At 36.7% G+C, this 52,166-nt stretch overlaps 1 protein-coding gene across 1 annotated transcript; it reads left to right on the forward strand.

Annotated features, from left to right (window-relative positions):
* The first annotated feature begins 4,911 nt into the window (after positions 1-4,911).
* On the forward strand, positions 4,912-35,486 carry LOC139715353 (uncharacterized). The gene is made up of 2 exons (XM_071626931.1): positions 4,912-5,521; positions 34,936-35,486. The coding sequence occupies exons 1-2, from the start codon at positions 4,912-4,914 to the stop codon at positions 35,484-35,486; spliced, it is 1,161 nt and encodes a 386-aa protein (XP_071483032.1).
* The last annotated feature ends 16,680 nt before the right edge of the window (positions 35,487-52,166 follow it).

Raw genomic sequence — 52,166 nt, forward strand, 5'->3', positions numbered from 1 at the left:
TTCCTTCAGGAAAGAGTCTCTCTACCATCTAACAAGCTTGACGTTATGGGAGCTTCCTTAGGGAATTCGAAGGAGAATTGATACATATTAGTTTATGGCTTCACGCAAAAGAGTCAAGATGGAACTGGCAGATGAACGGAAAGAAGGGAGAAGGAAGCCATGTTATGAGAAGAAGAGGAGGAGGAGGAGAAGAAGAAGAAGAAGACGAAGAAAGAAGAAGAAGAAAGAAGAAGAAGACGACGACGAAAGAAGAAGAGGAGGAGGAGGCGGGGAAAGAATGAGAAAAAAAGAAAATGGAGCTGAAGAGAGGAAGAATCAAGAACGGATGGAGGTCAAAAAAGGAAGAAGAAGCAAATGAAACGAGACAGAAGAAAGAAAGACGATGTAAACACGGATAAGGAGGAAAAAGAGAAGAAAAAGAAAAAGACGAAGTAAACGATTGCAACAAGGTATAAATGGCGACTTGCTTCAAGTCTTATAGTTTTTGGCAGTAGTGCGCCAGCTACATGTGGCGCTTGAGTAATAAGGTTACTCGTAATTTGCCCATGGACCTCATATACAAGGACGTTCATCGTATCGTTAATTAATTCATGCACCTATACATCTCAAAAGCGCCACAAAGACATTTTTAACATGCTTCACTGCTTTGATCCCATCATCGTCGCAGCCAGCAAGCCGGGAGAAGAACAAGACGGAGATTCGAGAAATCTAAAACTATATGCGCAGAAGAAAATAACTCCCAAAAATCAAGTAAAGTGAATGTGCAGTTGTGGTGCATGTTAGGAAATCATGCCTCAAACAATTTCGCTTGGGTAAAGCAGGTAGTTTTTAAAAGAAAGCTAACATTTTGGCAGAATGATTGTCATTTGTTATCTCAATATTTCACTTTTCCGCAGCTTATTCCAGAGCAAAAAAGGGACGGTAATAATAGAAAACAGGTATATCTTGCCATTAAGCAAGGTCTTATGCGTGTGCGAAAATGTGCGAATCAGCAATTACCCACCTTTTGACACAAAATTTGTCATGTTCTCAGGTTTTGCTTCTCTTCATCATCTTTATTTATTCAAAGACATTTCCGTCTGAAAAAGGCACATCAGCGAAACAAGACTGAAATGAGGGAAACGGTTCTTTTGTTAGTGACGATACATGATCACACAATCGTTATTGTCCAGACACAAGAATGTACTCATTATAGGATGCACATAATCACGTGTCGGCGACGATGATTACATCAAAGAAAGACTGCCGTGAACAGTCCAAACCAATATTAGGTCCATGATTCGCCTAATCCATCTCTATTCCTGGCTGGTGTTTACTGGTATAGATGTATAATTTTTCAATAATTTGCAATAGCATTCTGCGTAAATTGACATTTGATTTTGAGATCAGACCTACAGGGATGAGATATTACGTAAAACGTGGGTGTGTTTCTCGATTTGCTGTTTTATCAATGGCAGGAATATCTGCTTTGCCTAGGTAAAATGAGTGTATGCTTGTATGTGTTTGCTACATGTGAGTGTGACTCTGTATGGGCCACGTCCATGTGCGTGCTTTGCTTGTTTTGATCTGGCAGAAGTCGTATAATACGGAATTTTGCGTCAGCACTGATGGGGGAGGCGATGTCTTAGACCACGACGTCATACCAAATACAGGTTTCACCTTCTCATGCTTTCTCTTCTTTAGGTAGTTCTTTTTCATTTGCATTCCTTTATTCAGATCAATGGTGACTTTGGAACCAAAAATGCTCATAAATACCCAATCCCCATGAAATATTTATCTCATTATTTTACCCGACCACTGGCGGGAACTCTGTTTCTGAGAGAGACACATTCCGAGCTTCGAGACAGCCAACCAAGATCACCTCACTGTTGGTAAGTAACAGGGTTTGCTCTTTAAATACCTACTTGAATCTCTTTTTTTCTTTTTCACTAAAAACAGTTATCATCATTTTCATCATCAACAACAACAACATGAAAAGCAATAACAATAACCCTCGCCTCCACCACTGCAACCCCAACCCCAACAACAACCCCAACAACAACCCCAACCCCAACCCCAACAACAACAACAACAACAACAACTACTACTACTACTACTACTACTACTACTACTACTACTACTACTACTACTACTACTACTACTACTACTACCTGTACCTCTGTGTATCATTTGCTGATCTGAATGCCCTTAAATTGGTGAGCAAAACTGTGACACCGTTTCATATAAGTCTCAGGGTGCAACTTCTCGACTATGTCAGGTTTAATCATTTCCAGAACAATTTTATGACAATGGTTCACGAAATAGTGATCAAACGATTGAAATTTATTCATTGAATATCTGCGAATGATTTCTTTGTTATGTCACTGATCAGCAAAGCTGACTCCAAAAGAAGAAATAGTCATTGAATTCTAAAAACTTGGGTATGCCACCTTATTTTAATATTTATTTGTTTAAACCATGATCTTTTTTGCGTTCAATATCGGTAATGGTCCTGTCGTATAGAACTGGACGTTTTACATAAGAATAAAGTGTGTTGTTTATTACATGAAGCACCTGAAACTCATAATCCATTGGAATGTGTATCAAACTTGTAAAAAAAACCCCAAAGTTTTCGTGTTTTTATGGATCTGTTGTGTCAGCACGTTGTTGAACGTGCGTGATACACGCATTGTGTTGGAATAATATTGTTTTTTTATCAGTTTCCATCACAAACTGATTTGTCTTGAGCAAATTATAATGCATTGAAGTCAACCTATTTTTATGTTACCAAAGTGAGTAATATACTACATTTCATTACTCTGTTCAAATTTCTGGGTATCTCACGTGAATGCATAACATTGGACACATTCATGAATACCTGATCATTGAAAAAAAAAATGCTTTTCTTTGAACCCTCAGCCAAATGATTCTGGAAATCTCCGAAGTTAATGTAGTCTTTCTGACATGCATCTGAAGAGGCATCGTAATTATGACAGGCCTTCTGATGAGACATTTTCGATGCTCTTGTTTTGGTGGTCGGGGAATGCTATAACTCTTATAAAGAAGAAACACTGTGCATGAAACGTTCTATGCATTTATGATCTTGTTTAATCATTAAATGAACCTGCAAATGGTCTTAGCTAGTTTGTATAGTGTGTTGATAACATAATGATTGGTGATCTTTTAACCCTGTATGCCATACGTCGCTTTTACATCATCTGTTGCATGTATCAGCCATTCATGTTTCTTCTGGACGTTGAGGACATGCACTTCTTCTTTATACTTGAATGGTCTCGAGTGACAGAATGATCCCTAAATAATATTGTCTATCGCGCATGTGTCGTTACTAGCTAAGTTTAGTTTGCACGACGGCCAGCGTCGGTGGGTTACTCTAAAGTCATGCAGAAGCAAAGAATAAATATTTCAGTTTTAAATCAATCTCTGCTCTACATCGGTTGTCTTAAGAACGGCTGTCTGAGATTTTACTTGGCTGCCACCACGTGTTCGATTCGTGACATAGTCTTATCCCAGGCACCAGTACTCCGTTTATCTTTCAGATTTTATAGCTGAAGGAAAACAAAATTATTTTGAGGTGCGTTGGACAATGAACCTGTAGTGCATGTATCATAATGCTTGTAGAACCTCTCCTTCGTTTTCCTCTTCTGTTCCCTATTCTTCCTTATTCTTTTTCTGCTTCTTTTTCTTATTCATCCTCTTCTTCTTTTTTATCGTCTTCTTCGTTCGCTACTAGTAGGCACAATTCTTCTTCTTCTTCTTCCTCTTGTTCTTCTTCGGCATTTATTCATCTCTTCTTCTCCTTCATCATCTTCTTCTTCCCCTGTCCCCCACTACTCTTCTTCTTCTTATCATAATCATTATTATCAAGACTATGACTGTGTACAATTTATTATTATCATCATCATTCTTGAACTACTTCTACTTCTACTTCTACCTCTACTACTACTTCCTCGTTTCCTCTTCTTCTTCTAGAGATAATATTATAGACTTTTAGTTTACAAGCGTTATGCCGAAACAGCTCGCTTTCGAAGTCTATAAGGAAAAATAACGATAAGAAACTCCAATGACCATCAAAAGCGACCTCAGTTAGTAAACTACGTGCATGTATTTTCATACACTGTAATAAATAGTAAGGTGGACATAAAAACGTTAAAAAGTTTTGTACTTCTGGTACAATACAAGTATGATGCCATGTCACCAAATTGCAGCAATATTTTTGACCTGCTTAACCGTTGAGACAATAATAATGCATAAATCATGCTAATGGAGTAAGTGAAATAAATTTTGTCTCCTTATGTCATATCTTATTGTTTTACTTATTTTCTTATCTTAATTTGTGTCATCCGAGGACAGTGCTAGCAGCAGCAGCAACAACAATAACAACAAAAGAATGTTACTTAATTTTGTCTGGTGACGTTTCCATGAGCGCGCCGGACACCATTCTAGAGGTAGAATTACCCCATGAACAATCTCTAACAAAAGGTTCCCCACGGAGCACAGGTTATTAACTTTTAACTGATCCTGACTTATTAAAGCCATTCTCCTGTGTCACCCACAGCCTACCACCGGGGTGGTTGAGTTCTGTTATGTAGTAAACTCGGCATCGCGCGAGCTGCGTCGTCTGGTCTCGAATTGGTCGAAAATTAACCCGGCGAAGAAGGCGTCTTGCGCAGAGTGTGCCACTATCACGTGTCTTGGTTTGTTTTCACTGACAGGGTTCAAGGGTGAGCAGCTCCTCCGGAAAGCCTTACTCCATCATTACTAGATAGTTAATCGAGGAGTAAGCCGCGTAATTGATGACATTTGATGCGTTAATTGCAATCCAACGACCTGGTTTTACAATCTCCCGTGAGTGATTCGACGCGCTCTGTTTGGATTCGAGGACCCCAGCTAGCCACCGGCTATCGCTGAGACATGGACGGGAGCAACCCGGCCTACTACCCGTATATCACGAAAGGGCAGTTCTCGGCGCCCATCTCCGCGGCCGATGTCGGTGGCTTCCCCACCAGCTATAGCCCCCAGCCACCCTCCTGCCTTTTCGAGACCAAGCCCATCATACACTCCGAGGATGTCGTCGGGTACGGCGCGGCGGCCGGCATGCCGGTGATAGACGGTCGCGGCGAGGATGGGCTTGGACTCCAGCAGCACTACGGACAGATCACGAGCACCAACATGCCCATGCACTCGCCGACGACGCCTCAGGACCTCTCAAGACCCCTAGCTCTTGGTCAGCAGGCCTGTAGTCAGGCGCGCCAGTGCGAGGGACTACCCATCACCATGTCCCAGCAAACCTACAGGATGCCGGGACTGTCGGCGGCTCACCAGGCTGCCGCCAACGCTGTACCGGGACATCACGGTCACGGCCACGGGCAGTTGCCCCACCAGCCGCTATACACCATGGCATCTGATTACAACATGCCAACTGCTAAAATCCCCAAGAACCCGAATCACGGGCAAAGCCTTCCTTTTCCCTGGATGAAGACAACAAAATCTCACGCCCATATGTGGAAAGCGAATTGGCCAGGTAAGTACGATCCATATTGACAAATTATATTTTCTGCATAACAGTCGAAGAGAGCTCACACGCATAAACGATACTTATATCCAGGGCGACCACGTTTGTTAACATGATAGTCTAAGTGTCACAATAACTTTTCAGTGTCCTGATTTTAGCACACTTAAACAAGGCAGTAATAGTTCCTATGTGTATACTTGGGGTGTTTTTCTTTTTTGTAAGCCCTATGAATTGAATCCAACTTTGAAGTATACTTTTGCAATTACAATACAATTTGCTCTTTCATAACATCAACATAATTATATATCACCAAAATGTAATTGCATACACTTCCTCTTCCGAACAGAAAGCTAATTATTTTCATATTTGTAGGCCTACATTCCATGTGTACCGGAATCATCAACATTAATGTGTGAGAGAAATGTCTTTAAATATTGATTATAGAAATAGACATTACCAAGAGAAACCACAGAATTTAGCTTGATCAGTAGAATTATTGTGCTTGAATACCTAAGTAATACGATACACTGAGACGAAGTTCGCAAGTGGTTGGCATGTCTCAGATATAAAAAACGAAATAAAAACAAAGAACATAATATCCATTGGTATGTTCTAAAATACTTCGAGGCCACCACAAGAAGACTCTGAATCAGAGTCTTCACGACGTTATGGGGACAGTCAGAACTACTGAAAGATATTGCTAATCGTTGTCATTTAATCCCGCCACGCATGTGTTGAGAAGCATGTACCGGTACTCAAAATGTCAACACCGCAAAATAGTGCGACAAAGCCCCGTGACATAATGATACACGAGAAGTCGAGAGATCTACCTGTGTGTATTTACCAGTGCATGTTGAGATGGCTTGGAGGCTGTTATGTCACAATTGCGTTAATCTCAGATTAACCGCAGTTAAATCATTGTCTGATAATATTGTGCATGCTTGTTTATATGCAGATTGTAGTCAAGATTCAATAATCATATATCGGAAATCACAACGCTGCTATTTTTCTGCCATCAAGTAAATTCATAATCCTTGTCACTAAGTTTGATAATTTTGTTATATACATGCACTGTGCTGCTGAACATCGACCACACAAATTCGAAAATTAAGAGCGTAGAATGAAAAATAACTGCCAACATCAAATGATTTCTGCATGGTTGCTCAAAGTTACAGCTTCAGTTTTTGAAGAAGTTTCAGGACCTGTCCTCCCACCGCATTCTAGAGTGAAGACAAAAGTAACGTGAGGTGAAGTGAGCTTTCTCCACAAAAAAAAAACAAAAACACAACACCACTATGAATGCATTATGTAAAGTCATGCTATCCATGACACATGGTGTGCACTACCATAGACTGAAACGAAATCAAGAAAGCCATGTCGGTAGGATGTGCATGTTTATACATGAACAAAACCACTCTGAATCGTGTTGACAATAAAGTGTGCATGTAACGAGGTACTTCAATTTCTCATAACTCACATTACTCATTTTGATCGTTTGTATTTACGACAAATAATGAACGCATTGGATATGGTTTTAACAGAGAAGTTGTTTCCAGAAAGTGACGGTCAAGATATAATATTTGATAATGTATGTCATCTTCTATTATTGTTTTGTCATATATATATATATATGCGTGTGTATGTGTGTGACTAGAGAGACGACATAGGTTAATTACAGGTAAGGGAATAATTGCCTTGGATAGCGTCCTAATGTTAAGGTACTTAAAGTGTGTTGCACCTCATAACGGCACCTAATAGAACTCTTGAACGGGTTTAAAACTTAATTGAGCAATAAACAATACTCTCATGAAAACGTATGAATGTATACATTTGAATAGACCCTTCATCAGATTAAAAGCAAAGGCTCGATAAAATGAAACCATGTGTCAAATATATAGGATGCCGAGTTAATAATTACCACCCAAATTCAAATAAAAGAGATGGAAAGCATCGTAAGCTTTCTCTTTCTAGTCTGAATCACATTCAATCTTTGATTTCATGTAGCAGTTTTCACGTCAGCAACGTTTCCTCATTGTACAATAACATTTAATATGACCATGAGACCCGAATGATCTGCCGATGTACTTGATCTACTCAGACAGAAAATAAAGGATTAATCATCGATATTCACATTTAAAACAAAATTATATTATGTAAAAACATTACATCGCTTTTTGCTTTAATAAGAGAAACAGGAAATAATTGGTGCTGAAGTGAAGAATATTCCGATACGCGGTATAAAGTGTCAGTAAAACTGTACATATTTCAATACACTAGATAATTTCATATATGTATATTTTCAATTTAGTTTATTTCCACGAATCTGATAAAATATCATATATATATATATATATATATATATATATTCATATATGATTTGTATACATGATCAGCGAATTTACATTAGTATACAAGTAAAAATGAATGGTAAGATTTAAATTTTTCTTTGTTTCGTCACTGTTATTCTGAGAAATTAAGCTCGTGATAAGAAGCGCTTTCCAAATCAACGATGACGAAAATATATCATATGATGCAGTTTTCCTCTTTTTTTTTCTTGTGCGAACGAAACTGAACCATCGAATGAATGATTAACTCTACTATAATCACGAAATTTATTAGTTAGCTTAAACTGTAGCGGGTGGGAGTTCTCATTATGCGAATCCAGCGTGAAATAGCCGGTAATTAAAACTGGCAAATTGCGTGATTGTCGTGACCCATAGCGCGTGTGAGCATATTATTGTATGGATCCAGTTCTGTATTGAAACCCGTGCCACAGCATTTACCATTTGTGTGTGAATATAACTGTGTATGTGTAAGTGTGGGCTTGTATCTCTGTGTGCTTTTTATATTCTTTATAATATAGTACGTATAGCTCATGACAACTGTATGTTTGTGTGTCCATGTGTACCATAGAAAGAGAAAGAGAGATGAAAAGAGTTCACATAATTATTCTGACATAGAGGTTCTTGCAGAAAGTCATTTGTCTAGGATTAATCAACCATGCCTAATATCATGTATGGCTTATTACTAGTGTGATAATTTCTAACATTGTTCGAGGATGTTATGTTAGGTAATGTAATTTCCATAATGTCCCTATGCATTTTAAATCTTACTGTATAATTCAAAGTAAAAGGGTAAATGATTTAATTATTGATAAGAAAAGAAACGAACTCACTTATGGAACGATAAATTTAGTAATAACAGTGATTTCAATCAATTACTCGTAAATGTTATCTTAATCAAGTAATTTTAATGGCAATCGTGTGAAATACACTGGACTAACATGGAGATTTAAAACTCGTTGCATATTAGAACCCACTGAGATTCATGTAGACAAAAATATGGTGATAATGTTGTTTTCCAACTTGTAACTACCCTATATTTCATGTCAAGGTAGCCTTATTCGTCGGAATATTGGGTCCAGTCAGTGTGACGTGCTTTCATCGATGACTTCAAATATTTCGATTACATTTAACATCTTTGATTTGATTTAAATCTATTTTGACTATAAAGAATATTAATTTGTTAGCGGGACGTGCCCGCAATCTTCCCCCACCTTACGGGACTCCACCCGACGGCCACCTCTATGCCCGCCCTGCTGGCGGGCCGCCGGGTAATGCAAATGACGGCAGAGTTGACGTCCTATAGGCATAATATTCTCCTGTTGTCAGATCGTGTGTAGACGAGGGTGGACGCAATTCACCGAGTGCGAAATGGCCGGTGGCAAACTGAACCTCTTAAAGATTAGTTAAAGTATTATTTGGAGAGATAGAGAGAGATACCAAAGGTGGAAAAAGAAACAAAGACAGGAGAGAGAGGAACGAGAAAACAAAATGAGCCAGAATATGTTTTCATGCAGATGAGTGCGTCGCTCGTGCTTTATGAACACTCGAAGCAGCAGCTCGCTGCTCGCGCTCTATTCGTGCATGGATAGACCCCGACCTCACGTTTCTTAACGACCACAAGCAATTTGCAGTGTGTAGACAACCCAAGGGGGAGCACTCATTAAACGTTACAGGTTTCATTCAAATCAGTATTTACGACCAATAGGCAGTTTATGACGCCATGACCGAAGGAGTGTTGATTGTAAGTGCCACCCATAACGTATAATACAAGAGGCAAAGTGCCGGTTAAGGGCTACATATTAAATTAGTATAAGCGGATTTATTACAAAATGTATAGACAGAGATGTTGATAAAATATGTGGTCATACAAGTGTAGTAGTTCTTAATAACGTTCCTGGGCCAAAATTGAGTGCTTCATTATTGCTTTGAAAAGGTTTGATTTGAAGAAGTGCAATGGAAGTAAATTACATTGAACAATAATCAAGGCAAAACAAATTTCCAACGCTGTGGAGTACATCCTCCATTGCACCATTGACTTACTGCAACAGCAACAAAAATTTATTAGATATTTTCGAGATCAGGCATCTTTGGTAGAGCGATATGTCTTCTAGGTATTAAGAACATGGCTATTATGCACAACAGGTTAACGAGATGATATACCAAGGTATCTACAACGTGGGATGTTATGAGTGTAAAATATATTTTGTGAAATTTACACATACACACAAAACATAAAGCTTTGCAGAGTATACTCAGTATTACATATTCTAAATACAAAGGGAGAATAGTAATGAATAGAATAATACAATAATACAATACGCGTAGAAAGGTTTCTGGCACCATCAAAAAATATACTAAAGTAAGTCACTTCATCATCAAGAAAAACTGAGAAAAAAATATAAATTTACAAGGTTTTATGGTGTGATTTTTCAATATTTTCCATAAGGAAATATACACACATAAATCACATCAGTAACATACCATGCTATGCAATGACTGCCAGTGGTCATTTAAGCATTGTCACATCGAAATATCACTTTTGACATAACATATCTTGAGGTAAGATTTCTCATTCTCAAGTTATTTAAAAATATTTTGATATCGACGAATAAGGTGATAAGACAAACAAAATGCCAAATTATCATTGACTTCCTATAAACGTTTGATAGGTTATAAGAAGTTAACGGTATCGATAGGCAGTTTTCTCTTTCCACCTCCTAAGTATAAAAGCACTCCCATTTAGGCGCACATGTGTTTTACTGTATATTTACGGTGTTGTAGTTGTGCATTATAACTCGGGTACGTGTTTGTATTTGATTGTATTGTGTCTTTATGTACTAGACAGCTTAATTGTTTTCTATCTCAGCACTGAAAAAGATACAATATTCGGGTGTGCGTTCAATGATGTTGATCCACTTTGAAGAATGTTTCACTGTCTAGAAAATATAGACTCTGCTTCGTTTGGCATTTACAGATCATGTAGACAACCTCTTTACTTGGTTTGGTTTATTTCTGCATTTTCTTCTCCGAATACAATAACAAATGAAAACAAAGTGATGCAAAGTATGAGAGTTTAACATACAAATCAATATAAGAAATGTCAATTTCATAACATCAGTCTGTAATGACATATTAATAAAAACAACGTATTAAGGCATACTGTATCTATGAACAAAGGAGAAATCAATACAGGGGACCGTCATCATAAGCAGAGCTTGACGTGGATGAGGCCCTACCTATATTTTGGAATAAGAATATAATACAACACCAATTTTAGATCTACACATAAAACTCTTAATCTTAATATACGAAACACATTTTGCTAAAGAAAAAAACAACAACAACGGAAAAGAAGAACAGTGACTTGGCGCTTTAAAGAAAAAGTAAAACTTGTGCATGCACATTAATTATGATTTATGTGCATGAAAAATGTTTATAGTTATAATTTCTTAATTTTGTTATAAAACTGTTTTGCATTAATTCATTAAGTCACTATTCACGAAATGAATTGCGTGATAGGACATCAACAGTTGTATCTAAAAAAAGACTTAATTTTGTGTTGTTTGTTAGAACATTTCTTATTCACCAATTGTGTTAAGAAAGTTCTGAAGATACTTTTTTCTCATCAGTTGTTTGTTATCTGTATCATTTTAATTTCATAACGTCGCTGTGCAATTTTCAATGGGGATAAGGTAAATATGTTGAATGAAAACTTCATAAATAGCGGTATATGCGCTCTCGAAGAAGAGGAAATGGCTCAACGTATTTTGTGATGATTTAGGTACCACTGTTGGTGTGTGTAATTCACAGACACTGGTTTTGTTTATGTCCCAGTGTTCAATGTTTACCCTGATGTTAACCTGGAAGCACTAGGAAATCGTCATTTGACCGTTGACCTTCTTGTCTAGTACCCTGTAACATGAGAAGGCCTGCACTCAAACTGATTAATTGACGTGTCATCTGCACATTCTGCCCAACCGCTAAGTGCTTGATAACAATCAATAATTGTCGGCCAGGAATACTTGATATCAAATTTCTAGCATTAATACTACAACCAAATCACTGTGACGAGAGCTACAAACAAAAGGCGAATTCCTGCTACCGGTGACCAACTTTATCAATCGCAGTATTGTATTTCCTGATTTCACATCAGCATGTCCGAACACCGTTGACGTCATTCGCTCAGGGATAAAATGTTTTATCTTTTTTGTTGTTGTTGTTGTTGTTGAAAATGTCATAATCACATGATGTCATCGGATGTGACAGCTTGTAAGTCTTCGCGTGCATGTTTTTACATTTTATTCAAAAGCTTTGGTATATTAAAGTGAAGAAAAATGCGTTAAATAGTTTATTGAATACATAGGTAGAGGGCTATGAATGTGTACATGTGGATGCTACTGCATTAGATTAATGCTTGGATGTGTGTTGAAACACACATCGAAGCATTAATCTAACGCTTTTCGTATTTTAGACCATCCTCCACACTCAGATGATGTCAGTCAGAAACCATAAGTAATTGTAGCAGTACTTCCATATGCCACTAGGAAAAAAACACAGGATTACAAGTCATTCACTGTTAGAAATAATTTATGGAAGGAACGGACAATCACTAATTTTTGAATAGGGAAATTAGTGAAAATGAAGAGGTCCATGTGCGTTTAACTCTCCTAAGACTAAACTGGATTACTTAAAGATGTCTTTGACACCATAAAACCTGGAAATGACAGAACTGTTCCACTAGAGTTAATGACGCAGAGGGTATTGCAGGCATTCCCGCAGCACCCACTTATGATGCGAAGTTTTCCCGAAGCACCATCACTTCAGACATGGAGTTTTCCCGAAGCAGCAGTGTATGATTGATATAGCCCGAAGTTTTCCCGAGGCACCATTCTTGACATGATGTATAATTCCCGAGGCAATGTTCAAGACACAATGCCCAGATCGTGGTGTCTGCATTCTGTTAATGATTACTGCATTCAATGTCAAATCGGTGGTGTTGAGTTCATCACGACCTAGCCTCGGCGCCCCTTCGTGTAGGGCACGCACATTTCGCTTTTCTGGCGCGTGCTTGGGGATATATAGAGGGATACTTGGTTTGCGGGGAGTGCATGAATGCTTATCCACCAACAATTTCAAATCGAAAACACACTTTTGATACGATAAAGATGTGCTAAGTCTCTCCTATCACGCTCTTTTTTCCTCTCTCCTAATGTTGAAAACAACGAAGGTAACATAATATCACACTCGAAGTGCACATGCAAACTTTATGTGTGATTTTACAGAGGAGTAAAAGGCAATGGATGTAACAACAATTTCTTTAATAAAGATTTCTTCCTTCCCGCAAATTATGAATAGGGGAATGCCCTTTAGTTCCTGCAATTAAGATGGGGGAGGGGGAGGTGGCGGTGAATGTAGTTCATATTAATGAATACGAGAAAAATATCCCTAACATATCACACCATTCCATTGCAAAAGAGGTATTGGGAGTGGGTGACTGCAATAGAAGATCAACTCAAAGAAAATTTGGAACACACCACAGCACATTGTTCAAAAGATTATAGAGACAGTTAGATTACTGCTACTTCTTTAGCTGCGTCAATTATTGACCATCAACTCCCTAATTTTAATTGTTCAAACATGGCCTCTTTGTGCTGTAAAAAAAAAAATCATGCACAAACAGGACATGCACGTGCTTTTGAGGTGTGCTTTTACCTATTTTAATTCCACATAATGATAAAAGCATAAAATCGGCTTACGTGGAAAGGAAAAATGACATAAATGACACAAGAACCCACTTTTTTGTGTTTGAAGCACAGAAGTGAAGTGATTAATCCGTTCGCATTGTCTGTTCGACGCCTCTTGGGAAACCATCACGTGTAATGAATGCACCAGAGATAGATTAACCATCGATTAACAAAGATCTGCTAATGGACTTTTTCAGTGTAATATTCCACTATGCATCAGGTAGTTAATGAAGACCTCACGAAAATCTGAAGGAGAACATAACAACGTCGCTAGTAATGATATATACACGGCTTTCATTTCGATTTGCTGCCGAATTGCAGCGGGGAAAAAGTGTAATAAAATTTTAGGAGAATGGACCTTGGCAAAGTGTAGTTGAAATTTAGGGAAATTAAGACCTTCGGCGTAATGCTAAGAATTAGCGTGGCACCAATTCTATTACGGACGCCGGGATTAAAACAATCAAATGACGAATTATTCAAATGAAGACTTCCAAACGAGGGCCTTCTCAAGCGTTTGTAATTGGCTGGAATGAATCAATCGTGCCGAGTGCTTATATTGCATTCTCTGCTCTCAGGGGAATATTCTTATTAAGTCCTCAGAGGGGGAACAATAGGGAACACAAGTAATAAAGAAAGGGCAATATTTCCAACTCATTTGTTGTTTTCCTCGTTGTTGTGGTTGTTGTTGTTGTTACCCCTGGATCAAAGAAGTGTTCAGCTAAAATAGCTTATGCGGGATTGTAAAGTAGACCTTGACGGCATAATGTTGATATCACGACAATGAAGACGTACCTGTTTTAATGCAAGATTATAATTGTTTTAATTGTACACCGGACCAAATTAGTGTGGTTGATTTCTCTGTTTATTACGAAGCCCTTAAAATCTGATGAAGTAGGTAAAATTGACGCACAACTTTGGATAACTCACAAATTTTTCGTACACGTGCAATCTAATTCCACAGTGATATGTACCTTCTACCCTTTCTGGTTAAGTGGTAAAATGCGCGCTATGTGTAAAGAGGGAGTTATAGTGAGTTACAGAGTACATTATAATCACTTCACTTGGCAGATAGAGTACATTGGCTTTGTAGGGAATGTGTAGACAGATAAGCTCTGGCGACATGTAATGGAGATTATTTTTGTTTTTGTTCTAACCTTCGCGTCCCTTCATGATCGAGAATACGTAATTTATCTTTTAGCCTACCCTTGAAAATGTCTTTATTCTTCGCTTTTACGTGATGTTTTTCGAGCTTCGCCAAAGGGGAGCACACTTCCATCACGGCCAGAACGTGGAGAGGGTACTTGAAGTGGCACTACTTTTCCGCGGTTCTGTCACAACTGAAACATAGAGCATAGATAAATTAATAGATGAAGAAGAAGAGCAGAGAGATAGATCGAGACGGGGAGAGGGGGAATGAGGCACAGACGATGGGCAAGAAGAGAGCATGCTCTGTAGTTGATTTTCCTGGTTGCGTCTGATGCTCATATTAACTTAGAAATATATCATGTGATTTCAACCGGAAATCTGAATAGATATGTAGATATATGATATATATATATATATATATATATATATATATATATATATATATGATAAAAACCTAAAATGGCATTAGACTAAAAACGCTTTATCCTGGCGAGGAAGGCACATGATATAGTAACAAAACACCAAACAGGATAAAGCGTTTTTAGTCTAATGCCATTTTAGGTTTTTATCACATATAATAGTGAAAACTTTCAGCAAACTTTGCTCAAAGTTTTCACTATTTATCATGTGTTTCTGGTCAGTTTTCCATTATTTTTTTCAGTGTATATATATATATATATATATATATATATATATATATATATATATCGCGAAACGTGACATACACCACTCAGTTATTCTCTCTACAGACATAGTCTGAGGAACAAAAACAAAGCAAGAACGAAACCGAAAAAACAGCAACCAAAAAGTCACATGATATACTTCTGTCGTATTTGACCTTCAAATTCTTGGCTGAACGTTGACTCCGATACTATCACGATTGAAAATTTTCATATTCATTTTCATAATGTAATTTCGGACTTTCTACAGTTAGGTATATCGCCGAGTGTATATCTACATATTTGCGTAGGGCTAACGTCAACATTGATCCGTGCAGCGCTGTCATACGAATCGAATTTGTATCAAATTTAATGAAAACAATGTTAAACTTTGAAAATAAGGTTGAAATTCAATGCAACCAATGCTCTTGTAATAAAGTCATCATCTTTACGTAAGAAATTACTATAGCCGTTATTACCGACCACAGACCCATGTTCATGGCAGGCCAGTGCACAGATTATTGCATGCTCCCTTTGCCAGGGCACACACAAGTGCTGTGCAGGATTATAAAAATGAGGAATCAAACAATCCATACACGATTTTGCAAATGAGGGACAGCATTTTTTTAAAGCAAATTTGAAATATCTCAAACTTGCTTGTCTACGTCATAGGAAAATTGATAATTGTAGTTTTGGTTGTGAGTAGTTCTCTGGTATCCTCCTCCCCCCCCCCCGTTTTTTTTTTTTTATTTCACCATACGAGAACGATGATTTGTTTGGTCATTTAGTTGGTATTGTACCTTCCATGATAGTGACATGCGCATTGTTTTGATGGCAGGGTACATAGACACAAATGTATAGTGTACGAGCAGTATTCTTTACCCTCCAGTAAGTACACGTCATTTTTTACAGTGAACTGCATACTATGACGTCACAACTAACATGAGATGCACTACAACTGAAGCAGAGCATAGAGACTGAAAGAAACACAGCGACGTAGAATGGCACAGCAAGAGAAAATAAAAGAAAGAAAACATGTGAAGCTTCTAATTGAGAGAATCTCTGACCCCGAATCGATATCAACCCATACAAACCTATGGGCTGATGAGGATTACGATTGTTATGCAATAAGGAGGACGACTTGTGTGATTGTGTATGTCTGTTTCGGCAACTCTTAAGATGCCGCCGGAAACTCGGTAGATATCTGATTAAGCTCCTAATCTCTACTGATTTCTCTGAGAGAATAAAGGCGGATTCTGGTAATGACAAAACGTATAGTGATGTGTTTCATCTTACACGCAAAATGCACACAACGAAGACATGCTTCATGAGTAATGCGTATAATGTCTAATGCTTACAATTTAATGATTGCTTAGGTTATTATTTTGTTCCTGTAAACCAAACGTTCAAATGTATTGAACAGAATTGGAAGCCGAATTTGGATTTGTTAGTGAATTTTCTCATACGTTTTAAGATTGCACTTTGCTGGGTTATCTGTGTGGTAACATTCAGAAAGAATTCAGCATTAAATGAAAATAATACACTTTCCCTTCCGACCTTTTTTCAACATAATTTTGGCAACTGGACAGTCTATGTAGTCAACTGACTAAAATGTTTTTTTTTTCTTTTTTGAACATGTCAATTATTCATCTGTGGTAGGAGATTCTTTTCAAGACAGGACCATTTTTCTTGGTGATTGACGTTAGTGGGACGGCATTAACTGAAAAGGTGTTAAAGAAAAAAATAGCGATATAAAGCAAAAGCATCCAGGATTTTTGTTAGATGCATCTACATGATATGATAAAATCGTTTGCAGATTAACATTGTCCCCCCCCCCAAAAAAAAAAAAAGAGGTAATTTTTTTGTGTGTGTGCAAAGGCTACAGATGATTTTATTTGAAATTCATGACATTTTATTTTTTAATGATTTTATTCATCTATTTCGATGATATTCCTGGGGGAAAAGAGTAATGAATTGTAAAGTGATGTCACATACAGAGGATAGATAAATCACGTTAAATAGTAATCAAACCAAATGTTCACATACGATGAGGACTGTGAGATTAATTGCACAAGATACAATACCGCTTTTAGCTGGGTTTAGGGTCCGTTGTGAGTTTGTATTTAAAACAAAGCATTACATGATAACATATGTATCGACGTAAATCGAAATCACAGAATTTCTTCCCGGCACTTGTACGTGATATGTCACAACTCGAAAGTAGGAGAAAAGGAGATAATTAATCGGATACTCATCGTCATCCACTGAACCGGTACTCTTAACAAAGTGGAGCGTTTTGAAAACTTGTCACATGTGTCGGCCATCTTGTACCAGAGGTTACGAGGACACGAAGTGGTGTTTGTCAAATTCTGCAGTTTATATCCACCCTCTGTCAACGCTGCCGACATAAACCTCATTTCTAACAATGAAGGCTTTAAGCTAATCTTTTGCCCCCCAATCGCTAGGGGTTGAATTATTGTGTATTGCTATAGAAATTTCCTAATGATTTTATGACTTTTCTGTTGGTACAGCATGCTTTTATTAGGGACAAAATACTGATACACGATAAAGAGATATGCAGAAATGCATGTGAACACAGGCTTGCGACTTATCCTCAAAGGCCGAGAAATCACGTGACAGGTGCAAAAAGAGGGCAAATTCGAAATTCGTAACTTAAACAGAATAGGCTTGTACTTAGTGTCTAGGATGCATATCCTCTTTTTTTCATTACGGTGGGTATGGATGAAGAAAATGCGGTTTAACATGTTGTATTATAATTATGGTAATGTACAAGGCTTACCTATACCATTAGGGGGGGGGGGGGTAGCTCGTTATGACCAACAATTATAATTTTTGGTGCCTGAAAAAAATACATGAAAATAACATCATTTACATAATCATTGAAATAATAAAGCAAACAGTGACATTTCATGTCAAAACTGACAATTATAACAAAGTACTTGAAATACCATTTACACTGAGACTAAGAAGTAAGAAAGAAAAACACTAGGAATACAATGATAAAAAATAACATAATTATAAGCCATGATAATAATGTTAAAAATTGGAAGTAAGTTAACGGGTTTCAAATACCACATACTGAGACTTTCTTCACTGAATTATTCAATATTGAACCTGGCCGTGAGAAGAAATGGTTTAGCCGGAAAAAAAAAGACAGGGTTTGTCCATGAAGACGAGTGGCAGCAAGCTAACATGCATGCAGCTATCAAGCACTAAGCCGGGCGTTATTTTCCGCTGTTCCAGATGAGAGAAAAAACACAGAAATCAATGTACACATTCACTCGTAATTTTGGTGACCCGATCAGGCCCCAAACATGTAATTTCTTAAGAAGTGGCGGCCCGACATCTATTTGTGGTCCTTGGCCACGGGGATACCGCTAATGTCGCACCTTCTGTTCCATCTCAGCTGTTGTGAACTAGTTAGCAAACTTCTATGCCATCACAAAAATTTTGATTTGATTTGATTTGATTTGATTTGATTTATTGATTTCTGTATCATTATTGTACATGAACATACATGCACATGTATATATACATACATCCTTGGATAATAAAATAAAATTCGTATTTTCCTTAGTTTGGGTTATCACAATCTCGAAAAACAACAAGTCACGGTAGGATTCCATTTCATATTATTTCATTTTATTCGATAATTTTCATTTTCAACAAAGAATATCAGTGCACCAAACATATGCAGAAAAAGCAATATACATATTATTCTCTACAAAATATCGAAATGTACTGTAAGCGCACAATTAATTGTGAGGCCAGGATGTATTGTATTTACTCGGAAATGATGTTGAAAATGGAGGGGAAACTAAAAAGCAGGGCTTGCAGTTTACATTCCCCTCAAAACCATTATTAATGAGGTACAGAAAATGTTACAACATAAGGACAGAGAAAAATATATACAAAGTGACAACAACACATCGGACATCGACAATAAAACAGAAACCCATACAATTTGCACAATTACCGTATGTACCAAGACATGTTTGTTTTTGTGGGGTTTTTGTTTCGGGGAGGGGATGGGAGGGGGTTATGCATTGTCAGCTCAATAAATTTTCTTGAAGTTATTATGTAATGCGTGTCAAGTGTCAAGTTAATATTTGGAGAGCAACAGATCCTCCAGACCATCAATTAATCAGAAAGTGATGAATTGATTTTAACATAACTCTTGTTGGTATTGGGGGGTTTGTATACTAGACGCAAATACGACAGACAAGCAGTCACGCTGACTTGATGAGGTGATGTTTGTTGGGAAGAAATCGAAACATTAGTCCGTCGATTTGCGTTAAAAGAACCATAAGGAGTTATGTTGTATCGATTCAATAACACTAATAGAAATGAAGCAGATATCATCGTAATGAAAGAAGTTCAAGAATATTACACAGCGAGTACAATGCTTCAGGCTGCAATTTATTATTTATAAGTATACCTTTGTAACTTGTAACGTAAAACTTTTTTTTGTAATACTGTATATGGTCGGACCCCTGTGAAAAACAGCTCTTAGCTGACCAGGGCTATCCGTCCCATGAGTGGAGAATAAATAAATAAAATAAAATAAAATAAATAAAACTTTCAATATATTCAAACCAGCGGACACACGCAACTTTACAATTCGGCTATCTCAATCGATTTCGTTTTCTATAACTAAAACATCGAGTTTATGATCCATCGCTTGTCTCTGCAAAGGAATGTGGAGATCGGGTTGGTTTTTGAAAGAATTCATTGTGCAAGCATGGTTTGCTCCTCTGAAACTATGTATTCCACCAATAATTGTTATTTTTATTCCAATAGTATCGCAATACAAGTGACATAACCTCTGGTTGGTCAGTATGCATGGCCAGAGTGTGTTGAGGGAAAAGTGAGTTCATGTATCATTTCTCAAAGAATCATAACCTAATGTGTCAATAGGTCTCATCTAAGGTACTAGCTCTTTTTTGAAATGTCAAATATAGCTCAAGTTGTTTCACATAACTCATAACATAAGTTGTGTTACAGCCAGTGCTGGATTGTGACGTGTACACCCTGTTCGATTGTCTTTTCAGCGAACGCTGTGTAGCTCATTCTGCGCGAATGTCTTTAGTTCAGTTCAGTTCTATTTCATTTTATTTCCATGCGACATCCAACAAAGAGTACAACAAAATACAAAGTATGCATTACACCATCACATTATTTGGTTAGTTTGAAAAAGAAATACATAAAGCAGTATGAATCGTAAAGTACATGATGACATGTAAATGTACAACAAAGTAGAATCGAACATACTTTGAAAGGTTGACGGAAAAGGATGACAAATGAGTGATCCACTAAAATCAAGGCTTGTAATACGTGGATCACTTCAAAACGTAATAGTATCACCAAACTCCTCAAAATAATATGGTAATTCAACGTTATTTTTTAAAATGTAAGCCAAAACATGACATTTGTAAGTGTAACTCACCACAAAGGGGACTGATACGTGAAAATGTTGTAGAACCAGTCACTTATTCTATGTGGAATTACGAGAGAATTCTTACGCATTTCTTTGTCGCTACGATGTGAACAGAACCGGCATCAAACATATCATTATCAAATGGCATTAAAATAGCACCTTTTTTTTCAGTTTTGATTTTCATATTTTCAGTCAATTTTAGTAAGAAGGTCAACGATTTCTTTGAATTTTTTTATTCAAAACGTATGGACAAAGTTTTTTTTTAATTGTATTTGTTACACAGTAAGTTGTGTTTAATGTCGTTGAGTTCATCGAAGAATAGGGCTGAATGAAACATTAATGCGGCTAATGACACAGACGGCGCTTCTTTTCAAAAAGATACCTAAACAGTTCGCCCCTCACCCCCCCCCCCCTCCCTTTACCGTTTTCCTTTCGGCCCCTCTCCTGTCAATCTTGATTTAGTCACAATTTTTAAGATTAAGAAAAGGCAACAGCGCTGGGTTGTCTAATGCCAAAGACGCCTGGTTTGAACTCGCATTCTTTTCTTGCCTTGCAGTCCCGATCGCCTGAAACCAGGCGACCGCCGCGCCGCGCTCCTATCCGACAGCTTCCCTTGGCCCCCGATCCCGCCTCTAGTCTCCCGTGATTGGCGTGAAAACAGAACAACTCAGGCCTATTCATTCAAATTCTAAATTTATGAATTGGCATCATTTAGATTTACATTGATTTAAAGTAGATTTCGTATGGATATTTCTTGGTGACATACCTTTTAAAAAAATTTTCTGTAATTCTATTCTTTTCTTTTCAAACTGCAATTGTGTTGTGCGTTGGAAAGACCCCTTACTTTTGCTCATTTGTCATACTGACTAGCTGTAAACCTTGGAGAAAAGTTACCGTAATATAAAACGAAAGTTTATTTGATGCTATACTTTATCATATTTGTGATCACGATATGTATAACGACCGTGTTATGATCAATACTATCGCCGAGAAGAAAGAAAAGTTTCCGCAAAGTTTTCGTAAAATTGAAGCCATTATTGTCACGTACCTACGATTTCGACATACTCTGCCACTGCATCACTTTGTACATGACATTCTGTGACATTACTGTATACGATATATTACAAGTCGATGACAATAGTACTTTACTTTTCAGTATTAACATGAGTACCAGGTTAAAAGCATATACAACTTATGCATGTGTTAGCGATATCAATACAATGTATTCCCGTTTTTGTTTTAATAAGGAAATGGATATCTTTGCGGAAAAAGTTGACGTATCAAAATTATAATTTATAATCGGAAGGGGTGCCCGTGATAATGTTTTCAAATAGTCATATTATACTGTTAACATTTGTAAAGCGTTGGGAGGGCTCAATTTTCGTAATAATAAATGCAATTTTTCAATTAGCATTTACTAAAGGGCTGCCAATGTCGCATTGCAAAGGAAAACTTTTCAGGCAGGCATGATATATTGTTACGTCGCATTTTGACTAATGAGTCTAGCCTTCATGTGCGTTTCTTCACACTTCAAAATGCAATTAAACACTTGACTCCAGATGTGAATCTGTAAATGCCTCTGTCTGACCATCTGTATAAACATTATCAAACAAAATCCATTGGCGTATGTAGACAAGAAGGAGGAAGTTATATCCAGATTTTTCTTTTTTATAAGATAAAATCGCAGTTTGGATGATTGCCATTACATTTGTTAACCTTAAAGTCAACGTTTTTATTTTCGGTCTTCAATTCTTCCAAAATGATATCAAGATATTTGAAAAAAAAATGGGCCAAATTTTTTATTCTATTCCTTCCTTTAATATACCAGTTTCATTCTAGCTAGATCTAACAGGAACAAGGTAAAACCATCTTAGTTCTCAATATTTTTGTCAGTTTTTCAAAGAATAAATGGAAATTAATATAACTAGCTGCACCAAAATCGTTCAATTTCCTAGCAATCAAAGAATAACTTGTAACTCGTTGTCTATAGTCTATTGTCTCAAATGATTGCTTGTTCAAAAAAAAAGGGGGGAGACAACAGAAAATACAAAACATTTCCAGCAATTTTCATCGTTCCTGAATTTGTTTCCGTCTGCTACCTGAGAAGCCATGATTTCGATAAGCTGTGATGCTGATATTATATCTAACACCGTCTAACCGCATTTACTCGAGCTACAATCGAATTGGTTGACGCGTACTTTTTCAGTCTTTCGTGTAATATTACTACTTCTTAAATCTGTGTCTACTACGAGAAATATGTGAACAGCTTCCAGTTTCCACCAAATCTTTGTCTGTTCCTTACATTTTCTCTCCCTCGGAAGCCTTGCTTTTGATAAGTGCGATTTTAGCAAAAGCCAACCTTCAACAAGCGTGCATCTTCCGCCCATTCACTTCGGGGTGCGATGGTGCGAGAGGTGCCGTACCGCCATTCGAGCCACGCCAGGTCTCGGACACACGGTGAGCTTCCTCCGGAATTCGGCCAACCGTGTGGGTCTTCAGGAGGATTTGTCTGTTTGATTCCGCGACGTTCCGTATTGTTTGTCAGTACACGCCTACCCTAGCGTAATAGTCTTCATAGGATTAGTCCAAGACTCTTATTAGTGCATACAAGTGAAGCCAGACAAGCTACTCACAATAACATCTCTTCTCCTTGCAACCCGAGAGGTGGATACATTTCTAATTGTCTCAGTTTTGTTTTGTCACTGCTTTATTCTTTTCTAAATGCCGTGCCGATAAGCTTAGTAGAAAAAAAAAACAAGACCGAAATCAAATTTTCTTCTTTTCAGCAGTTTCATCCGGCTAAAGTCATAGAGGAGGTCAAAATGACAGCTTTTTACTTTGCCACATCACAAATTTTAAATTCAGTAGTTAAAATTTACCATAATGATCTGTGTGAAATAATTCTAGCAACGTTTTATATCTGAAAGGTATGGAGTGCTAGTAGTTACTTTTTGTATGAGCATTCATGGCTTGCCAGACCCCAAACATTCTTGTTTTAATAACACCCGCTATCTCACCGTAGCATTTCGCCGACAATGGTCGCATTCGGTTCGTGTTTCATTGTGAAAGCACTGTACTTCCATTATTTGTGTGGAATCCGTAGAAATGTCTCGTAATTAGATTCGCTACGAACTGCTTTGATGGTAATCATGCATGCCTCATTTCATTCCAGGGACCGTAAAAAGACGGCAAAGAAGAAGAAGAAGAAGAAGCAGAACGAGGGGAGGAAAGAATTACTAGACTACAACAGTAACAATCCCACATACTAGGTGTAGATGTACCTGGAAATTGTTCGAAGAACATTTCGATGTGAAAGAAATATGTTCATTTACATCAGGCAACTGGATCCTTTGTACTCGCAAGTTGTTATAATCATGATATATATAATTATATATCAATAAATATACATGTATACATACATATATATATGTATATATATATATATATATATATATATATATATATGCTATACATGTATGTATTTGTATGTAAATAACGGTGTATACTTGGTAGTGTTCATACCTTTACATATTTGCATTTTCTGTCACGAGGCTGTTTGTCCTTAAATTTCATGATTTACTGTTTTCAAGTTCAAGATCTTGAATATTACTTTTCTACTACAACACTTTACAAGTCTCGAGCAGAATAACTATTAATGTAATATTGATTTTATAATTATGATATTAAATAAAAGCAAGAGATTATTGAGCAGAGGGGCGAAAATGTGGAGTATAAGTTTTCTTCAATTTGTCTCCCTCTGTACATAAACTTAATTTGTACAAAGGGAGACAAATTGAAGAAAACTTATACCCCAATTATAATATTATGATCCCCCGTTCATTTTTCTTTTTTTTCTTTTTTACAAATGGGACGATTTTCTTCCCTTTTGAATTTTTGAAAATATCAGTATCCACCATGTAAATTCATGCAGGACAATATGAGTTATAAACTCATCAACACTTTTAGAGTCTCAGAATTGTACAATGTTATGTTTCAGGATTATTCAAATTTTGGAATTTAGAATTTCAGAAATTAACTTATTAACCTACCATGTGTTCTGTATCTACTCTTTTGTTTAGAGTTTATAATCTTGATCAAATATGTTGGAGGGTTTTTTTTTTTTTTTTTGGTCCTTTCGGAGGGCGTTTCTGTCAACGTGGAGTTTTTAATGTTTTTAAATTTTGGATAATCACTATGCATACAACAATCAGTTGTCTTGCTTTAATGAATAGCCCTTTCTCTCTCTCTCTTCTCTCTCTCTCTCTCTCTCTCTCTCTCTCGATAAATATATACATATATATATATATATATATATATATATATATATATATATATATATATCTTATTATGTTGAGTGTTACAGAGTTATGGGCACAGTAATGGACTTCTTTCCCCAAAAATTTTCATAGAATACTTTTACCTATGTACATCTGCAAGATTTTTCTTACTCCGTTGTAATAAAGATTGATATCATCATGATCAATGTGTATAGATATGCTGCAGGCAGAACAGATCCAACGTTATTCATAATTCTGTGTTGTGCACTGCAAACTTACGCATGTAATGCTAGTTAGCAAGGCAGCTATCCACCGCATTGCTTACGTTTGTAATTCTAAACAAGCGTCCCTTTTCCTGTGTAGAAACTCGAGATGTTATATCATGTATCCTCCTGTTAAAATCGGTCAGATAACATGACGGATGTAGACAAAAAAAAAGTTCAGTATGAATTGTTGTAGTTTTGCTCTATGCTACGAATAGAGAGAGAGAGAGAGAGAATATTACATTGTATAGGAGTGTTATGTATCTCTTGATAATATACACCTCAGATGTCTACTCTGCTTCTTTGGAAAGAGCTGTCACGCTAAACTCAAAGAGAAGTGTGAGAAACCCAACGTATTGATCTCTGGCCAAGATTCTCTATTCATTTATCTTTTTTTTTCATCTACCAGTGGTAAGAGATAGATGATATCGGCGGCTTATATGACACAATATAAAAATATGCTTACAAGTGGTTTCAAAGTGACACGGTGTATTTAACATTTCATTGTTTTTTAGTGAGTTTTACGGTTTTAAATCGGACGTGCTAGACTAAAGCCTTGCGTGTTTATTTATTTTTTGGCCACGTTAAGCTTAAGACATCATGTCATATCAAATTACATACTCTCTTTATTCTCTTCCAGCTTAGCCCAACTGTTGATGAAACCAGTAGTGAACACAAATGACGTATTTCACATGCAATAACCAATTCCATTTATTGAATCATCCCATGTTTAGTGACCTTATTGTCCTTCGAGGATATTGTCACCTCAAACACTGAATGCTGGAAGTTTTTGCATCACGTTCTTTACGAAATGCCCTAAATGATTTTGCATCATCGATTCTACCAGATCTCTATTAAAGGGAAAAATAAAAGAATGTGATAGCTAGCCCCTCGTTCGTTCATTCGTGCGTTCGTTTTCTCATTCACCCAGCCACTAATCGTATATCAAGAAAACAGATTGTACATCGACAATTTATGCATGTATGTCATACAAGTTGTATACAGACAATTAGAGCTCATTGGTCGTCCCCCCCCCCCCCCACACACACACACACGGACACTTTCTTACATTTTGCATGTTACAAAAAAAAAAAAGAAAAAAAAGCTTTAAGGTAACGGACCAACAACTTTCTGCCTTTAATATCTCGGGCTTCATGTGAGGAGTTTCCGAAGAAGTCACTTGACTGGTACTGAGATTGTATTGGAACGGAGATAGAAAGCAAGAAAAAGCTCGAGTATGTGAGTGCGCGTGTGTTGTTTCTCGAGAGAGAGAAAAGGGAAAACAACCAAAAAAAAAAGGAAGAGAAAAAGAGGGGAACTTACGAGGACACGAAAAGAAAAATAAGAGCGAATGAGAAAAGAGAAAATTTGAGTGCGAGACCGGGAGATAATTTTCAACCAATCGCATAATTGGGGACTTACACTGGCGGCATACGTGCTTCTGTCGACCTCACTCTACTCGGGCGTAATCGACTGAGAATCGTAAGCGTTTTTTCACCTCCCACCGAATCAAAATCCCCTTATATTGTTCATCATAGCCAGACAGCTATATGAAGATTACCCACTTAACGTTTCTAAACAAATCCCGTTAATGAGCTCATGAGAACTTTAACGTTCAATCGCCGCCCAGAACCATCGATCTTTGTAATTACCTAGCAATTAAATGTGACATGCAGAATCCTGCGCATGCTCCGTATATGCACTTAGGGGAGTCGCGCGTATAAACGCAGAAAAAAGTTAATATCACATAATTCGATGTGATCTCTACGACGCTACGTAAGAATGCAACGTTTACTTTTACTGTAAGACCTATACAGGAGGGAGAGCAAAATTCAAATAAATAAGTGCTTTAGATAGAAAAATATTAATATGTGAACATGGTAACATTAAAAACATGTACTTGTATTTTATACGTTATACATGATCATGAGCACAATAATATTCAGTATGTTCTACTGACAGAATACCATCATTAATATGCTGACATATCATGGAAATTATGACAATGTATAAAACTACGTATTTCTATGACAGTTGTTTCCGTTGAGTTCCTGGTTATCAAGTCCGGACCGCATGACACGCCATTAAATTTATTTGTTTTTCGCTCGTTTCCTTTGTTTCAATTAGTTTTCCTGAAAAATTACGTTTGTCATTTAAATATATAGCATGGTGCATTTCATTTCTCCAATGGAATGTATAGCTATAAAAGGAAGTGAACTGTATGTTCTTAATACAACCCATGAATAAATGTAAGATTGATCCGGGTGTTTGAAATAATTCTCTGTTGTGTATTCATAATAAACAGGAGAATGTTTCTGCTTCCAAAAAGCATCTTAGTATTAAATACATAGTACATTTTCTACCTTGTGCCAATTAAGGGTATAAGAAAAAAAGTACTTCCCCGTATATACATTTCTGTCTTAAAATTATTAGAAAGCAAAATGTTGCTTTCAGAGTTATACAATTTCAAACACCGTACATAAATTACTTAGTAAGACAACTTAATATCTGTAAGATAGCTAGTCTACTCCGTGGAATGCATATCTTATTTGTTCACAAGTGAGATGCACGCGTGCGTAACTTAAGAATACAGGACCGCCTCACTCTTCCGAGAGTAAATACTCAGTATTATTGTAAAGAGTCGTTTTCTTTTGCATCTGGGGCTGTTTGGAAGTCTTTACCATAACACGTTTGCTTGTTTCCAACTCTCTGTTTATTTTATTTACAAAATATCTTCAAGAAGAGATATGATTCTATTTTAACTATATATTCTGTCCAGGCCTTTGGCCAAGGACTTAACGCTTGTCACCTGTCGGCAACGGTATAAGTTATATCCCCGTATATTTGCAACCGTCAAAGTAGAGAAACCTGCAAAACGTTGGAGTTTGGTCGAAAAGTACGAAATGGGATGTTTACTGAACACTCGAAAGTTTGATATCCTAACTACCTTCTGTCTAACTTCCGAATTCTAAAAATGTTACAAGATTATAAACTAACGGTTTTGAAGTAGCCTACTGCATTCGAAAAGCTATTCCGCTATCTAATAAAAGCTTGACTGTATCTGAATTTACAAGTGTATACTTCCCAAAGTTGTGTTTACTTGGGAGTATGCTTTCTTAAGTTCTCGTTTTTTTATGTTTCAAATATGTGTAACCTGACTATAAACATAGGTCACATTTATTGCCATCATGTCTCCAAAACTTGGAATTATGATCATATAATGACATTCTTTATGGTTCATTTACTTGAAGATGGGATGACAGATGCATACATTTTCAAGATATTTTTTAGGGATTGACATAAGTCAAAAGAGTCTTAAGAGAATTTCACCTCGATGAAGCGGATGAAAAATATTAACTTGAGAAAACGTGAGACTATAAACTTTCATAACTGCATTATTCCACTCAGGCATGTAGTCGTTTTACTATTGTATTTATAAAAGTCATGTGTATACTTATGCTTCTCAGCTAGCAGTTTGCAGGTGGAAATGAAAAATGTTTATGGTTTGCCAGGTAGATAACACGTGACTTGTATCTTACGCGGTCTTTCCCCTTTACACTCATGCGAGTAGTATCAGAGAATTGATTGATACAGTTGTGAGAGCGGGAACAATATCCACCAAATCAACATGGCCTCTGGCGATATACTGATTTAGATTGACTCTTCGGCACGAGTGATAGGAGGGGCATGGTCCTCAACAATAGGGGAGTAACCTAAATAATGATGATTACATGGAGCCGTTAAGAATTCCCCGCTATTGTCCGAGGCTTACCGTCTGCATATAAAGACTCGAATTATACATTGGTTAGTGCTTGCTGTTTTTCTTTTTGTTTGCTTTTTTTTCACACTTTCTATCTACGCTACGGCGAGAAAAGTCGCACGCACAGTCCAGTCGCTACCATTTGGGTTTTTTTCCGAAGGCATTTGCTATCTATGTAAACAAGAGTAGATTTTGTTTATCTCGTCGTTACGTGTCTATTCGGTGTTTAGTTTGTCTTTTTGGTTTGTTGACATGGATATCATGTCAGTCGGTCATCCTGAGTATTGAATTTCTCGTCTCAATACCTTACATGAAGAAAGCGAAAGTGACCCATCGCGCTCCAAGACCGATTTTGCCGCCCAATGGAAGATCATATACATCGTGGGAACCGTAGAGGAAGTGTCTGTGAAAAATTGTGAAGTTAGAGACGCTGTTGTTTTGACGTCCATGGATTTTCAAATTTAATGACATCATTGGGAAATATCATAATACATCTTGAGTTTTTGTAGGATCTATGAAGATGTTTGGACTTCCTGATCCAAATAACAATATTCAGCAACTCTGTAGAAGCATTTTCTAAAAACGATGCAGTACAAATTCAGCAAAGAATCTAGTACGTGTTGGGAAAAGTGTGGTCAGTATTCATAATCATGGCAAAATATGCTGGCTAGAATTGCGCGTGACAAAACTTCGGACGTTATATGTGCGTCAGTTAACATTTCCATGGCCCATGAAACACAAGATATTTTGAAATGTTAAAAAGAAGTAATTGGTTTAATGATTTTAAATATGTATTTTACGTACATACCCTTGAGCGTATAGGTGCATCAGCGTACAAATCACGTATTGCTGTTATTTTCGTCTCCCTGTGATCGTTTTGCAAAAGAAAAAATGCTGAGGGTATGCTATGGGGATACCTAAGATTGATTAGATTTCATATTTCATTTTCACAGGAAAATTTCAACTGATACTCATGTGTGTGAAAATCGGGTATAGTCATGAAAAAAACAACAACACCAAAATGTCTTCTGATAATTTATAGATATATTAAAATATATTATAATATTTTATGTGGTAGACCTATAATGGACATGCCCGTGTACAAAAGAATAACGTATCGTGGCGAACATAGTAGAATAACCAAAAGAAAAAAAGTCAAGATAGAGACGATCTTGAGAGGTTTTGGAGCTCGTCAATAGGCCTATGTTTGAACCTTGACTATACACAACATTCAGTGGTCAGGATTTATCCATGTATCAAACACACAATTGATCCGCCGATCTCAAAGGGCTATTAACATATCTATTATCGTTTTCTCTCTAATGTGTCGGGTAATCATGTCGTCGATGATAATAATCGTCCCCCTTTATCGCATTGAGCGCAGAGATATGTTCACGCAAGACTGGACCGATTCTAGAAGCCCGACATGGTTACGGCAAACTATGTTGTGCGTCGCCCAACCTTGGTCCTCCTTGGTCCTAAAAAAGGGGGATATTATACATCAAAGCGAGACCGACAAAGGATTAAGACATCCCTTAATGCTATAATCAAACAGAAACTGTGTATTCAACCGTTGTATTCGCTGACTACGGCAGGGTTTCCCTGACTCCAGCCTGGCGTTTGTTCTCCTTGTCAGAGCGGACACAGCCAGAAGCCCCAAAATACTCCTTCGCCCGATGACTCTTTGATCGGTTTTGCAATCCCATATTCTATTCCACTCATCGCTAGATTTAGTCGGATGGAAGCACAAAATTGGGAAACGAGCTACACTGTATACTGTACTTTATAGGTAATTATTTCTTTCTAACTCTTACCGTCAAGACTGCTACGTCACGATACCACATACCATGCAACAAGATCTATGACTTGAAATCAGCAGCCAGAATTCGCTTAGACCATTCACACGTGTTGCAGGGAATAAGTAGATAAGAGGGACATGTCTACTTGGTATAGTCGCTTTTACATTAGGCCAACGTAACGTCTTGAAATTTGGCGTATGCTTTTTTTAGCCAATTTCTTTTGAACTATACCGTTCTTGAAATGGTTGATTATCAGGTAGACCCGGGCCCTGATGTGATGAATGTTTGTACAAAAGCACCGGCGATCTAGAATCACACGATGAAAAGCTAGAATGGTAATATGAGATCGACAAGATGGCTATTACTTTTGTAAAGCAAACGACAGAATATGGTCAGACACGGCCAATCATTTGTAGATAATTACAACATGAGGGGTTTTTAACGGTCACTCGAGAAACGGTTATCACTTCGATAGCAACCCGTTAAGGCCTCAGCTCCGTTTTCGGGCAGACACTATTCAAGTTGTATTGACATAGGAGCGTAATCCCTCGCTATCCATATCATTACTAGCCACAGCCGTTATGATACCTAAATCTCGGGGGCAGATCCTTTGTGCAGAGCTTAGTTTGATACACACAGATCACACAAAGTGCAACAAAGGAGCAGCGGCTTTCTTTGTGATCATCTTCTGACCATTCTATCTTCAGCTCTACCTTTTCCCATCTTCTATCAATTTGGTTGCTCGGGATAAATCCCTCTTCTGCCCAACTACGGTGGGGGTGAAAGGACTAACTGACCGTTAAATACATTATTGTTAATTCTAACATAAATACTGTTACATTTCAACCGTCTTTTAGAAAGGAAGGCGGCTCTTCAGACTAACAAGACTGGGTTTATTGATAGGATTTCTTACCAGTTGAATGGATTCTTCGCCAGTTCAATGACCCACACTAGCCATGGAGGCAAATTATATGCCTTGTCAGTCCCCCGTATGAAGAGTTTGTGATACATGTATAACAGATATCCTTTTGAACACGTCTTTACTATATACTTAATTCATTCGACACACTCGAAGTCACTCACAGGACATGAAATGAACACATTACTTCTCTATTCCCGCGACAGTTAGAATTTATGGGTGTAGAATTTCAACATTTCAACATTACTTTATTTCCAAATTTTTTAGAGTTTTAGTGCATCTGATTCTGGCAAGCAATTCACTAAACAAGCGTTTTTGTGGCAGCAAAATTTTTGACAAAGATGCATCTGCAATTGAAAGCAAACATACAGTCAGGGCTGGACATTAACAGTGGCCCGGTGGCCCGGGGCCACAAAAGACTTTGTGTAGGGCCACCAAGCGTATCTTTTGGAGGCCCGATCGGGCATCTAATATTCAGATTGAATTGTTCGTTTTGCCTTGATTTCCGGCCACTATATATGTTTGGACCACTAAAATTTCAGATTTAAAGATTTTAGTGGCCCGAACGGGCCACCAGACAACCAAAAAAAAAAAGTTAGTGTCGAACATTGATATGGCAATGGGAGAAAGGGTTATTATTCTGTAATACAGGCTGTACTTGGAATGTTTGGCCTATATGTGGCCTACCTTGAATCTGGAATATCGCTAAAAGCTCATAGTTCTCAAGAAAGGCTTGTCATGAAATATTGACGTGAATTTCAAAGTATGAAGTAAAGGGAACCCTTTCCTATTGGCTTTATGCCGATATATGTTTCGATTATAAAACAGAGAATTTCGTGCAAGTGTGTTTAAAAGAAAATTATCATTTGCTGGAGATATTTAATTAAATACAAATTTTCTCACTGGCTAAAAAAACAACAACGTAAAGTTTGGGAAAGGGAGTTGACGGCTAGATTTTTTTGTCGAAAGATATCGTCATTTACATTCATGTCACTTAATTGTAACATTCAGAGAAGGTGCATGATATTTATTGCAGTATCTGTAAAAATTTAAAGACAGGAGAGATTTAATGTTTTGGAGAAATTTAATGTGTAAAACACTAGGTTCCCGTAAGCAAAAGGTTTAGACATCTTGACCCTGTCGACTGGCTCATAAACTCTATTATAATACTCACTTTGTAGTATGTTGGGAATCATTTTGTTGGACATAAACTCTGTGAACTTACCTTGGTTCTTAGATGCATTGCATGTCATAAAAGGTGTGTAAAACTACTAAGCAGTTTCAGAATCAGAACGCTTTGTGAAAGTACAATAGTTTGGGCATGGCAATACGTATTTACATCACTATAATAGTTGCAGGCTTTTGTAATTTCTAATCCAAGATGTGCCGTAATTTTTTCGTTTTTCCCCCTTTCCTAATCTCAGTCGAACTTAAGTAGCTTAAATTTCAAGTAAAATTATCCGAAACGTATTCATATCGTTGCAGAATACCCATGCAGTGTGGTACCATGTGATAATCATCGAAACTGAATAACACACTTCAATTAAAAAGACCACAACAATCTGAAAGGGGCTCCCTTATCAAAAAAGAAAAGAAAAAATCTCTCAAATAGGACCCTTCTAAATAGTTATTACAGGTGAATGAAAGAAAGGTTGTAGAATTAAATGTCAGTGATTTTTTTTTATCATTTTAAAACAAGGCTATTTTTTCCTAATTACAGTAAAGTGAACAGTAAACTGACTTTTTTTAAATCTACAATAAGTATACATGCTTGATGGCATGTCAAATTAAGCCATAGCAACTGAGTAAAGGTTTCAGCAAAAGTTTTACAAATAAGTAGAAATTTGGCAGTTTATCTCAAATAGGGTTTTTCATTTTTTTATCCTCGATGCATTGTGCTTTTTGAATTGGATCAAATATTTATGTATGGAAATGGAAAGCATACATCATAATCTATGCAGGTCCAATATTCTGTTGAATATTGAGTTGTATACAGATTGTTATACACGCAAAGTTGCGTTTATATTTACATTCAATCTGTACATAAATAGGAAATATTTGTATATATTTATGTAATATGCACAGACAAATTAATAATTAAGTCAAGTGTCACTGAATTGTCATTGCTATGTTGAAAAGGAGAAGACAAGTTTAATCATTGATAATAACTGAATTCAAACAATTTATCAAGAGAGCCCATATCCTCCACATTACAAGGACGGCGATGATAATATGACTTTATACAATTCTCCTCGCACATATTTTTTGCATTCACTAAGTAAAATCATTTCCACGCAGTTCTCAGGAAGGAGTTTCGGCTGCGATTTGATCAATTGCTAGTAGTTTCCCATTACTTCACGTAACATGAAGTGTATCAGGGTGTTTCAGCAGTCATATGCATGTAAGCCTATATTGATTTTATTGCAAAGAAAATCAGCTTACATAAATGGGGGAGAGAGGAATCTAATTAATTTGAATTCACAGTGGAGGTTTGCATGGAAAGTTCATAATTTTGCCTCCTTCGAATTAAGATTGAAGCAAACATGAGCAGTACAAATAAAATCAATTTAAAATTGTATTATACGGTTATGTAATGACACATAATATTGCACTAATCTACTTCGAGCTCGTCATTTTTTCTCACGTCTTATTTCGGTGAAACTTCCACTATTTGTTTCTCCAATTTTAGTCCATGGACTATACGCAGCTTTGAATACTGATTGTTATTTTCCTTTGAACTTCATATTATGCACTTTTGCGAGCAAAGATTGATTTCCCACATATCTATCTTTTTGACATTCGTTATGTAAGCCAGGTCCTTTTTAGATACATGATATCACCGTTAGTGTCTAGGCCTATTAATCAATTTGTAATGTTATGTCACTACGAGCACAAAAACAAAATATTTTCAATTAATCAAGAGGGGTACTCATTTTAGTAAAGAGACTCCATTAGAATTGGTGATTATTCATTTTCCATCAAAATCATGCTTGTACATGAATCAACATTAACAAGAACATTTGTGTTGTCTTATTTCTCATTCGTTTGTTCAGGAGCATCGTTTGCAGATTTCGACGAAAACAAGCGAACAAGGACAGCGTACACTCGGGGCCAACTGCTCGAGCTTGAGAAAGAATTTCATTTCAACAAGTACATTTCTCGACCAAGAAGAATCGAACTTGCCGCCATGCTCAACCTGACAGAGCGTCACATTAAGATCTGGTTTCAAAATCGGCGGATGAAGTGGAAGAAGGAGGAAGCGAAGCGCAAACCGCGAAAACAGGATGGAGAAGGTAGCGACAGCGGCGGTCATCAGGGTGATAGCGTCGTCGATGACCACGACGAGAAGAGCTTTCAAGATTCGCGGACCAACCACGAGAACGAGGACTCGGTGGTGGAGAGCGGACCGGAGCGCACTGCGCACGCGCCGGCCCGTCAAGTGAACTCGCACAATACCTCATGCGGTCTCGAGAGTCAAAATGCATCTCCCCCGCAACTTCCCTGCGCATCGCCGGGTAGCGAAAGCAACTTAGAACTGACAAAGCACATGTCAGCAGTGACTTCAGTGATGAAGCCCCAAATGATTGACGCACACTCGTTTTAACGTAATTCGACGTTGAGAGCTTATATTGATATCAATTAGAGTCATAGGATATAAGGTTGCATTGTATGTCGATGATAGTGGAAGCATTTAGACAGATACTTTGGTATAGGACTTTCTCCTTCCTTCTGTTTTGTCGATTTCCCCCTCTGTCACTAATTCTTATGTCCCTGTCTGTGTTGTTACAAGAAATTTCTGCTATTCCTTATTTTTTCGAGGCAAACGTGAAATAATTTACTGAGTGATAAATTTTACCAAAAAATGAAAAACACAAAAATTAGGTACAGCGCAATCCATTTGCCAAATATGTCATTTCTTTAAGTACGTTTGAAACGTAGCACACGAAGCCAAGTCATCACCAAGACAGCATTCAAACATCCTGTTTAGAGAAAGTTAAAACATGAGCCGTGATGTGCATGGTGTAATGGCATTGACAGATAGTGTTATCGTTTAGTGCTATCGGAAATGGTGTGAAAAGAGACAGTTAATTCAACCTAAGTTCATCCGTGCACAGGTGCTGCTTCAGAGTACCTTACGTTACTCATTTACTAATAAGTTAAACTTGAGTGTTAGCTTTATTCAAAGGTCAAATATAACCTTCGAAGGAATGACCCACCAAGACCCAGTTCAGACACGAAAAAGAACGTTGCAATTTTGCCACCTGGACCATTTCGCTTTTGCGCCATCTCCATAACATCCTATATACCATGGTTTAGTATGGGGACTCATATTTATATTGCGAGATCTCGGATGATTGCAAGTTGAAATCTTTTTTGATAATTTGTACTTAACTATGTCCTGATCAAGAAGGAAATGAGGTGTACGAATTACCAACATACGAACTTTGTACGAGTCTGACCTTTCAAAAAAACATTCATGAAATTTCTTCTTTAGGTTGAAAATTGTCCCAAAGTCAGATTGCAGTCATCTTTAAGGCCTCAAATTTGAACGAAATGAACGCACTAAGGAGTTTTTGGTTTTGTAGTTATATTCCCCCGTTCTGAACGGGGACCGCATGACCTGTCATCACGAAATATGTCATTTAATCGAAAGATAAAAGCCGAGGTGTTAAGTAGCTGACAAATGCGATAAGGTCTCTTTGTTTTAGAGTTAGCTGCTCTTAAAGACAACAAACGCTCAGAAAAAGACAGAAACCATGACTGGAATTGCACCCCCATGAATTTCACGGAGATGCCAAAATACCCATTTGAAGTGTAAAGGATGACAAGGCATGAGAATTATGAGGTACCCAGAAAAAAAAATAGTAGATTCTCAGTTATTAACATTGCCTTACATAATGTCGTCGAAAGCGGTGGCTGATTTTAGAACGGAATGAGGACCATGAGGATGGATACATGTGAGTTCGACATTTTTAAACCAAGGGAAATACAGAAGGATCATGAAGATGTTATAAAGCCAACTGGTCATATCTTCTGATGCAGACGAGAGGTGGGGATGTAAACGAAGAGAGTAGCCTGCTTCCTGTCTACAATTTTTTATGAGAACCAGTGATATTATTATGGGTCCCGTTTCACGAAATCTATTAGCCCTGACAAGTTTTTATAGTCTCTGACAATTATTATCATGGCAACAATCAGTGACCAGAGCTTTCCAGCCAATCAAAATCAAGGATTTTACTGAAATTGTCAGAGAATGACAACTTGTCAGGGCTGACAAGTTTCATGAAACGATGCCCAGACCCGAGATGAATGTCGTTTGTTAGTTTGTGTGTTTACTTGCTTGCTTGTTTGATGTGAGTATTATCATTATTTCTTTTTCTGCAGAATGCCTTATCGTAAAGACATACGCTTCCTTTAAGAGGCTGGAGATGGGGCCGTTGGTGAAGGACCTTTCATAGTGTCAAGTTTGCAATCCGTACAAGAGTAAATATTTAGTTTTTATTGTCAAAATAAGAGACCGTTCGTTCCCGCCGCCTCTCCATCTGAAGTTATCACGTCACAGCTAGCTATATTACAGCCGTATCAATCAATGAATTTGGTCGTCCTAATTCCCTTAGTTTTTATTCATATATACATACGCCATGTCCGTATGGCGACTATAACTTTTTTGGATGGGCAAATATTACGAAGTCACCCCTCTTCTGTTCGAAGGTGATAATATCATTGACTGTTCCGTGATCTTTGTGCATGTCCTGTCTCTCTCCCTCCATCTCTCTCTCTCTCTTTCTCTCTCTCCTCCCCTTTCCCTCTGTCGATCTCTCTTTCTTGGATCCCCAAATTGGCAATGACTTCGAGATGATCCTATCTGTGCGATTTTAGTTGGATGTACTCTAACAATGCTACCTCATACGTTGGTGGATGTGCCATATACGACTATGTATACATATTATGGTAATTCATTTATCTATCGAAATGTCGTTCCATGACTTGACGAAACTGTGTGATTTTTTTTTTCATTTGTGATCAAATAACACACACACACACACACACACACACAAATCATCTCTTTTACTATTCATTCACTCGTGTACAAATTTAGCTATTCTAAAATCAGACACACAAGACTAGTCGTGGCTTGTATTGTAATGAGTCTGAGAAATTCGTATATCTTTATTGTGATCAATTCATTAGTACAAGTGCAAATGATGTTAGTATTTTGATCCTTTCTTGTCAGAAGGGAGAGAAAGTCAAGAAGTCCTTTTTCAGCACCTATACATGCAAACCTGTGGATATTCGAGACAATGACTGGGACAATTGTGTTGGGGTTTTTTTTCCGTATTCCTCATCAAAATGCCACTGACTATGTTGAAACGCATTTGTTCATGACTTTTTTTTTTACACACTGTGTAAAAAGTCATACAAAGTTGACACATGACATCATGATAATCAGAGAATATTCTTTTGTGCAAAGCTTGCTCCAAAAGGGATATGAAACCTGTATGTCGATCTCTCGTCCAGTGCTGTATCTGGCATTGAACTGTCGTTTCAGATGCAGAAATTCTTTCAAGCACCCGAATTTTCGAAGAACATTTTCGTTATTTCAAAATCAAAGAAAATTTCACTTTCACATATAATACCATTGTGCATGTTAATATTCAGACATGCCCGTATGTAGATTCCTCATAATTCACATGTCCAAATTTTCTTATATGTTGTTTTCGACAATTCAATCATTCAGTTTCTTGTTATGTATATGGTTTATTTTTGTTATGTTTATGGTTTATTTTTGTAGAAACATGGAATATGGGATAATAAAACAAACAAACATTGTGTCTGAAGGAAACCATCCAAGCACGATAACGATTTCAATTCCATTTCAATTTATTTCTGCAACTTTTTTTAAAGAGTACAACGTAAAAATACAATACTTATTCAAAGATTTAGGCAAAATAAGATAAAAAACAAACAAACAGTAAATCGTTACATTTTATCTTCCGTGACATGTTCCGCGTTGCAGGGAAAGTCCCAATAAACATACCCAATGATGTTTGAGATGACAGCCCTTTGGTCGTGACAAAACGACTGAAAAAAAACTGTTTTCAATGATTTACTAACTAGGAATGACAAAATAACAATATTACAAAAGTGCAAACTTACCAAAATTGTCCGTTTAAATATTTTTGTTTTCCAATTCGTGAGGCATTCACAGATGTGTTGAGAAAACAGTGTTTATACATGACTAAAACATTTTTTCTTTTCCTTTCAACCTATATTGACTTCTTTGCTTAGATATTCACAATTGGCTGGTATCGGAATCAAGAGAGGATGAAGTACTGGGTCTTTCTTATATATAGTTGATCGTGACTTTTGACTCCTGAAGCACTTTTTGCATGTCCACTCAAAAAGTGTATCGCGAGCGTGTTCTTATTTATTTTCAGCTAGTTTCTCGTTATTCGTTCGTTTCAAACCCTTCGAAAGACTTGTGGGAGTGATGTCTAGGTGTTTTCACCAGGTATCATTTGAGGCTCAAGTCCTTCTCCCATATCTCTCCGTAGCAGGTGTAATGGTATACAGAGGCTTCATACATTCATTTTGTTTTCTTTTCGTTCTGTGAAATACAGCGTAACATATCTGCGTGAACCGTTTGTCAATTATAATACCATATCGACTTTGATTTTTATAGATGTCTTGTTTCCCAAAGCAAGTCACTCTAATTATGATCTTTGTTTATGAGTTTTTACGGGAGCCCCTTTACCATAATCACTTTTCAATTACATTGTAATGCATCTTTGTCTTTTGCGCACCTGTTTTTCTCGTGCCACAGTGCCTGTTTTGGTGGACCATGCACTGCGCCATATAATGTACATTTTAATTTCTTCGGAAAATGTTCTTGGCACGTGTTGAAAGAAGAGGGCGTAAGGCTATATTAGAAAGCGGGTATGTCTCTATGTAATTCATATTTGGTACACTTGTCGCGTTTTCTGATGACGTTGCAATGTCCTTTGGATTTTAAGTGCGTCGTGTACGAATGTTCTTCTGTTTTGTTTCGTTTTGTTTTGTTAGTTGGTTGCTTGTCTTCTACACTGATAGTTCTCAATTCCTCTTCTCCTTTTCAGTCTGATTCCGCGATCCTGTGTAAATGTTTCTTATAACATCAATGTAGGATGCATCTGTACATATTTGCAATTAAAATGTTATGATATCAAGATGTATCTCGATGTTGAGTGATATCTTGTGACTGACGATCTCATGAGAACACCATTTTGATGATTTCTTTTGTTGACAGCTCAGCGAAAATGATGAAAAGTTGACTGCTTTAATTGTCATTGCTGATATTGTTAATAAACATACGGACAATGTAACACTTAAAATCGGAGCATATGTAAAATTCAAGAGCTCGATGCTTTGAAACTACATTTCCAAGAGTAACTCGATTTCTCTACGGAAACAGAGTAAATACTGTTCAGCCACCCATTGATTTGGACCAGAGGATCGTGTTCCATTACAATGTCTTTCTCATAATTATACACTTCTATAACAATTCAAAAAGATCCCTCAATTAACATCAACATTTCGAAAGTTTGAAATACATAATGATACATTCGTCAGTCTAAAAACTTCATTTTATCTTCGTTAGATTTTATTTGTTGATAAACAATAAAGTCCATATAAAAAAAAAAACATCGTCAATATGATAGACTTTTGCAGACTACAAAGACTACTGTACGTCAACATAGAACATTATGGAGAACTACACGGGGACTGAGATATCCATTCATTCATGCGTGGTTTACAAAACAAGTAACACATAACACAGCAAAACATGTAACACGAATTACAAAACAAAGACGCTTAATAAGACATAATTTCTGACATGTTACTCAACACTGTTGGATAACGACAATAATTATGCTTAAACCCGGAGTATAGAATATTCCTAATTGTCATAAAACTTCTCAAATTTACCAATATATTATACTAGAAATTTAATCAAAGTCTAACATGCAACACGATCCTTTACCAATCATGTTCTGTAAGCTTAAAGGGGATGGCTAGTAACTGATCAGTGGGAATCAGTGGGAATGCTGGAGGATGATTGTTCCAGTCCTTGTGGGATTCATTTAAGAGTACATTATATATCTGTTGTTGTGTGAAAATTATTTGCTTCAGAAAGGTCTCATATTCAAGTGATCTGCAGTTTAATGTTTCCAGGTTAGCGTGCCTGGTCAGTGACGGGGCATTGATCTGCACATTACTTGAATACTTGAGAGTACTTGAGACCGTTCGGAAGCAAATGATTTTCACACAAGAGTAGATATATAATGTACTCTTAAATGAATCCCACAAGGATTGGAACAATCATCCCTCAGCATTCCCACTGATTCCCACTGATCAGTTACTAGCCATCCCCTTTAATTTCTTTAATGTATTTTGATATGAGACAAAATAAAAATTTTCAATTTCATTTCGTCTTGCTTTTAAATCACGCAAAAAAGGAGATGGAATTCCTGCTGCTTCATATAGGAGCAACGGTATTTGCTAAAAACAGAGAGGAATTCTTGAAAGTGTGAGTTGAGTGTTTCATATCATTTGACACCACCTACTTCATTGATATAGTTATCAAATCAACAAATTCCTGCAATATAGAGGAGCAGTATATAATATAGCTCTAACCTTAATCACTTCGGTACGGGGAAAAGACTACATGCCATGTGTTAACTCCAATACGTGATTTCCGTTTTTGGAATGCAAAGGAGTATAGAAAGGAATTTGTGCGTGCGGATAGACACTCTGAAACCATGGGCACTCAGTCTTTCATTAATGTTTTTTCACATCTATTGTTTCTAAAGTGTCAAGGAGACAAAATGTATATCTGATTCAATGTAGACACGATTGAGCTTTGAAATCTTGCCTGCTCGACATGACCGTGTGAAATAGCACCTGGCAGCATCATAACACCGGCGTCAAAACGAGTTTAGTTAAGACAGGAGGTTTCTCCCTGACACGTTAACCGTGATATAGTATTAAGTTCGGTTCCTCCACTTTTCTTATCAGAAGCACTCACGATAGCTACGTGTAAACTACTGTCTCACAGGTGAGCCATCGGTGCAGCATGTGATCGTGATCAAGATAGGAAGGCAGACATTTGTCAAAACAAAGATGCAAATTTCTCTCAACTTCAAACAAACTTGAACACTTAAAAAAAATCAATTTGCCGTCAAAGTTGAATTCGACGCAAACTGGACGCACATTTTTCGCAAACTGGACATTCCCGCAAATTTCACTGAATTAATGAATACGTTCCGTCAAAACCCGTGTGTTGTTATTATACTTTCAAAACAATAAAGAAAAAATTAGAAACGATACAAAATTCAGCGACAAAAGCATAGATGCTTTGTCTTGATTATTCATTTGGATGATTGTTCATAAAGATAAAAATAAATGAATGATTATTTTTAAACGCGAGAGATGCAATCAGAGGAAACATAACATTTCATTTAAATCACGAATGGTTATCCTCTCTCTATCTCTCCACCTCTCCCCTCCTCTTCTCTTTCTCTTATGTCTGTCTGTCTGTCTGTCTGTCTGTCTCTCCATCCTATCATGTTCATTCTCTGTTTATCTCTTATCTCATTGCGTGTCATGTACTCGCAGTTCGGTAACATGAACAGCTGATTCAGTTCAAGAACAAGAATATGACGCAGCGGGGGAAAATCCCAAAGTTGATTATCACATAAAAATAATGACAAACACACACATTCAACTGCCGATACCATGCAGTATAGATCATGAATTTACGACGGACACATATTACACCTTGTTGGGGAAGGGATGGAAAACACGATGGGGGAACAATTATTCCACTCCTCAAAGCATGTTTGGAGAGCTCGTTTTCGGCTCGTTTTCGGGTTACTCAAGTACGTGAAATGTGGTTTGTCAAAAAACTCCCAGCAAAAATATACACACACACACACACACACACACACACACACACACACACACACACACACACATATATATATATATATATATATATATATATATATATATATATATATATATATATATAAAGAATACATGAGTAAGGTGAGAAGATTTACAAAATACTATTTAGGTTCTGCCTATTGAAGAAAAGAAAAAACTTACCACACTGGCAGGTCATGATCTTCCTGCAATTGTGTGTCTGTATGCTGGACTTGTCTACAAGCATCATCAACGGACAATTTTTGCAGCTGTCTACCTCTAGATCTCTACAGCAGTACTGCCTGGCAGTAAAGCGTTTATGGCGCCTCGGGACGTGCATCTCCTCTCGTTGGATTTGCTCTGGCCCGTCATCACAGATAGTGCTCCTCTGCTGTAGAAAGTTAATTGGAGGGAGAGCGGATTTCTGGAATTGATGACAATGAATTGAATTGAATTGAATTGAATTGAATTGAATTGAATTGAACTAAATTAGATTAGATTGAAATGAATTACAGACACTTATCTACATGTTTCCATCCATCCATCCATAATTACCATTTATATTGCTGATGTGAGAGCGATAGAAGGACCACTAATTCAGGATGTTAGCCGGCCGAAAAATTAATAGTCTTTTGATAAGAAGAATCTCTTGTAATTATTACATCACCGATATATTGTCATTCTGGAACAGAACAAAACATAATATTATTACTACTATACTATTCTACTTTTTCTACTGTTTCTAGTGAAACAACAAACAAGGTCTCACGAAAAACCGATCCGTCTTCGACAGAATAGGTTGCTCACACCAAATTACGCCTATAAATTCTTATGCTCGATCTTTCTCAAGATGTGAAAAGTTGGCGCAACTGATTTTAAGACACTTTGAAAATAAGCCCATCATCAGATAGCGCAAAACTAAACCGTTCCAATGATACCTCCCTTGTTGCATGATTAACAAGGAATATTCCTGAAGTTATGATGTTCAGTTTTAGCCCATTGCTGCCACTATATATATATATATACATATATATATATATATATATATATATATATATATATATATATATATACATATATGTATATATGTATATGTGTATGATTTGTGTGTGTGTGTGTGTGTGTGTGTGTGTGTGTGTGTGTGTGTGTGTGTGTTTGTTTGTTTAAATGGGTATAAGCCTGATAGGGTTAACCGAGGGGCTATTTTCACAAACAGAGTATGGAATGCACCCAGACGCTTGTTTAGCAGGCAATTTAACAGACAGGTGACTTTTCGGCTTGAACTCTGTGAATGCGTGCAAAGTTTGTCAATATCTACATAATGCAAGATGATAAAATACTGAAAACTACTTGAAAAACCTTTGAGGATCAATGAAGAAGAAGAAAAAAGAATGCTGTACGGTATAGTAAGCATATCTGTGTATGCTGAACTATGAACAACTTGAAGTTAAAATCTAATCTACGCGTATTTGCTCTAGACTGAAACTTGGCAGGCGTCACCACTAAAAACAGAGAAGTTGTGTTGATTTAAGGAATGTCCTCCTACAAGATTCCCCTCTTTGCTAAATTCCATAGAGTGGCGGCGTATAAAGTAAATACCTTCATTGATAACAAATCCGATTAGCAGCCAGACATGATATGGAAATGAACCGTGGCAACAACAACAATAATAACATAAAACAACATGGAAGGTGACAAATAACACAGACCATCGTGTTATCAAATACTATATCTGCGATCGGAATTTCCATGTTCACAGCTACCCGTTTATATACAAAGCAAGCAGTATTGAAAGAAAACAAAAATCATTTAAATTGTCCCAGTCTATAGCTCTCTTTTACATATTTTTCTCGAGTTATCAAAACATGCAATGTAACGATTATCTAGTCTCTCGCATGACATCGTTCTTTAAATACAGGGCACTGACCAAACAATGATCTCCTTTGACCCTTTCACTTGTACAGTTGATGAAGCATTTGTGTAGTAAATTATCAGAACGGGGTGAAATGTATGGTAGCAGCAAATCGACAACGATGAAATCGAAACCAGCGTTTGCAATATCTGCTATGACTGAGATGACGAAGTAGCCTACTGCTAATAGGTAATGCGTAGGTGATTCAACCGCCAAGGGGCAGTCTCCCATTGATTTGCTGTAGTGAATTACACAGTAATATAGATTGTGATATCCATGGATATATGGATGCGTGTTCGCCCTGTAAATGCAGTATACGAGCGGGCATGCATACAAAAAAAAAATAATTTCAATTGCACAAAGATATACTTAACACATAGCGACAGACAGACAGACACAGACACACACACACACACATTTATATATATATATGTATATATATATATATGTATGTATAATTGGGTTCATGTAGGTCCTATACTTTTTTATATACTGTATGCAAATTATTGTATTTAAGTAGGATCTCATAAAAATATATGTTCATGTCACTGTGTATTTTGAATGTTATATGCAACTTACAATAGGTGTACACATGCAAAATTTCTTTCTTCAATATTCGACATTGACAACTCAAATTGAAGTTTAATGATGCATGATATCAACATAAGGTCTTTGTTAGACAGCTGGGTACTTTTGACTGATGTACGTTAACACAATTCATCCCCGTGATGTGTTTCTGTTAATTACGATTTAACAGCTTGAGCCCTGTTATCGAGACACTTTTCACAATATGCATCGAACATTGTCCGAGACGCCACAAAGAAAAGCTCTTTGCGGGGCGCAGTATCAGTCTACATCCTCAATGCCATGATTCAAGTTTAATGTAGCGACCGAGCAGAGAAAGAAAGAGCGGGAGAGGGAAAAAAATAATTAAAGCGCGTACATGAAGTGTGCAATTGATGTTTGCTACAACATCGTGAATTCATGCTCTAGCTTGTAACACTTCAGATTCCAGACTGGCACGCGCCAAGTCTTGAAAACATCAAACAGTGCGAACGTACATTAAGACACAACTGTCGTCTGAGTGACAACCGCTGTGCACCCAAAAAGTCTTTTGTTCCTATTTCGATACATTTAACATAAACGGCACACCAATCGAAGACGAAATGATAACAATGATTACAACAAACATGGGAATATGCCTCTCTGGTTACATTATAAACTGTGACATCTGAAATGCAATTTTGTTATTCAATGTATGAGCACACACACATTATCATTTTTTTTTTTTCATGAGGAAGGAAACGTACTTCACGGTGTTTCATATGACGATGATAAGAAATGTAGCATGTTTATCGTAGACAGCATGTATGTAACATGACATTACGTAAAAGTGTATGCGAAAATAGTCTTAAGATTATGTCAACCTTCCTTAACTCCTTCTCTGATAAATCTGTTTCTCATTTTATTCTAACTAAAGTAGACACAAGCCGTAATGAATTCTTTCATTTCCGTGTAGGAATTATTTGAAATTATTTATAAACAAAGTTATCAATTCACGTGTGCATTAGACATGTATGAAATTTCTGACAAGTCCATATTCTTGTCATTTCAATATCATGTCATTGTTTATGAAATAACCCGCCTTCATGAAAAACTTCACACTAAACTAATCTTTTGCTTTGTCAGACCCAAACGAGTTAATCGACCAATCAAACGAAAATTTTCAGCATTTTCCGATCCTAATACGACATTGTTATATCATTGATGTGCCCATTTTTGTTCATTGTGTGTCCTGATGTTGATTAGTTAAGACTAATTTGGGTGGGTCGAGGGGTCTCAATGCGTCCGATTGCAACCTTCATTAAACGCGTTTATGTTCGACCCGAACCAACGCACAATAATCACAAAGGGCTCATTGCTTGTCACGACAAGCTATGATAGCTCTCATTCATAGTCATTACACTTTTAATTGATTTGGTGTCACAGGTATTAACGGCAATTCAGAATGTTTAGTATGAAGCCACGCAGCACAAAGGGTGTTGCTATTACAATCAAAGCGCGGATTGTGGGGTTCTACATTAAAGGAAGGCGTGTTTTGTTGTTGTTGTTGTTGTTGTTGTTGTTGTTGTTGTTGTTGTTGTTGTTGTTGTTGTTGAAAACAAAAATATTGGAGTAATTCTCATTCTCACACAAAGCTGCTTTCATTCTCCCATGACAGCATAGTATAATATGATTATCATATAATCTTCATAGCGTTTCTTTCATCTTTCTCTTAACAAAATATTGGGGGATTTTTTTTAAGCACGTCACCAAGGGCACCTATCTCTAGTGTTTTAAAGAGAAAAATCAGACTTGTGTATTAAACCTCGTGTCCCCGCCACTAAGAGGAATTTTCTGTAAAACTATGATACATGCTAAAACAAAACGTAGTTCAAAAATTATGGTAGGATATTTGACGTAGTTGAAGGGCCAGCATATAGGGAGTAATTATTTTCCAAGCATAGCATGACAACAAGAATCACTCCCATGTACCCTCACCCAGTATTTAAAAGTAAGGGTTGTTTTATCGGTTACAGTTCGTCATTCCGAAGGTTCGTTATTCCGAATTTCATTTCCGGATCAACGAACCTTCGGAATAACGCCGCAAATGTTCGGATTTACGAACCCTTTTTCATTTTCGGATTAACGAACCTCTAGGTACAAGGAATTTGTGTGTTTCGGATTAACGAACATTCGGAATAACGAACAGCACCCGTTCTATCAATACAGGTAGTACTGGTCAGGAAGAATCTGAAGAGTCCCTAGTATTAGCATGCATGCTTCTTAAGAATCATGTTTGTTTTTAGAATTTCAACTTGTGATAGATACATTACACTGTCGTTAAATTTACACATAACTGTCTAGGAAAATGTTATGTTCGTGATTTGAAGACAACTTCAGAAATAGAAGAAGAGAAAAGATGAGCAACTCAAAAAGTTTACCGATTTTCTAACACAGAGACCTATATCTAGCGTTTGATATCATTAATAGATGACGAGAAAAAAAAATTAACATTGTTAAAGGTTGTAACAGCAAACACGCACGGTGAACTTTTCGTCACCCCATGACATTATTGCGTAACATTATCTTCATAGCAACCCAATCCCCTCTGTATTATATCCCATGCGAGAGAGCGAACGCGGAGTCAACCGAAGGTAGATAATTCGCTACGTGAAAATGGTTTACGGGCTGCATCCTTGCGTCTCGTCGTTTAAAGGGATGATAAAGTTTTAGGTGGGACCTAACATCAGGTTTTTAACATTTTTGATGAGATAATGAGAAACCTCTTATGAAATATGAAAGAGCATGTAATTTCGAGAGGAATTCAACATTTATTTGATGAAATTGGTTTTGAAATGGCTGAGATATCCAAAAACAGAGCGATCCAAATAAAAGGTGGGACCCACCTTTTATCACGATCGCTTTGGTTTATTATGTCTTTTAATTCCTGTTAAATAGAATGGTATACTATTTCATAAGTGTTTTCTTGGTATCTCGCAAAAAGCCCAATCCTCATCTCCACCAATATTATCATCATCCCTTTAAGGTAAATGCGTAGCAGCCGTGGAGAGCACTGCCAACCCAACAAAAAAGTTCAAAAGGTGATGAGCATGTCTTCGCATTCATGTTTTCATTACTCTCCTGGCGAGACTGAGGCACGATTAATCATACTTTCAGGAAATTCGTATTTGAAGTAATTGCATGAAATGGTGGACTACACAGTGACAAGGACCCTGGGGAAAGTGTTGGTAATTCTTACGAGTTAGTATTTAGGCCTTTTTTGCATGCTATATCGGTGGCGATGTTATTCTTTAGAAGGATAAATACCATGTCTTGCGAGGTTTGCCAAGATCTGTGTACATATTTTTGGTGCCATGCAGTAAATAATATATTCTAATTTTTGATTCCCGAATGAGTTCAGGTAAAAACTGATTGGCTGAACGTACGATAAATCTCAGTATCCTCCATCCCCTTTTTTCCTTATCTCTCTCTCTCTTTCTCTCTCTATGTATATATATATATATATATATATATATATATATATATATATATATAATCGAGGCTTGATACCAACATTTTTCTTTGGTGGCGCCACACACACGTACACACATACTTCCACCTATTAGGTACGTGATAAACAAACAAATATATATATATATATATATATATATATATATATATGTGTGTGTGTGTGTGTGTGTGTGTGTATGTGCGTGTGTGTGTTTCCTTATTAAGTACCTTAACAGTAATGCTGAAGAACTTCACAATCTGGCAGCAACGATCAGCAATTTGTTATCATCTTATCCTGAAACACCCCAAAACATACAAGCACGTGGGAGTGTAAATTAGTCTTACACTTTACAATGTTTATTGATAAATTTCAAACAATTTATGATGAGTGTTTTTCATTACAGACAATTATTCAAGAAAATTGTGTAACACCAGTGAATCTTAGATAATTGGGATTTTAAATTCAGTTACACGCAAACACAGACTTTAAGAAAGACATTTTAAAGACCTGCTGACCAGCACAAATTGAAGTATGTAACATTCAAGAATAATTTGATCAATGTTATTACAGTTTTTAAAAAATAGTGATTTATTTGAAAATTCCTACTGCAATTTGATGAAAATATGGCAAAATTAGCAAACTTGTAGGAAATAAACAAAAGGTAAAAAAAGATTCCGAAAACAATGTTTTTATAATAATAATGTCAGATTAAATTCAAAATTTGATATTGTACAACAATAGTAATACATATCATATTAGTATTGGAAATATCGTTCAGTCTTATGGTCTCCAAATATACTTTTAAAGATTGTCTCTTTGGAAAATATTTGATTTTTTCAATAAAAACAACAAATGTTTTTGAAATACTTTAAATAACTTCATATTTGAAACGTAGTAAACTAGTGAAGCTAGTAATTTCGTCGAAAGTTGCAAAAATGCATACATTATATTGTTGATCAATTATGTGATATCGTTAATGAATATCTTAGTGATTTTATTGTACCAGATAAGTTATACTCATTCATAGAAATAATAATGAAGACAAAATATTACAAATTATAGCCCGTTGCTTTATTTTCAATTTTGAAATATTGGAAAAACCGATGCCCAAGAGATTGTATAGCTTCCTAATTAAATGTCATGGCCTTATTTGTGTGCAACTTAGAATTCGAAAATATCATAGCGCCTCATTAAGTGTACTGGATTTTACTGAATGTATTTCAAGTGAAGTTGAAACAAGACATTTCTGATGTGGAGTATTCATAGATTTATCGAAGATATTTGCCACGTTCTACAACAAAAATAACAATTAGTACTATGGTGTATGCTGCTTGCCACTACTAATGGTTTCATAGTTATTTAACAGTCAAGAAAGATATGTGGAAGACGAGGGTGTCAAATATAGCATAATAGCATTGACATTTCTTTTCTGTCCTCGGACCCCTTTGTTTATCATATATTTCATTGATGTTCGTTCTTTTCTATTTTTTCAGTCTTCATTATTTGCTGCTGACACTGCTGTTTTATTTTCTCATTTAAACATGTTGTATACAATTCCATAATGAACTGAGAAATAGAACAATTGAATGAATGGTTAAAGTGTAATAAGTTATTTTAGAATCTTGCCAAAATTATCTGTGTACTTTTTTCCCAAAGGTAGACGTTTTGATCTACATCACGTTGAAGATGTTCACACCGATACAATAGTAATTGAATTATGGAAAGAGTGTGTGAGTTTCTAAGGTGTCCATGTTCACGAAAAGCTAGATTGGAAATACCATATTGATTCAATTTGGGGAAAATAGCCAAGAGTGCCGGAATTTTATGTTGATCGAACAGTTGGTGTTTTTCTACCTCGGAGAACATTGTTAAGCATTAATCATTCTGTTGTTTTGCCACGCTTTAATAATTTCAGTATGATATGGCTAATACCTGTAAATCATGACTCTAAAAATTATATACCCAGTTACTGCGTTCCATTTCATGTTCACGTTGTACGTATAGTAGCATGCTACTTCTTATTAAACTAAAAATTATTCCTTTATCTGACTTAATCAGGGTAAACACTTTGGGTTTTATATTTAAGTTTCAAAGTGGGATAAACTCATTTATTCCTAATTGCTCGATTCGTCAATGTAATGAAGTGCACACACCGTTTTTATGGCTCACTGCAATCAATTATTCAGCTAAATTTGTTAGAGTCTGTCTATGAAATTTACTGGATCATAGTATCAAAGGTTATACTACTCTAGTTAAATATAAAAGGATGTTAAAAGATGATTTGTTTCAGGAATTAGTTACATTAGTTGTTTTTTTACCTACTCCTGCCTCATTTTAAGCGGAGCTTTAGTTCCGTATAATGTCTTTTCCACTTTCATTCTTCCTGTATATTGGTGTGCATATGCGCGTGCTTTGCTTGCATGTCTGTATGATTTCTTAAGTTTACTCATGATTGTTATATTGTAACATTTTTCTTAATTTTAACAAGAGCTCCAATCATAAAAACAGATTTGCTTCTTATGGGGTCCTGACCATGTATTGATGCTTTCCGTAATATTTATGTGTTTTTATGGTCAAATAACCTCAAGCTGAAATTGTTCATTGGATTGAAAATATAATATCATGACGATGGGCAAACTACTTGCAAGACTAGTTCTACACACACACACACGCATACAAACAAATAGATAAATGAATGAATAAAAGAAACCTTCCATGATTAATGCGTTGGTGTGTTTTGGTGTTTTTTTAACAGAAAGTGAATGCATGTCATTTGACACGATTCGAATGCATGTTGATATGTTTGTGTGTGTGTGTGTGTGTGTGTGTGTGTGTGCGTGCATATCATGTTATTTATATAGAATATTATGAGCCCCTCGTAATTTTATTGACCAGTCAGGACGCCATCCTGGAAAAATCGTAGAGTCTAAACTTGGGCAAAATGAAAATGACGGTAATTTGCTTGAGGAAATTCTGAGAAGAAAACGTTACCCTTAATTTCACTGCAGAATAAAGGAATGTAGGTGCCAATAGATGGACATTCCACAATTTCTGGATTTAAAATACCTAGTTAAGTACCATATCCTCATGTTCTGTTATGTCGTCCAGAAGCGAATAATCTTTGACAAGTTTGACCTCATCCAAACTTCTGAAACAGATATTCTCAGAATTATTAATAGTCGTATACAGCCAACAGTGCTTTCCTGTTCACGTATTTTGTAAAGTAAGAAAAAACCTATACATATCCCCTTCGTTGTTCGCGTGGAGCTCATATCGGACTGAAGTCTGAAGAAAAAAAAATCAATCACACACTTTTTCTTTTGTCTGTTACATCTGACAGTTCCTACTACCCA

This window comes from Diadema antillarum, unplaced genomic scaffold (genome assembly GCF_040938485.1).
Source record: "Diadema antillarum isolate AM-2024a unplaced genomic scaffold, OU_Dant_1.0 scf00000047, whole genome shotgun sequence".
In the NCBI taxonomy this organism is placed as follows: Eukaryota; Metazoa; Echinodermata; class Echinoidea; order Diadematoida; family Diadematidae; genus Diadema; species Diadema antillarum.

Excerpts from the sequence above, each read along its gene's own strand:
- LOC139715353 (XM_071626931.1), top strand. The coding sequence starts at position 4,912 with ATGGACGGGAGCAACCCGGCCTACTACCCGTATATCACGAAAGGGCAG. Across the intron at positions 5,522-34,935 it reads GTGGAAAGCGAATTGGCCAG|GAGCATCGTTTGCAGATTTC; the intron begins GTAAGTACGATC and ends TCGTTTGTTCAG.